We start from the raw sequence: 72,089 nt of genomic DNA on the forward strand, positions 1-72,089 counted from the left end.
GTGGTTGCTATGGTGCCCAGGGTCTTTTACTGTCTGCAGTTCTTATCCTGACTGTGGTGTTCCCAGGCCTTAATCCTAGAATGGAGTTATGCTGTTTAGAGGCCTACTAGCACATTTAGGGCTGCCTCAGTTTACCCTGCAATTTACCAGCACTGAGGCCACGGAGCCTTGCAGGTCCCTTTGGCTCTGGTTAGTCAGTCATAGCAAAAGGAGCTGTGGCTGCTGCTTCCCATGGCTCCCTTTGGCTGCAAACAGCAAATCGGATCCAATGGGAGCCACGAGGCTTTGTGGCTGCGGCACCAGTAAATAAACACACCAGTGTAGCCAGTTAGCAGTTTTCTCAAAGTGGTTTCATGGACCATTTTGAGTGTCACTGCTTTAGACGTCTACTCACAAATTCAAGGAATAACAGGAATAAGCAGTCAGAATTGGGAGTACTAATAGACAAGTCATAACTGAGCTTAAGTGGCATCTCAGATACTTGATGGGATAAATCTCATAACTGCAGTATTGGCATAGAGGGGTACATCTTGTTCAGGAAGAGCATGTAGGAATAAAAGGGAGGTGGTGTTGTATTGTACACTTGTTCTGAGTTCCAGAAAGAGGCACGAGGCAGACCAGCTGAAAGTCTCTGGGTAAAGACGAAGTGGGGAAAACACATCCAAACCAGGAGGAGGAGGGAGATGAGGCATTTCTAGAACAAATAAAACAAATATCCAGACCCTTATAGTAATGAGGGACTTTACCTACCTAGGCATCAGTGGGAAAAGTAATATGATAAAACACAAAATATCCAATAAGTTCTTGGAATGTCATGGGGACAATGCTTTGTTTCAGAAACTGAAGGAAGTAACCCAGGGCATAGGCATTTAAGAATTGATTCTGACCAACAGGGAGGAGATGGTTGTGAACCTGTAGGTAGAGGCCTATTTGGGAGAAAGTGATTATGAATAAGGCTGTGAATCATTCATGGAGGTCACAGAAATCATGAAACAAAAAACAGGACTATGTAGCACTTTAAAGACTAACAAGATGGTTTATTAGGTGATGAGCTTCCGTGGGCCAGACCCACTTCCTCAGATCAAATAGTGGAAGAAAATTGACACAACCATATATACCAAAGGATACCATCAAAAAAATGAACACATATGAAAAGGACAAATCAAATTTCATGTGTTCATTTTTTTGATTGTATCCCTTTGGTATATACAGTTGTGCCAATTTTCTTCCACTATTTGATCTGAGGAAGTGGGTCTGGCCCACGAAAGCTCATCACCTAATAAACCATCTTGTTAGTCTTTAAAGTTCTACATAGTCCTGGTTTTGGTTTCAGCTACACGAGACTAACACGGCTACATTTCTATCACAGAAATCATGGATTCTGTGACTTTCTGGGACCTTTGTGACTTCCACAGTAGTTGGCGTGGTACATCTCAGGGCATCCCTGGGGCCAGATGCTGTGCTGGAGCATTGGTTGGAGAGCAGTCAGGGTACCCTGGGCAGTTCACCCACCTGGAGTGGAAGTAGTAGTGGCACCCTAGCCTGCTCTCAGAGCGGTGGAGTCTGCTGGAGTGCGGCCTTTCCCCAGCACCTAAAATTTATTTAGGGCAATTTTTAGTAAAAGTCATAGACAGGTGACAGGTCATCTTAACCATAGTTCTCTCCAGCAAAGTGACAGAGTCCCTGTGTGCCTACCTGGTCATCAACAGTTTATGGAATTTGCTTTGGTCACAAGGATGTCACAATAGTGCTTGTGTAAGTTTAACTGGAAGTTCTGGTTGACAGACTGAGAGGCCATCTATCTCTCAGTACTGGAGCTAGTTGGAGAAAGGATTGAGAGAAGGTGTTGAGGAAAGACTAAACCATGAATACATTTGTGAGTGAACAGGAGGTAATTGATAGAGGTAAGGGTCACTATTGTATTTTTTATATCCAACCTGTAGCCACACATACACATTCAAGAGCATGGGTGCATAGAAACGTGTAATATTCTCCATTTCTATGACCAGATCATTAGCTGCTGTAAATCCAGTGAGCCTCTACTGACTTCCCTTTTAATTGACTTGAGTTGAAGGACTGGCCTACAGCCTCTGAACCTGGAAACTTTCCTGACAACCTGTGTCACTATTGGATCTTATGGGGAAGGTCTTCTTTCCTTTCTCCAGTTGTTTTATGTTGTTAATATGGGTCCTTATTTTATGACTTCTGCATCCTTGGAGCCAAAATCCAGTGGTGCAAAGCATCAGAGATGGGAGAAATTAGAAGAGAAAACACAGAAGGACTTCTCTTCTAGCTGACTGTGTCTAGACTACAAAGTTCTATCACTTTTCTTTTGAAAGAGGCTTTTCTGACAGTTGGCCCGTCTACACTGGGCCAAATGTCAGAAAAAAAGCCTCTTTCAGAACATCCCTTCTTCCTCGTAGAACGAGGTTTACTGAGATGCTGAAAAAACATGTCTGCTTTTCCAATATTTTTTTGGAAAAGCAGACGCATTCCTTGGACGTGGCAGAGCTTTTCTGGGATATCTCTGGTATCCTGGAAAAACTCTGCAGTCTAGATGTACCTGCTGTCTACTTAAGATATTAAGTGGATAGCTAGCATATTAAATGGAGGATAACAAAGCGTTTCTTAGCAACACTAGTGCTCTTAATCCTTCACCATTACTATTGCAACTGTATGGGCAATGTAAGTTACAGTTCTGATTCCATCTGCATCTGGGTGTTGGAATCGAAGGGTAAGGATGGGTAATCGCCTAATCTTGAGCAATCTTTCATGGGAAGGGTAAATTCTGATCAATTCCTCCTCCATGCCTTGGAATGCTGTTACAATGGAGACAGATAAATATGGCATTTCAGATTTCTTGTTAAATATTAAGTCTCCAGGAGAATTTCTGCTGAGAGACACATGGGAGATAAAATCCTGATTTTATTAATACATCAACTATTTCACAGTTTCATTGAGTTTAAGGCTGGTAGGTCATTAGATCATGTACTTTAATCTTCTGTATGTCACAAAACCATTACGTTTCACCTAGCAACCCTATGCTGAAACCAAAACTTGTCTTGGACTAAAAATTGTCACTCTTGAAGGGTATGTCAACACAGCAGTGTTAATTTGGAATAAGTGATGTTAGGGCTGCCTCAGTTTACCCTACAATTTACCAGCACTGAGGCCACGGAGCCTTGCAGGTCCCTTTGGCTCTGGTTAGCCAGTCATAGCAAAAGGAGCTGTGGCTGCTGCTTCCCATGGCTCCCTTTGGCTGCAAACAGCAAATCGGATCCAATGGGAGCCACGAGGCTTTGTGGCTGCGGCACCAGTAAATAAACACACCAGTGTAGCCAGTTAGCAGTTTTCTCAAAGTGGTTTCATGGACCATTTTCAGTGTCACTGCTTTAGACGTCTACTCACAAATTCAAGGAATAACAGGAATAAGCAGTCAGAATTGGGAGTACTAATAGACAAGTCATAACTGAGCTTAAGTGGCATCTCAGATACTTGATGGGATAAATCTCATAACTGCAGTATTGGCATAGAGGGGTACATCTTGTTCAGGAAGAGCATGTAGGAATAAAAGGGAGGTGGTGTTGTATTGTACACTTGTTCTGAGTTCCAGAAAGAGGCAAGAGGCAGACCAGCTGAAAGTCTCTGGGTAAAGACGAAGTGGGGAAAACACATCCAAACCAGGAGGAGGAGGGGGATGAGGCATTTCTAGAACAAATAAAACAAATATCCAGACCCTTATAGTAATGAGGGACTTTACCTACCTAGACATCAGTGGGAAAAGTAATATGATAAAACACAAAATAGCCAATAAGTTCTTGGAATGTCATGGGGACAATGCTTTGTTTCAGAAACTGAAGGAAGTAACCCAGGGCATAGGCATTTAAGAATTGATTCTGACCAACAGGGAGGAGATGGTTGTGAACCTGTAGGTAGAGGCCTATTTGGGAGAAAGTGATTATGAATAAGGCTGTGAATCATTCATGGAGGTCACAGAAATCATGAAACAAAAAACAGGACTATGTAGCACTTTAAAGACTAACAAGATGGTTTATTAGGTGATGAGCTTCCGTGGGCCAGACCCACTTCCTCAGATCAAATAGTGGAAGAAAATTGACACAACCATATATACCAAAGGATACCATCAAAAAAATGAACACATATGAAAAGGACAAATCAAATTTCATGTGTTCATTTTTTTGATTGTATCCCTTTGGTATATACGGTTGTGCCAATTTTCTTCCACTATTTGATCTGAGGAAGTGGGTCTGGCCCACGAAAGCTCATCACCTAATAAACCATCTTGTTAGTCTTTAAAGTTCTACATAGTCCTGGTTTTGGTTTCAGCTACACGAGACTAACACGGCTACATTTCTATCACAGAAATCATGGATTCTGTGACTTTCTGGGACCTTTGTGACTTCCACAGTAGTTGGCGTGGTACATCTCAGGGCATCCCTGGGGCCAGATGCTGTGCTGGAGCATTGGTTGGAGAGCAGTCAGGGTACCCTGGGCAGTTCACCCACCTGGAGTGGAAGTAGTAGTGGCACCCTAGCCTGCTCTCAGAGCGGTGGAGTCTGCTGGAGTGCGGCCTTTCCCCAGCACCTAAAATTTATTTAGGGCAATTTTTAGTAAAAGTCATAGACAGGTGACAGGTCATCTTAACCATAGTTCTCTCCAGCAAAGTGACAGAGTCCCTGTGTGCCTACCTGGTCATCAACAGTTTATGGAATTTGCTTTGGTCACAAGGATGTCACAATAGTGCTTGTGTAAGTTTAACTGGAAGTTCTGGTTGACAGACTGAGAGGCCATCTATCTCTCAGTACTGGAGCTAGTTGGAGAAAGGATTGAGAGAAGGTGTTGAGGAAAGACTAAACCATGAATACATTTGTGAGTGAACAGGAGGTAATTGATAGAGGTAAGGGTCACTATTGTATTTTTTATATCCAACCTGTAGCCACACATACACATTCAAGAGCATGGGTGCATAGAAACGTGTAATATTCTCCATTTCTATGACCAGATCATTAGCTGCTGTAAATCCAGTGAGCCTCTACTGACTTCCCTTTTAATTGACTTGAGTTGAAGGACTGGCCTACAGCCTCTGAACCTGGAAACTTTCCTGACAACCTGTGTCACTATTGGATCTTATGGGGAAGGTCTTCTTTCCTTTCTCCAGTTGTTTTATGTTGTTAATATGGGTCCTTATTTTATGACTTCTGCATCCTTGGAGCCAAAATCCAGTGGTGCAAAGCATCAGAGATGGGAGAAATTAGAAGAGAAAACACAGAAGGACTTCTCTTCTAGCTGACTGTGTCTAGACTACAAAGTTCTATCACTTTTCTTTTGAAAGAGGCTTTTCTGACAGTTGGCCCGTCTACACTGGGCCAAATGTCAGAAAAAAAAGCCTCTTTCAGAACATCCCTTCTTCCTCGTAGAACGAGGTTTACTGAGATGCTGAAAAAACATGTCTGCTTTTCCAATATTTTTTTGGAAAAGCAGACGCATTCCTTGGACATGGCAGAGCTTTTCTGGGATATCTCTGGTATCCTGGAAAAACTCTGCAGTCTAGATGTACCTGCTGTCTACTTAAGATATTAAGTGGATAGCTAGCATATTAAATGGAGGATAACAAAGCGTTTCTTAGCAACACTAGTGCTCTTAATCCTTCACCATTACTATTGCAACTGTATGGGCAATGTAAGTTACAGTTCTGATTCCATCTGCATCTGGGTGTTGGAATCGAAGGGTAAGGATGGGTAATCGCCTAATCTTGAGCAATCTTTCATGGGAAGGGTAAATTCTGATCAATTCCTCCTCCATGCCTTGGAATGCTGTTACAATGGAGACAGATAAATATGGCATTTCAGATTTCTTGTTAAATATTAAGTCTCCAGGAGAATTTCTGCTGAGAGACACATGGGAGATAAAATCCTGATTTTATTAATACATCAACTATTTCACAGTTTCATTGAGTTTAAGGCTGGTAGGTCATTAGATCATGTACTTTAATCTTCTGTATGTCACAAAACCATTACGTTTCACCTAGCAACCCAATGCTGAAACCAAAACTTGTCTTGGACTAAAAATTGTCACTCTTGAAGGGTATGTCAACACAGCAGTGTTAATTTGGAATAACTGATGTTATTGCAAAATAACATAGTCCGCATCTACACAGCAAGCCATTATTTCAACATAATGTCAAATAATGTCAAGCTGGAGGACTTCTTTCTCCGACTCCTATAACCCGCATTTTATGTGTAGACAGCGCCAAAAGCCGAAATAAACTATTTCAACTTAAGCTGCACAATTGAGAGCTCAAGTTGTGTAGCTTATTTCTGCTTTAGCCCTGCTGTGTAGATGTGCCCAAGGCCTAGGAGACTAAGATGCTGTGTGCTGCAGACAGAGGATAGGAGAAACTGAAATGCTACCAATGCCTGAGGCCTTTGCAATGGTAGAGAAATGATTAGGTCAGAAATGCCCTGATGATCCTGGTGGTTGATCAGTGCCCCATACTCCCGAAGAAGACAAATTCCCAACCTCCCAAACAATAATCCCTGCTAGTCTGACCCAGGGAAGATTCCTCCCCACTCTCAAATCTGGAGATCAATTGCATCCTGACCAATGTTCTCTCCAATTCTACATGTAGAATACATTTTATGTGCATTGAGGCATGTACGGATGTGTACAACCATTAGAAACACATGTCTGCCACCCAAGTGCTCAGTTTACGGGTAACACTGATCCTGACTATGTGAGCAAGACTTACCAAGACTTAATCTCTGAGGCTTCACATAAAGGTATGGGGCAATCACCCTACCCATGGAAAACACCTAGCTAGATAATTTCATGGAGGTTAGGTCCATAAAAGGCTATTAGCCAGGGGATAAAATGGTGTCCTTGGCCTGTGTTTGTCAGAGGCTGGAGAAGGATGGCAGGAGATAAATCGCTTGATAATTGTCTTCTGTCCACCCTCTCTGGGGCACCTGGTGCTGGCCACTGTCGGCAGACAGGATACTGGGCTAGATGGACCTTTGGTCTGACCCAGTACGGCCGTTCTTATGTTCTTATGTTGTGCATTGGGGGAAAATCTTTTAGGGTCTCTAGAGGCAACTGGACAAATACCTATTCCATGTGTCTTCTCTGCAAGTATTTAAATTACCATAAAATAAAACTGAAGCCTTTTTTCAAAACAGAGTGCATAAAGTTTGACTTCTAAATTCATACAGTGGGGTCTTTAAAAAGTGGCTTGATTTTCAAGAGATACTGAACCCCTAGAAGTTCTTTGCACCATCCATAGGTAATTCTGGGTGCTCAGCACTTTTGGAAATGACACCCTGACTAAGCAAAACACTTCAGCATGTGTTTAACTTTAGATTTATTTGTTGGCATTGAGTTAGGCATGTGATTAATTTGTTGAATCAGGATGTAGGCGTGTTAATATGGATTGAGGAGTTTTAGTTTAGGCACCCAGTTTTAAAAATCTTGGCTCTAAATTATTCTGTGTGCTATCAAAATGCCTAAATTAATAGTAAAGGTGGAAAAGATGATTTTATGTGGGGATCTTATTTAAAAGGAGCAGCTTTTCCTTATTATAATCCGTCCCCCCACAATAGCTCTGCAAACAGACATGGTCACCATGAGGGAAGAAAAGGATTTGCATGATTCCCAGGTCCACTTATCACCATGTCTGGTCTCCTACAGAGTCTTTACTAGATAGTGAATTAAAGACACAAGCCCTGAATCCCAACATCAATGATAACCAGCAGAATCCTTTCCTTTAATTTCAGCTGTTTACAGCGAGGTTGTTTTCCTCCTGGACCATATGGACGATCAAGATAAGGCCTCTATTGCCCTTCAGATTGTCAAGATAGCTGAGACCAAACTGGCTGTCGTTGTGACTGTTCTGCTAGAAAAACTTCAGCAGGATGAGGTAGGGCAGTTTCATCAAATCACATCTGTTTTCCATGTTTCCACTCCAAATTCTGTTTGACTTCATGGAAGTAATTCAATACAGAACTTGGCTCAGCCCACCTTCAGTGTAAGCAGTATTTACCCTTCTGTCTTCATGCAAAACTCATCATGCAAAATTCTGTTACAGATCAGGATGATATAATAAAGAGACACTCAGAGGAGCACTGTCCTTTTGTACACACTGGAGTACATGGGCTGTAGATTATAAAAGTGCACTGTAGGGGTATCTATAATCTCTTATAGCAGTATTTTGTCCTCCTTTAGCATCTTCATCCAAAAACCTCAAAGCACTTACCTACTTACGCATGAATTAGGTTTTACAGCACCTTTGGGAGAGTGATAAACATCCCCATTTACTGATGGGCTGTGTCATGGGGAATTAAATAACTTGCTCAACACCACATAGTGAGTTAGTAGAAGAATGGGGAATAAAACCCATGTGAACTGACTCTCTGCTCTAAACCCAAGACAACACTTCTTAATTATAATGACATATGATTGGGATATAGCTCTGAAGGGTTCCTAAATAATCCAAACCCCTTTTTCTTTTATTAATACTCGCATCCAGCAAAGTCCATTTCTCTATTAAGGGTCAACACAGAAGGCATTTTAGTTTCAAGTACCAGGAAGCCAAGACAAGCAGTTCATTTCTGGCTCGCTTGAATAGTGTGGGGCGCTTGTATTCATAAGTTATCAATTATGATTTTCAATTAAAAATCCTCCTTACATTTAAAAATGAATGGAAAGAGGCAGAGCCTCTCCCCACTAGAGCAGTAATAATAGCAGTTTGCAGCAGCATCCTTTAAAAGCACAACCACTGGAATGTGTAGCCAACCATTGGCTTTGAACATTCCAAAGTGCTTTATGACCTTAGCAGGCAGTTCACACCTTCAGCTGCCTGAATTCAGAGTTATAGACTCACAGGAGACAGATGTGAAAGGCTTGTTGGATCATCCAATTTCCCAGCAGTGCCTTTTTCATTTTTTTGGGCCAAACCAATTTTAAAAGCTCCTAGTGACTGGGTTTCCACCACTTTCCAATGAAGACGATGTAATAACCTGATAGATGTCTTATAGCTGGGGCATTTTTCCTGATGTTAAAGTCTAAATTTTAGGTCTCTGATACTGCCCCCTGCTGTGCAATGTACGTGCTGCAGGGTAAGAAACACTGACTCCTAAGCATCCTCACTCCACAGTGCATGCTATGCAGCAAGGAGGTGGTGGCTGGCTGGAGTAGGCAGTCACGGTTGTGCTGACTCTGTGGAGGAGAGCTGACCTGATCTGAGCCCAGGGGAGTCCAGTTGTTTTCCCACTGTGATGTGATACGATTTATTTTAGATCCAAGAGAAACCAGGACACTCCAGGGATACTTAACCACTTTCTTATTTATTGCAAGCTTTAAGCAGTTATGACAGTTGTTTAAGTTTTACAAGCCTTAAAAACAATTACTACACAATTTAAACCTTAAATGCCATACATTCTAAAGCAATAAGATAGTGCAAAGCAATGCAAAAGCAATTAATAAAAGAGCTACTATAATACAATAAGAAAGACTAGTTCACTTACACTTCACCCGTATGCTACCTACAGTAGCAGGCAGGAGGCCAGGGTTCCTTTTCTTCCCATGCATTGGAACACCATGCACTGGATCACCGGTGTGAAGGGCCTATTTACTTCTAGTTACATCGAGCAGTACCTGTGGGTCAATCCTGCTCATTCCCTCCCACTGATTGTTCTTACTAAGCCCATTTTATAGCAAAGCGAGACTTGGTTGTTCTAATAATATTTACCAATTGATTACGTATTGTGTAGGATATGGAACATGCCCAATACCCTATCTGGAGTACATCCTGTCACTCAGGATGTTGCTGCTATGTGCATAGTTGACAGCTGTATGGCTGCATCTGTAATTTGTGGTTATCAGAAACAGAAGTACCTGTACAAGATTGCTTGCCATGTGTTCTTGACATAGTCTCACGTACCATGCTTCATCTGCATTGTTATGCAAAACATTCCTTCCTCTCACAGCTTCTCCCATGACCTTGCCTGCATGCTTATGTGCACCAGACTTGAGACAGGCCTGGGTTTTGCTTGTTAGAGATCCGCACGTGTTAAAGGGAGACGTGGCCATTTATTGTCAAGGCAGGCTCCCCTACACCCACCCAACCTCACCCTGATGCATGAGGTCAGATCCCATAGAGGTTGCAGGTCTCTATTTAAAAGTCAGTTCTGCTGGCCTCCCTGCACTTTTTAAATTTTTCTCCTGAATTACTTCCAAGCTGTTGATCTTTTCTGGGGAATGTGGTGCCAAAAAAGTGAAATAAGCCAGAAGCAGTCACACCTCAGATGAATAATGAGAAACTGTTGTCTTCCTGCTTTATGACAAGATTCCTGTATGTAACAAACCCAACCCAGATGGCTGACTTTTTTTTTCACTGTCACTCCAGGTCACTTGTTGTTTCCCACTTTTCTCCCTCTCATTATGTCAGTTATATTGACCCCCTCTCTAGGTGCGCTAGTTTGCAGTTCTCTGAAATCAGTCTTGTTCTGCTCAGGTTTCTAATTTCTCTGTGCCCCTCTTTATTATTTCTCTGTCACAACTCATACCTTCAACTCCTCCATATTTAGTATCATCTGTGAATTTGAACTTTGATGGACCCCATAAAAGAGACCTTCAAGTGTGCTACTGTCAATGTAGAGGTAACTCCTGAGCTAATTTTCCCTAAAAGCTGCAGAAGATTTACTGCAGGAGTTGGGTATTTTATCATTGTATTTACAAATTCTGTCTGGAGTGGATAAAAAAAGGCATGATGCTAATAATAACAATAACAACAATAACAATAATAATAATAATAATAACAACAATAATAATAATAAACGAAATTAGATAAGGGGGCAGTGCAGGGCCCTTATTCTGATTAAAAAATTTGTAAATTGCTCAGCTTCTTCTGAAATGCTGCTAGCTGGGGTGATTGTGGAGGGCATAGCAAGTTTTATACAAATGAAGACTAGGGGTTACTTGAGTGAGTATGCAGGCTGTGGTATCAGTGTGGTCTAGTGGAGAGGACTCCAGATAGTGAATCAGAAGACCTGAATTATTTTCCTGGCTATTGATCTGCTCTTTTAGCCTGGGCTAGTTGTTTCATGTTTAGATTGTAAACTCTTTTGGGCAGAAGCTTATTAGCGTAAGTGTTACTTTATTGCGTTACTATATTAGCTTATAGCATTACTATATTGTCATCAAGGAAACATTTCCCCCAATTGTTCTTTTATGTTTTGTCCCCAGAAAAACAGAGTAGACATTTACTGTATCCTGGAGAAAGTATTACAGCAGGATGCCCAGGTCCTAAAGAGAAGGCTACTGAGCAAAATAATAACACTTGCCTCAAAGCACATGAGAGAGACTCAGGTAAGTTAGATTAAGGGAAGTGTTGGAACATAAGCTTTTGTTGTCAAAGACCCACTTCGCTGCTTTTGCAGATTCAGACTAACACGGCTACCCCTCTGATACTCAGGTAAGTTAGTTTTCCCTATATGCTAATGACAGGAATGAAAGCTTAAACTAATTAAAACATTTTTTGTAAACTATATACTGAAACTCCAGGATTAATGACTGCTAGGGGCCCACAGATCCCCACACCGTCCTCCAGAAATCCCAGGTCCTATGCAGCATGTGACTAGTTTCATCTTGTTCAAGTTACACGTGTGCTTAAGTGCTTTGTAAGGTCAGGATATTGTGACATATATCAGATGCAGAGAGGCCTACCGTTTCTTAACAAGCAAGTATTTTGTGAAGTCTCCTAGGGATTTCATTATTGATACTGATTTTGTGTGGAAGGTGCTCTGATACTATGGTGTTAAGCAGCAGGATGAAACCTTTAAACAGAATCTGAGCTGTTTCCAAAAGAAGCAGTATTTGGATTTAGGGTATAGTTTATTCAGGAAAATTCTCTGAATATCTTGAAGCTGAGCAGCATTGGCTGGTGTAGTTGGCTTTAATCACTTCAGTCTCTCTCTTTTTGTATTTTTTAAGGAAGCAACAAATGAACTAAAAGTGGCAGCGAGCAACACATTAGTGGCTCTGGCACGCTGCTCTTTCGGTGAGGTGATGTATGAGCTTCAATGTCATCTGAATCCACTGAAGCTGTCTGACGTGTTCACTTTGATTACGCTGGGCAACCTATCATCAGCCTATCGTAGGTCAACTTCCATCTTTTGTTTCAAAGTTATTGTCTTCCATTTAAGGACAGAGGTTCACGCTCTGTACAGCTACACAGAGTGCTATTTGGGGGGCATGAGATGAACTGCTGTGGCTGGTTCCAGTTGCTAGACCATGAGCTATCCACACCAAGGTGCAAGCTCTTATGCCCCATTTGAAGTTCTTAAAGGACAGGATTGAGGAAAATCAGGTCTAGTGGAGCTCTTCTCCATTCCATTTCTCATCCCTCCCCAGTGCTCTCTCTCCTACTCTGGGAGAGGATTGGGCATCTGGCACAGCTGCACATTGGTGGAGAATGCTCCTCCTCAGGGTAAATCCCCCACTGATTTTTTACTTCTGCCTTATCATTTGTGTACGCAGCACAAAATGACCTAGGAGCCCATAGCATCCGACCCAGCGGTGTTTCTAAATGCGATAGTAAGAAGGCAGATAACAGTCAATTGTCTGTCTTCCTTTTCTTCTGGTCCTTCTTTTCAGCACTCAAGTGCATTCCTTTTGTGGGAATGACCCTGTACGGCATGAGCTCCATGCGGATGTTAGACGACGAGAGCAGGCTGATGCAACAATTTTGTGGTGGTAAGTGCCAGCACTTATTGTAGATGTCCAAAATGGATATTTAGGGGCCTTGGTACAGAGTTAAGTGACTGATCGTTTACAAACAGGCTCTGAACTGGATTGTACCAGGGGCTGAGTCCTCATGCTCCTGTGGCACTCAGTGGAGTTGAGAGTACTCCTTACTTTGCTGGAGGTGCTGAGCATTTGTAAGTTCAGGCCCTTTATGACTTGTGGCTATTTTAAAAATAAACAAAAGCTGATGCTGCCCATGTGCCAGGAAACTCCTGGGGGAGAATGTGCAGGCAACAGACTGAATTACATTTAAAAATTTCCCGTTTTCCACCCCTCCACCCATTCCTCCTCTTTAGTTGCTTAATTATCATCTCCTTTCACCCTCTTTCTCTGTCCTCTGGTCTTCTCCACTTCTCTCTTCCTTTGCTTTTTAGTTGATGCTCAAGTAAGGCCACGTCTACACTATGCAGAAGATCAATGCTGCTGCAGTTGATCACCAGGGTCCAAATTAGCAGGTCTAGTGAAGACCCACTAATTCGAACTGAGTGGGTGCTCCCGTTGGCACCGGTAGTCCTGCTTCTCATGAGGAATAACACTCCTGTCAACCTTCCACTGTGTGGACAGTCTGAAAACACGATTTAAGATACATCAACTCCAGCTACATAATTAACATAGCTGGAGTTGCGTACCTTAAGTCAACTTTCCCCTTTAGTGTAGATCAGGCCTAAGGGATTAATCCCACACCTTTGAGATAAATGGGAATTTTGCCATTAGCTTCATAGAACATAGGATTGAGCCTTAATTTTCCTTTCAAGGGCAGCGGGTGCATCTAATTTTAGGGCAAAATGCTGTCAAATCTCAGTATAGCTAATAGGAGTTAGGGGCACTGAACATCTTTCAGACAAACTGTAACCCAACAGGAAATCATACAGTTTTAGGGCTAAATAAGCAATAACTGCAGAGGACATGAATCATTCAGAAAACAGCTGGTCAAAATATTTTGTTTTTGTATTACATTTTTCATATTTTTTTCCAAGTTGATGGAATATTAAACTGAAAAAATGTCAATGACAGTTTTAATCAGGATGTGTTCAGTGTTTTTGTGCAGCTAAAAAGGTGGCTGAAATTTGTTGATTTTTGAAACATGTGAATGATCTTTGTAATTTGAAATTTTGAAAAAAACAAGAGTAAACACTTTTAATTTAATTTCAACTACCTTTACAATCAGCTCTAATTAAGAGGTAACAAGGGAGAAAAAAATATGTTTTCAAATGATGGGAATTAAAAAGAGATGGAGAGAGACAAAAGAGAAGAAAGCCTTTTGAGAAACAAGAAACGGAAAGGAGGGAAGAGAAATCATTCAAAACTGTTATTGGATTTCATCAGCTGTTCCTGAATTGGGCATGGAATTGTAATAAACTACAAGCCTGGGTGTGTCCACTGATAAAACAACGTATCCTTATTACTAGTGCATCCTTTTCATATTGCCTGTCTTTTTTCCTTCCATGCAGTTCTGGAAAAATGGTCAAGGGCAGTAAATGTATATTTTAGTAACTGGGAAAAGTGGCCATTTCCCAAAATGGGTAAATCTCAGTTCTGTGATGAAATTCTTCCCCTCTATCGTCATGTGACAAGCAAATGGACCACATGTGAAGATTTGGAGGTGAGAATTGTAGGCTTTCTAAACCTTTATGAGAAATTGTATTGTTAAATTCTCTGTGTATGGCACTCTTTGTGATGATGGAGTTCAATGGCAGGTTCTTTGGGATAGAACGGAGTATGATGTAAAACATTTAAAAAAGATTATAATGTCACAATCTCATGGAAATTCTGTCTGTACATAGTGTACATAGATTCCAGTTTTGTCACCTGACATGCAGATGAATATAGGAGAATGGGCTAAATTCATTCCTGGCAGATGTCTATTCAGTTCCAGTAGAGTTACAGCAGGAATGAGTTGGTTTAGTGTGCATACTAATCTGGGGAAATATCCCACTTGGGAAAGTTGTGAGGTGCAGTAGAATATAATTCTGAAACCAACACCATAGCTGTGTCTAGACTGGAAAAACTTGCCAGCTGTCTACACTGGCTGCTTGAATTTCCGGAAAAGCACTGACGATCTCATGTAAGATCGTCACTGCTTTTCCGGAAATACTATGCTGCTCCCGTTCAGGCAAAAGTCCTTTTCCGAAAGACTTTTGCGCAAAAGGGCCAGTGTAGACAGCACCGTAGTGTTTTCTGCAAAAAAGCCCCGATCGCGAAAATGGCAATTGGGGCTTTTTTGCGGAAAAGCGTGTCTAGATTGGCCACGGACGCTTTTCCGCAAAAAGTGCTTTTGCGGAAAAGCATCCTGCCAATCTAGACGTGCTTTTCCGAAAATGCTTTTAACGGAAAACTTTTCTGTTAAAAGCATTTTCGGAAAATCATGCCAGTGTAGACGAAGCCATGCATGAGTCTTAACTCTTTACCAGGAAATATTGAGATAGGGCTGTTTCAACAGTGGAAAAGGGAAATTGCACTCGTCAGAAGTAGAAAAGATGGGCCCATTGCATGATATTGAATGAATTTGTAGGAACATAAATTCTGTGTCTCTATGTAGCTCAAGCAGGCCATTATCAAAGCCCTTGGTACTATGATGAGCCTCCTCCTGCATAAAGAAGAGCATCAAGATAAGGTGTTCGAACAGATCCCATGGCTTCTTGAGCAATATAAAGAGGATGTTAATGTTTTTCATGTCACCAAGGTGAGATACTTATTAAAATAACTATCAATGTGTGCGCATAGGTGAACTGCACTAGCTGCTACCAGTGGCGTTTCCTGGTCTACATAGTGACTTGTTAGATAATAGATAAACACACAAGTCTTGATTTTATAGACATGGTGACCCAGGTGACAAGTTTTGTAGGTAAAAGCCTCTCATGAAAAGTATCTTCTGTTTCTGGAGATGATAAGGAGGTAAGAAACAAAACACCTTTTCCCTCCCCCCCCCCCCCCCCCCGCCCCATAAGATACTCCCTCCTTGTGATTTACTGGTACATCCTATCAACTCTGTGTCTCTCTTTTAGATTATAAATAAACTCCTCAGAGCAGGGGCTGCTGTGTGTTGTCTCTGGGCAGTATTAAGTAAACTGCCAGTAGCTGAAAATTAATACTAAGAAGGCCTGAAGTGCATTGCTTTAGATTATATAACTAGATAGATATAAAATCACTGTCTATTTCATCTACTGTTGTGTACAGGGCTGTTGTAGCTGTGTTGGTTCAAGGATATTAGAGAGACAAGGTGGGTGAGATAATATAATTAAAGATATTATTTCACCCACCTTGTCTCTCTTATTTCATCTACCCTCAGTATCACATGACCAAGGTAACTCTTGTCTGCTGATAGTGAGAGGATGGAGTGAGGGCAGTTGGCTTCAGTAGTATGATTGAGCATGCTCAGTCTCTGTGAGCTGGCTCAGTACAAGCCAAGCAGCAAATCCAGGGCCACAACCCTGCTGCCCTTCCCCCCTCCCCACTTCCTCCATGGTTTACTCCCAATCTATGTTGGCTTTCTGGTCCAGAATATGTGGTTGCTTTTGGGATTGGAATGCCCATGACTTTGAGGGAATCAATGTCTCATGGACTTGACTAAAAGTATCAGAGGACTACACAAGAGCCTAAATGTAGTAAAATATGTAGATTTCATCAGAGCTATCCTGGAAGCTTCAAGCAGCAAAGAAGAAAAGTGTGTAGGTACAGGAAGGAGTTAGACTGTCATCTCATTATCAATAGCCTGGAAGAGAACATAAAATCATCATTGATAAAATTGGCAGATGAAATAAACATTGGGGAGTGGTAAATAATGGAAAGGACAACTCACTGATTCAGAGTGATATAGATCATTTGGTAAACTGGGTGCTAACAATAAATGTGCATTTAAATATGGCTGAATGTAAATAGATGCATCTAGGAACAAAACAATGTAGGTGATACATACATGTTGAGGGATGCTTCCTGAGAAACAGTAACTCTGAAAAATATTTTGGGAAACTTGGTGAATACTCAGCTGAACATGAGCTACAAATGCGATGCTGTGGCCAAAAAAGCTGAAGTGATACTGGGATGCATACATGGGGAAATCTCAAGGAGGAATATAGTGGGAAATGCAAAGTTCATTTCCACACTAGAACTGACCAACAGATATTGGTAGATACCCCTGATACCGGCTTCCTGTGAGAAGAGTGCCTTCCACACCCTGCTTGGCTTATAGCAATTCAGCAGGATGCCATTTGGGCTGCACAGAGCCTCAGCCACTTTTCAGCAGCTCACGAACCAAATATTGCAAACATATATGCAATATACAGCCGTGTGCATTAAGAATATTGTCATCCACAGCACCAGCTGGGGGAAACACCTCTGACATCTTAGCAAGGTATTGTAAGCCCCAATAGATGCAGGACTCACTGTGAATCCAGCCAAGTGCCATCTTAGTGAACACAGTAGGAAGGGGAAAACTATAGCTCCTTGATAAATAAGGTCTAAGGCTTGTGTGACTGCCCCACCTCCATGACAAAGAAACAGGTGCCACAATACTTCAGACACAGTGGCTGCTTACTACTCAACTTCATCACACTGGGCACCCTATTATTGGACCTGATGAAGAACACCCAATCACAGAAAGTCCAGTAATCAGAAGACTGTGAGGAAGCCTTCCAGGCCCTGTGAAAACAGCTGAACCAAGAGCTGGTCCTATCCCATCCAACTTCACAAAGCCTTCTATCCTTCAAATGGAGGTCTCGGAGGTAGGACCAGGAGTGGTACTATCTCAAGAAATAGGTGGGAAGGAGCACCAGATCCTTTATCTCAGCTGCAAGCTGTTCTCCTGAGAGACCTGCCGCCCTACTATAGCAAGGGAGGCCCTGGCCATGAAGTGGGTGATCTACACCCTGGGGGTATGTCTACACTACAAAGTTAATTCGAACTAACGGATGTTAGTTCGAATTAACTTTGATAGGCGCTACACTAGCGCTCCGCTAGTTCGAACTTAATTCGAACTAGCGGTGTGCTTAGTTCGAACTAGGTAAACCTCATTGAACGAGGACTAAGCCTAGTTCGAACTTACTAGTTCGAATTAAGGGGTGTGTAGCCCCTTAATTCAAACTAGTGGGAGGCTAGCCCTCCCCAGCTTTCCCTGGTGGCCACTCTGGCCAACACCAGGGAAACTAGTCTGCCCCCCTTCCGGCCCCGGACCTCTTAAAGGGGCACAGGCTGGCCAGCACCCAGCTAGCAGACCCTGCACCTGGCACGGCTCGAGCCAGCCACCCGCTGCCACCCAGCCATCCCCCTCTTCCCGGGACCAGGCTGGCGGCTCTCGGGAGCCTGCCCAGGACCGCACCCGCCTGGTTTAGTGCGGACATCATGGACCTCGTCCACGACCTCCGCACTAGGCACAGGAAAGTGGCCGTCTAGGGCAGGAGAGCTGCCAGCCTGGCCACCTAGGAGCAGGTGTGCATGAAAATGAAGGTGGTCCACTGAGACCCCCAACCCTGAGCCCTGAGCTTACAATGGGCGTATTGGGTCATACCAAAGGTCCATCTAGCCCAGTAGCCTGTCTGCCGACAGTGGCCAACCCTAGAGACCCTGGAGGGGATGGACCGAAGACAGTGATCAAGCCATTTGTCTCGTGCCATCCCTCTCCAGCCTTCCACAAACTTTGGGCAGGGACACCACTCCTACCCCCTGGCTAATAGCACTCCATGGACCCAACCTCCATCACTTTATCTCACTTCTCTTTAAACTCTGTTCTAAGTTCTAGCCGTCACAACCTCCTGCAGCAAGGAGTTCCACAGGTTGAATCTTTGCTTTGTGAAGAGCAACTTTCTGTTAGTAGTTTGAAGCCTGCTACCCATTCTTTTCCTTTGGTGTCCTCTAGTCCTTCTATTATGGGGACTAATGGAGAACTTTTCTTAATGCATCCTCTCCACCCCACTCATGCTTTTATGGACTTCTATCCTATCCCCCCTTAGTGTCCTCTTTTCTAAGCTGAGAAGTCCCAGTCTCTTTAGCCTCTCTTTATATGGGACCTGTTCCAAACATCTGATCATTGTAGTTGCCCTCCCCTCTCCCACCCTCTCTCTTCCCCTCTCCCACCTCCTTTTCCCATTCTCCCCGAGTTTTGTTCAATAAAGAGAGATTCTATTTTTGACCACACGTTTTCTTTATTTTGTACATCAGGAAGGGGGGCTAGGGAAGGGTAAGTGGAAGGAGGTGATGGATTAATAACATGAAGGACACCAGTGCCTGAATCATGAGGTAGTACTTCCCGCTCCAACCCTATGACTTCTGTACGTTACGCTGGGCCAGGGAAGGCTCATGCAAACACAGACTTCTCCCAAGTGGAAGGAGACGATGAAGAGGAAGGTCCACCAATGGACACCCTCTTAAGGGGGAGTGTTTGTGACAGAGGATACCCCCCATGCATGGTTCAGCGGGGGCTAATCATGATCTGTGGGCTATGCCCCTTCATACTTGCTGGGAATGCTCCAACTGGAACCAGGATATAAAAGGGAGCAGCTCAGTTCTGTCTAGGCTGACAGCTGAAGGGAGCAGAGGTGCTTTGCAGGCTTTTGTGGAGGGACTGCCAGTGCCCTAGGATGCAGAAACCAGCCAGCCTGTGGTTCCAGTTGACCCCCCCCCCCCCCACAACCATCCAATGCCACAGATGGAGGAGAGACCACGGAGTTACTGAGATGACCTGCTGCAGAAGAATGGTGGGAAGTAATCTATGTGAACTAAGCATTATTGAGTTGAGGTATTAGTCTTTGACTCTGCATGTTTTGGAAGAAACCCCATTGAGCTGCAAGACAAGGCCCTGGGCTGGGACCCTGTGGAGTAGGTAGAGCCTGGTGGAGAAGGGCTGGCCACTAGGCAACACTGGTTTGCCCCAAAGGGTGGTTGAGCACTAGGTTGCACGGTCGTACCTAGAAGGGCTTGGGTCATTGAGCTGAAGAGCCTCATTAAAGGGCTGCTGCACTGACCCTGACTATTAGGCAATGCTGCTCTAAGAACCAGGCCTGCTATGGTGGTTGGGGAGACTAGGTCACTTGGGCTGCCTTAGTTCTTTAACTCCTCCACAACCTGATACCATCCAAACAGGGTGGACCTACCCTGTGACAGGTGACTTACTTACAGTCTATAATATCTGCATGGGGAAATATATGTAATGACCTAGCAGAGAAAGGCATGACATGATCCAGTGGCTACAAACTGAAACAGGAGACATTCAGATGGGAAATAAGGTCTACCTTTTCAGTGGTGGGATATTAGCCATTCAAACCATTTACCAAGAGTCAAGGGGATCATTTTAAAATCAAGATTGGATTTTTTTCTGAAAGTTCTGCTTTAGGAATTATTTTGGCAATTTCTAAGGCCTGTGTCATACAGAAGGCCTGACTAGTTGATGACAATCATCCCTTTTGGCCTTGGAATCTATGAATTCCATGAACCTGCTTCAATCATTGCATATTGCTCCTTTGTATGCCCACCTTCTAACTTTCACCCTCTGTTGTAGAGTCTGAGGCAGCTCTTGGAAGTCGCTGGTGAATATAAGATCCTTCTACCTGAAGGGAAATTTCAAGCCATCTGCAGTGCTCTGCACGACCGGGTGAGGGGAACTTGTTCTTGTATCACTTGAGCTTAAGCACAGCAGATCTGAAGCATATTAAGAATAAACATCTTTTGAATGCTAGTGAAGAGCCCGGAGACCTTCTCATGCCTTATTGGTTTCTGCTGGCTTAAGAATAAGCAGATAGTGGTCTCATTTTATTAGCTAAAATCCAGCTCAGTTTGTAAAGCAATTTTAGCATAAGCCAGTTATTAGAGGGAGTTAGAGTTAGATAGTAAAAACTGATTCCATCCAAATGGGGAGGACCTATCCTGTGACAGGGTGACTTAATTGCAGTCTATAATATCTATGTGGGGAAACATATGTAATAATCTAGCAGAGAAAGGCATAACGTGAGCCAATAACTAGAAAATGAAGCTGGACAAATTCAGACTGCAAATAAGGCCTACATTTTTATGGTGGAATAATTAACCATTTGAACCAGTTACCAAGGGTCAAGTCTTGATTCAATTAGCTCTGCTGCTAAAAACAGTTTGAAAGCATGAACTTCTGTTATCCAGTGTCTCGGTCATTGTTTCTGATTCTTGTTGTGCAGTCAGTACCATTTCTTTTGGCTTCAGAGCTCTATTTGGAAAGGTAGGAAGTGAGTGCTTAGAAATTAATTGAGCCTCTTCTTTTCAGTTGCTTGTTCTGATTAGTTTTCCTTTGATCACTTCTCTTCTTCCCACAGATCTGTTCTCCAACTCAGCAGCTCATCATGGAAAATCAAATGGAGCTGTGCTATTGTATCCTACTGCTAGGTAGGGGAAGAGACTCCAAATTACACAGTAGTTTCCTTGTAACTTCCTTCTTTTGTAGGTGTGGTAAGAATGAGCTTTCAGTTGTTAGTGAGGATGTGATTTCTTCCTTTGCAGCCCGTTCTTCTCCTGATGACCTCATAGCATTTCTGCACTCGCAGCTGAAGATTGAGAATGAGACTGTTCGTGTGGCAACCCTGAATCTGCTCACAGCTATTATTGGTGCTGACTGTAAGTAACACAGGAGTAACTGTGACTGCTGCGATCATCGCCATCGTGCTGGGGGTTGAGTTGGGGACATCCAGAGCTAAAAGCATGAGCTGCTATAGGTTGATCTAAAGAACCAAGGCTTTGCAGGCATGGTAGGGCTATAACATACTCATCATCTCTGCAAATGGGGCACAGAGGATCTGTAACACAGGGGCGGATATAGGGCAGGGCGAGCGGGGTGGCCGCCCCGGGTCCCGCGCTTCAAAAAGCCCCGCGCACGCACCGTGGTGCCACCGCGCATGAGCATGGCATCACTGTGCATGCGCCGTGGCAAAGGGGGGGCCCCGCGGAATTATGCTGCCCGGGGCCCCGCAAAACGGTCATCTGCCCCTGCTGCAACACATCGAGTCATATAGTCATAGATTATTAGAACTGGAAGGGACCTTGAGAGGTCATCAAGTCCAGTCCCCTGCCCTCATGGCAGGACCAAGCACTGTCTAGATCACCCCTGATAGGTGTCTATCCAATCTGCTCTTAAATATCTCCAGTGGTGGAGATTCCACAACTTCCCTGGGCAATTTTTCACAGTGTTTAACCAACCTAACAGTTGGGACGTTTTTCCTAATGTCCAACCTAAACCTCCCTTGCTGCAATTTAAGCCCATTGTTTCTTGTCCTATCATCAGAGGCCAAAGAGAACAATTTTTCTCCCTTCTCCTTGCGACACCCTTTTAGATGCATGCTCACCAGAGGGTTGGAAATTCACTAAAGGGACCCAGTGCTGCTCTAAGTTACTCCCATGTGGTCACACAGAAATCAACAGGGTTAATTAAGTGCTGAATGTAGCCTAAAATATTTTCAAGGTACAAATACAAATGTAATCTTGTGGCGGATGCATGTTAATAATAATGAGATAAAAACAAAATAGTACTCCTGACTGAATAAGTATTAGACACTCTAGAATAGATTCCGAATTCTGCTATACTGGTGGTAAACACAGACTAACTTCACTGACCTCCATTTGTCTAACTCTCTTACAATATTTCCATCAGGATAGTATGATGGTGCTATTTACAGAAGTGGAAATACTTCAGACTTAGACTGGTATAACTGAGATCAGAGTCTGGTCCTATATTTTCCCCGCTGATTCTGTATATGAGTGAAGCTTGGTAGTACTCTTAAATAGGGCACAGGACACATTCTAATGTGGAGCATGAGTGTTTGGAACAAAGATATACTATATTGCACACTTCTCCTTATCTTTCAGTGCCTGAGACAAGAGTTAGAAAGTTTCTGATTGTGAAGGCAGTGAAATCTGCTCTCAGTGATCAGAGTGCTAAGGTAAGATTGTGTGTGGAATAGTGGTATTGCTGTTAATATCTGGGAAGTATTTCACTCAGTGGAGAGTCTGGCAACGAGACACATTTTTAGGCTGAGATTATTAATAGGGTTTCAATTAATCACAGTTAACTAAAAATTAATGCGATTAAAAATTGAAATTTATTAAATATTTTTGTGGTTTTTTACATTTTCAAATATATTGATTTCAATTACAACACAATGACAAGTGTGTACTATGCACTTTATATTATTTTTATAACAAACATTTGCATTGTAAAAATGACAAAAGAAATAATATTTTTCAATTCAGCTCATAGAAGTGATGTAGAGCAATCTCTTTAGCGTGAAAATGCAACTTACAAATGTAGATATTTTTTGTTAACTGTAACGAAACAATGTAAAACTTTAGAGTCTACAAGTCCATTCAGACCTACTTCTTGTTCAGCCAGACACTAAGACAAACAAGTTTGTTTCCATTTATAGGAGAAAATGCTGCCTTTTTCCTAATTACAGTGTCACCTGAAAGTGAAAACTGGCATTTGCATGGTACTTCTGTAGCCAGTGTTGCAAGGAATTTACATAACAGATGTGTTAATCATTTGTACTTCAGCCACTATTCCAAAGAGATAAAAGAAAAAGCAAAAGGACTCTCATATCCTGTCTCATATTGCATGCAGAAGAGATAATAATAACTCGTGCATAATCTCTACCCTTGCAGGTGAGGATGGCAGCTCTCCATTTTGTCCTGAAGCTGCTCAGTTCAGGAAGTGTGGAGAATTGTGCAGCAGGGGATATGGTCGCCTATGTATTCGGAGAGTTCGATGTGTCCACCAGAAATCTGGTAAGGAGAGTTCTTAACACTTAGGACTCAGTTCTGCCATTCTGGCATGCTGATTGTTCCCCTTGACTTCAGTGGGAGCTTTGGATGCTCAAGGATGCAGCTGGACTGAAGGATTAGAGCTAGAATCTGATCAGTGATATTCGTGTAAAACCAGGGTAATGCCCCTGACTTCAGTGGCATTATTTTGGATTTACACAAGTGTAACAGAGACCAGAATCTGATTCTGGATATTTATATCTGACAGTGCGACCTACATTACTTAGACCTCGGGCAAGTCAGTGAAAATTCTGACAACACAATCTTTCAGTGAAATGCTCTTGTATAAGGAAGCACATCTTTTTTATAAATAGACTCTCCAAAGAACACAATGGTGCCCAATCCTGTGGCTGCTGAAGCATACATAAACTATTAGCAAAACACTGAAGTTATGCAGCCTACATCAAGATGTCTAGAACCTGGAAAAGTTTGCTGCACACGTCATTCTCTGTTCTATGTGTACTAGTTCAAAATCTTTTCAATGGGTATTTCCAGCTATGGGCAGAGTCATGGACTCCAGACACAGAGTTCCATGATGGGATCCATGATATACATTAACTTTACAGTAAGTTGTTGAGGATCTTAGCTCTGCCTGGCCCTTTAGCTACCAAGTGGGAGCTTATGGCAGTACTCACCAACTGCCTCTTTTTCATCCTACCCATCTTAAAGAAAGTAGGAGGCAACTCTTTCTCATCAGGCCACATTTGCTCTTATTTAAACTGAAATCAGTAGAGCTGATCAATATTTAGTTTGGTGTAAGGAAGAACAGAATTTAGCCTATAGATAGACTCACATTCACTATGCACAGAATGATCAAGCTGCTTGGGGCATCAGAACAAACAGAATGGCTCCCTCTAGGTTCTGCATATTTATTTCCACTGGGCAGAGTCTGAGTGGCTCTCCTCAGAGATAAAAAGAAGAAATGTTCTTTTTTGAAAATTTTTTTGAAAAGAGTTCAGGGAACTCTTTTATAGAATCATAGAACGATAGGGCTTGAAGAGAATTCAGGAAGTCATCGAGTCCAACCCCCTGCTAAAAGCAGAACCAATTCCAACTAAATCATCTCAGCCAGGGCTTTGTCAAGCTGGGACTGAAAAACCTCTAGGGATGGAGATCTCACCACCTCCCTCAGTAACCCATTCCAGTGCTTCACCACCCTCCTCGTGAAATCGTTTTTCCTAAGATCCACCCCCCCCACACACACAACTTGAGACCACTGCTTCTTGTTCTGTCATCTGTCACTACTGAGAACAGCCTCTCTCCATCTTCTTTGTGTCCCCTTGTGCTGGGGTTTTCCTAAGCCTGGGTTCTGACCCACCAGTTAGGTGTTTCTGTTATTCTCTTCCCTTAAGAATCTCCATCATTCGAGGTTTTTAATGCCAGGCTTGGCAAAGCCATGGCTGGAATAATTTAGTTGGGGCTGGCCCTGCTTTGAGCAGGGGGTTGGACTATATGACCTCCTGAGGTCCCTTCCATCCTTAATCCATGATTTTATGATTTGTGCACTCCTAATGCAATGGAAAAGCTCTCCTAGGTCAATATTCAGAAAGGCTTTGTAAGAAATAGACACCGATTCTACAGCCAGTGTTTTCCCACTAGCTAGTAAATTCTATGTATCTATCTCATAGCAGGGGACATTTTATGCCAGTGGTGGACTGAGATCTAGTTTTTCCAGTATAGTTAACACTACATGGACAGGAAAGAAAATCATCAGCGCAGTAACCAAATTCAAGAGGACCAGTGAGAACTGATCACCTCTCGTAAAAGGAATGAATTAGTATTGAGTTAAGCTCTGTGTATGGAAACTCATTCACCAAAGACTTCCTGCTCTTCAGACATAAACAGAATAGTTTGAAGAGCTGAGGGGAGGGGAGTTAGGTGCAACGTTGGTATGAAAATAAAGTTATAAAAGGAGCTGGGCTGGGGAGACTTCTCTGCTCTAAATAAAAAGAAATGCTCCTCTCTGTCATTTGCCACTCAGCATGGGAGAAGCTGTCCAGGAAAGAGAACACAGCACCGGACCCCAAACTGCATGCAATGTGCTAGACAGCTGCCATCAGACAGTCTACAGAAGCCCTCACATACACAGAGCCAGACTCATCTCTCATGTAACTCCTTTGGCTTTGATGGAGTTACGTACACCAGAGGTGAATCTGGTCCCTGGGACTTGTATAGACAAGGGTCTCTTTTTGGAGACATATAAATCTTTTGCTATATGGAAGTTAAATGCTTTGGAGAGGGATGTTAGTGACAATCAAACCTATTTAAAAGAAACGTTTGGGAGGGATTTTCTGGTACTAACTTTGTCCATTCTCCTGCTTTGCCAACAGCTACTAGAGACCTGGCTCAGTTCAGGGCAGGAGTGGGAGAGAGAAAGGGCCTTGCAGGCCAGTGTCTGGCTGCTAACTGCCTATCAGGAGATAGTTAATAGCACAGTGAGTATAGTTCTACTCTTCCTTGAGCTGACTTCCCAACTTCTATCAAATCTGACATTCAACGTGAATGCATGAGAAATTCTACTAGGCCTGCAGCTGGGGCCTCAAAGTGAGTAAGATCCCTCTGCTTCCATAAGAGAAAGGTTTCCATAATAGTGCTGTGACAGCACTCAGGCCAGACTGTAAGAAACAGGGCAGGCAGTTCCCCAGACTAGTGATTTTATAATTAGATTCACCAAACCAGTAAGAAAAGAGCTTCTACTCTGGTTAACAAAATACCAAACAATAGTACCCTTTAGGCATTCCAGACCTTGGTTCCCATCTAGACAACTAAGTCTAATATAATCACCAATCACAAAGGACTAGACACTTATCCTTAGGTTAATATGAATCACAGGTCTTCCCTAAATATCAGCCAATCCTTAATAACGGAATATCAGATTTGTTGTTAAAAGGAAAAAGAAGAGAGTTACAAATGGTTAAGTGATAGATATTTGTTAAAATGACTTTCACTTTTCATAGTTCAGGATCACAACCATGGTGGAATAAACGGCTGGCTTGTAAAAGTCTCTCTGGAATCATGCTAACCGGTCAACATCCAAAGCCAGTTTAGATGCAAAGGCTGTTAGTTTTTCCATGCATTTCCCAGACTATTCCAAATAATTATTTGGAAGATCTATGTCCTATGGCTTACACGTCCCCTGTTCAAAGTTTAAGCAGACTGGAGAGAGAAGATCAGTCCCATAACTTGTCTTTTATAGCTATTCTAGCCGGTTGGCAAGCCTCCTCACAGAAATTGTCAAAGCAGGATCTCTCCCTGAGAAAGAATAGGTCATGCAGATCTCCTGTCGTACTTTGTTTTGAAGTTAATTTTCTATTTCCTACGCATACACTGGTAAATGGGTGATAGTCATTCACATAAAGTAATTAGCCGATCGTAGTCTTCCATTACAACACAGATAGTTAAGCTGAAGGCAATGTACAAACTATTTTCTTGTACTATCTTATATCTTTGATCTTAAGGTTAACTGAAGACAGTTGCATATAATTAAGGCAATTAAGACATGAAAAGGAATTGGAATCTACAAGCTAATTTGGTTATGTTAAACTTCTAGCAAGATATAAATACAGACAATAATACATAACATCTACCTTTCATATCTATTACCAAAATGCATAATGTTGGTGATCGCTAGTCTAGGACTTTTCTTTGGGTACGTCTAGACTACAGGGTTTTGTCGACAGAAGTTTTGTCGACAGTATCTGTCGACAAAACTTCTGTCGACAAAGAGCGTCTAGACACATTCAGTTCTGTCGACTAAACAAGCTGCTTTGTCGACAAAACCCTGTAGTCTAGACACAACCCTACATGCAATAACACCTTCTGTCGACAGAACTCTGTCGACAGAAGGTGTTATGCCTCGTAAAATGAGGTTTACCAGCATCGACAAAACTGCTGAGTTCTGTCGACGTTATGTCGACAGAACTCAGCGGTAGTGTAGACGCAGGTATAGTTTTGTTGACAAAAGTCCACTTTTGTCGACAAAACTCAGTAGTCTAGACACACCCTTTGAAATAACATAGAAGTGACTTGTCTTGATACAATTGCAGTGCCGCTTGTTAAGTTATTGTGGTCACACATAGGTTGGCTGTGTCAGTGTCATAGATGCATTCCTATACTCTCAGGCTGTTAAAGTTGAAGCAAAATGCAGGACAATGTAGCACTTTAAAGACTAACAAGATGGTTTATTAGATGATGAGCTTTCGTGGGCCAGACCCACTTCCTGATCTGAGGACGTGGGTCTGGCCCACGAAAGCTCATCATCTACTAAACCATCTTAAAAAATAAATAAATAAATAAATAAATCTTGTTAGTCTTTAAAGTGCTACATTGTCCTGCATTTGCTTCAGCTACTCCAGACTAACACAGCTACATTTCTATCGCTGTTAAAGTTGAATTTCTATTTCTATTTAATCGGATAAGAACATAAAACATGAATGGCCATTCTGGATCCCCCAGACAAATGGTTCATGTAGCCTGTCTTCTGACAGTGGTGGGTGTTATATGCATCAGAGGGAACAAACAGAACAAGGCAATTGTTGAGTGATCTCTCCCCTGTTGTCCAGTCCCAGCCCCAGGCAGTCAGAGATATAGGGACACCCATATCATGCATCTCTGATCATCTTATATGGCTCTATCAAACCCCCCTGTAAGCATCTCTTTTCTAAGATGAATGGTCCCAGTCCTTTTAACTTCTCCTTGTATGACTTGTCCCATATCCCATATCAATTTTGTTGCTTTTCTCTGAACTTTTTCCAATTATAACCTAACTTTATTTAAGTTGGAGGACTACAATTGCTTGCAATATTCAAGGTGTGGGTGTACCATGGATTTGAAACAGTGGCATGATGATATTTATCATATTATTATTCATCCCTTTTCCTAGTGGTTCCTAACATACCATTAGCATTTTTAACTGCAGCTGCATGTTGAACAGATGTTTTTAGAGGACTATCCACAATGACTCTGAGATTTTTCTTGAGTGCTACAGCTAATTTAGACCCCATCAATTTGCATGTACAACAAGGATTATGTTTTCCAATGTGCCGTACCCAGGTACAGTAATGGAGTTCACAATAAGGAAGGCAAATAATGTCCAGTATAGCCGGAGAACTTTCATTCTTCATTCTTTTAAAATTAGCCTCAGGAAACTTTTGATCAGTTTGGATCGCTGATTGGGCTGTTAGCACCATATACCTGTGCTTCACTTACGACATCGCGTCAGTGGGTGGTTGACTGTATCAACTGTCTTCTCAATATACAAGGTGAGGAGACCATGAGCAGGTGTAAGTAACTCTTCACTTTCTTTCATTGTTGTAATGACCATTTTTTCCATCTGTAATTCTTTCTGTCTTGTTAGCGACACTTATATAACAGAACGATTGGGGCCTTGTAAGTACATTGCTGGAAGAGAACTGCACAAATAATAAATAATCTGCAAATATTAGAGGGTGGACAAAATATAGCACACAGGCCAGATCTGCCCTTCTCCCCAGAATTTCTGTCTGGAGCGCTCAGCTGATTAGCAAGCATGCCAGCAGCATGTGTTCAGCTGCCCCTCTCCGACCTTGCTCCATCCTATCTGCTGCTAGTGGTGTGTGGAGGGGAGGTGAGCAGGGAGACATGCAGAAATCAGGGTGACCCTTTTGCCCCTGTCATCATCTCTGCAGAGCAGAGTTTGGGGAGAGGGACACATACAATAGTGCTGCTCCAGTCTGAAGTATGGTGAGTAACGGAGTGCCTATCTAAAGAGGCACTGTTTCTAAGATTTCTCTGGCAGCCAGCATGTCCCTCTCTCTCTCTCTCTCTCTCTCTCTCTCTCTCTCACACACACACACACACACACACACACATTGTCTCACACACACTCTCTCCCCCGCCATATGCCCATATGCCCCCGCTCTGCAGAGTGGGGTGGGGAGAGGGAGATGACAGAGCAGGACAGCTTTCCCTTAAAGAGACAGTTCATGATTTAGAAGTGAGCGAAGAGCCTGGGTTTCCTACCTAAGCTTTTGGTCAGCCCCATCTCTTTTACAATGAGAGTTCAGCGGAGGGATTCTCCTCCAAATCAGAACCTCAGATCAATCTACATGAGTTGTGCTTGACTATGAGATTAGATTTAAATACTGAGAGCAGAGTGGCTACTGAAACCAGATATACAGAGAAAGATGCTCCACACAGAATACAGTGCCTGTTTAATCCTGTATGAATCACAATGAATCACATGCCATTACCGTTAACTTTCAGACATAGGGGCTACGTCTAGACTACATCCCTTTTTCGGAGGGATAAGGGATCTTTCGGAAAAGGCTTAATTTTCCGCAAGATCAGCATCTAGACTGGCGCTTTTCTCCGGCAAAGCTCCGTGCCGAAAAAAGCTGCAGCCATTTTTATGCTAATGAAGCAGGGGAGATTTAAATCCCCGCTTCATTAGCAATTGCGATACGTCTAATTTACATCCCTTTTCCGAAAAAGGGATGTAGTCTAGACATAGCCTGACGGTAAAATTCTGACTCCGTTAAAGTCAACAAGAATTTCGTCATTGGCTTTAGTGGGGCCAAAATTTCACACACAGCTGGTAATAACATACCCCATAGATCCTCCTGTATGATTATCTATGGATCAGAGGTTCAGTTTTATTAAATGTTGCCATACTTTTTCTCCTTTTCTCTATCCTAGGTCAGTGCACTAACCTGGGGTCAGCAGAGGAGGAGCTGAGTTGTCTCCGTGAGGCACTAACAACTCCAGACCCTGAGGCTCTGTTTCAAGCATCTTCCAAAATGGCTAAGGTAACAAACACTAGGTGACTGTCCTAGTGGCTGTGCACCATTCATTTTCCCTTGTCCAGAGGACTGGAAAAGGGCAAATCTAGTGCCCATCTATAAAAAGGGAAATAAGAACAACCCAGGAAACTACAGACCAGTTAGTTTAACTTCTGTGCCTGGGAAGATAATGGAGCAAGTAATTAAGGAAATCGTCTGTAAACACTTGGAAAGTGGCAAGGTGATAGGGAACAGCCAGCCTGGATTTGTAAAGAACAAATCATGTCAAACCAATCTGATAGTTTTCTTTGATAGGCTAACGAGTCTTGTGGATAAGGGAGAAGGGGTGGATGTGGTATACCTAGACTTTAGTAAGGCATTTGATACAGTCTCGCATGATATTCTTATCAATAAACCAGGTAAATACAACTTAGATGGGGCTACTATAAGGTGGGTGCATAACTGGCTGGATAACCATACTCAGAGAGTAGTTATTAATGGTTCACAATCCTGCTGGAAAGGCATAACAAGTGGGGTTCCACAGGGGTCTGTTTTGGAACCGGCTTTGTTCAATATCTTCATCAACGATTTAGATATTGATATAGAAAGTACGCTTATTAAGTTTGCAGATGATACCAAGCTGGGAGGGGTTGCGACTAATCTGCAGGATAGGGTCACTAATTCAAAATGACTTGGACAAATTGGAGAAATGGTCTGAGGTAAATAGGATGAAGTTTAAGACAAATGCCAAGTTCTCCACTTAGGAAGGAACAATCAGTTTCATACATACAGAATGGGAAGCGACTGTCTGGGAAGGAGTACGGCAGAAAGAGATTTAGGGGTTATAGTGGACCACAAGTTGAATATGAGTCAGCAGTGTGATGCCGTTGCAAAGAAAGCAAACATAATTCTGAGATGCATTAACGGGTGTTGTGAGCAAGACACGAGAAGTCATTCTTCCGCTCTACTCTGCGCTGGTTAGGCCTCAATTGGAGTATTGTGTTCAGTTCTGAGCACCGCATTTCAAGAAAGATGTGGAGAAATTGGAGAGGGTCCAGAGAAGAGCAACGAGAATGATGAAAGGTCTAGAGAACATGACCTATGAGGGAAGGCTGAAGGAATTGGGTTTGTTTAGTTTAGAAAAGAGAAGATCGAGGGGGAACATGATAGCAGTTTTCAGATATCTAAAAGGGTGCCATAAGGAGGAGGGAGAAAACTTGTTCATCTTGGCCTCTGGGGATAGAACAAGAAGCAATGGGCTTAAACTGCAGCAAGGGAGATTTAGGTTGGACATTAGGAAAAAGTTCCTAATTGTCAGGGTAGTCAAACACTGGAATAAATTGCCCAGGGAGGTTGTGGAATCTCCATTTCTGGAGATATTTAAGAGTAGGTTAGATAAATGTCTATCAGGGATGGTCTAGACAGTATTTGATCCTGCCATGAGGGCAGGGGATTGGACTCGATGAACTCTCAAGGTCCCTTCCAGTCCTAGTATTCTATGATTCTATGATTGTTTTATGCTTTTGTGATGTCTTTCCACACTTGGAGCGAGCTATGGGAGTGAGGCATTCATGGGTAATCAGTAACATGATTTTCAAAGGTATATGCTATGAATGCCATGTAAAAAACAAACAGATTCCAGACAGTTGCATGAACATGCCCATGCATGTGCGCGCGCACATCCATCCATCCATCCATCCATCCATCCAGGGGGAAAATATGTGAGCGGGACATCAAGCTGAGAAACCAGTCTTGGCACCTTGTGTGTTTACCTGAACCTATATTTGTGTGCATGCATCTCTTTGCATATTTTTATATTTTGTGAAAAGATGTCATGTACATAATAGAATATAAACTGGAAATTTACATCCTGTTTGTCCCATACAATGTTGTGCTAACTGTACAACCTAAGATCTAACCTGATATTATTAGTGTAGAATAGAGATGTGGTAGCTAGAAAGATTACAGAGAAAATTTTAATTGCAACTGCCTTGCCAGATATGAGCCCAATTAGCAATTTGCTGATGAATACATTATTTTCCAATACAGCTCTTAGGCCTCCTTTCTTAAAAGTACTGGAGCCGACTATCATTGCAATCTTTCCTGTTTTTGATCTGTCCACAGGTGGTTAGTAAGTACTTTCCCTCTGAACAAGCCACAGATTTTATTGAGGCCATACTGGATGGTATGCGGTCTGCTAGCCCCTCCTGTGCCACAGCAGCCGGTCTGTGGATGAAGATCATCCTGAAGGAGTGTGGAGGTGCCATGCTGGATGAGGTAAAATAGAAGCTGGAGAGGTTTTTCTGGCTAACCTGCAGGCTTTCAGGTCTTTGCCATCATTTGCAGTGAACACAAGTCTTGCTGTTTCTCCCCCTGGGATTGGAAGTTAATTCCATCTGTGTTCCTATCCTGAGTCAGGCAATGGAGGAATCAACAGCAGAAGACAGAGATAATCTAACGGTACATCTGCACTAGCTCGTTAGTTCGAGCTCGGTAGGGTAATGAGGGCAAGCGGAGTTGCAAATGAAGCCCGAGATTTAAATATCCCGGGCTTCATTTGCATGTTCCCTGGCGCCACCATTTTTAAATCCCCCTTACTCCAAACTCCGTGCCCGCGGCTACATGCGGCATGGACTAGGTAGTTCAAATTAAAGATCCTAATTCGAACTACCGTTACTCCTCATGGAATTAGGATCTTTAATTAGAACTACCTACTCGGTGCCGCGTGTAGCCGCGGGCACGGAGTTCAGATTAAGGAGGATTTTAAAATGGCAGCACCCGGGAACATGCAAATGAAGCCTGGGATATTTAAATCCTGGGCTTCATTTGCAACTCTGCTTGCCCTCATTACCCTACCTAGCTCGAACTAACGAGCTAGTGTAGCCGTACCCCAAGGGAAAAGGAAGATGCTTGATTAGTTGTCTATCTTGTTGTCACAGTTTCCAGCCATGAAAGGCTTGGAAAAATTAGACTCCGAGTAAAATGCAAAAAGAGAATATCCGGCCCCAAGAGACAAGCTAAGTGAACTACATCTTCGGGCCTCAGATAATGAGGGGTCTCTAAAAATACCCCCAAATTACTAGTTTTTACTTGCCTCTTTGCCTATGTATAGATAGATAGATAGATAGATAGATAGATAGATAGATAGATAGATAACTTTATTATTTCTCTTTTCATTGTCCTTTCTGTTAGAATAATACATGTTTTTTTGGAAATGCAATGAGGCCTCTTTAACTTGACATAGCTTAGGGCCTCAGCATGTCTTAACCCGGTGTTGCAGCCAGGTATGGGCAGAGATATGCATAATTTTTGTGGATTAAATCTATGCAGCCATGTCTAAATACTTGTTTTTTGAAGGGAGGAATTTCTACAAGAACAGCAAATTGCTAAACGACTAAATAAAGGTTTTGGCTCTGCAGAATGAATGCAGAGAATGGAAAAGGGACATTTTTTCTGGTTTTATTCTGTCCAGGTGCCAGCTATCCTGAGGAGAATATACATTCATATGCCTACCATCAAGCAGGGTAGCTTGAGGCAGTTCCTGGTGGAGGCAGTGTCCATTCTAGCCCACCATCACCTAGAGGCAGTGATCTTCAGCCTCCTCACCAAACGTCTGCCGATGGACAGGTATATAGTGCTCCTTACAGTGTTCATTTTGGTAACCATGGATCCCACAGCTTCACTGGAAGATGTAAGGCTTCATTTAAGCCACAGACAGGTTGAGATAATTCTTAAAGGTTAATAGCTTGGGTCTTTCTGCAGAAAGGTCCAAGACCATGTCAAGGTGGGTGCAGGGAGAAATTAAGTTTCATTCTGTTTCCATTAATTAATAGTTGCTTTGGCATCCTAAAGACTTCCCTTTACTGGCATCACTGGAGTGGACTTTTGCCTCTCCAGACCCCTGAACTAACATCACCCTGGAAATTGCCAGTGACTGTTCGTTTTCTGGTAGCATGAAAGCTTCAAATCCAAATTCCTGGCTGATTAGCAAGGATAGGGCACCAGGCTTTTGGTATCAGGAAGGGTATGGCTGCTGGAATGGAGTTGTCATTCTTGGTACTTAAAGACAGGGCGGTAAGCATATCTATCATTTCATTCAAACATCCCTAGCTGAATTATCAGTCATCTGTGCTGGAATCTAAGAACATAAGAACGGCTGTAGTGGGTCAGACCAAATGTCCATCTAGCCCAGGATCCTGTCTTCAGACAGTGGCCAATGCCAGGTGCCCCATAGGGAGTGAACAGAACATGCCCATTCTGGCAAATAGAGGCCAGGGAATGCCATTTGTGAAGAGGTCATGGGCTAGCCACAAATATTTGTTCTCATAGTTGTACATCCAGTTAGTAGGAAGATCATTTTTCTTTCTTCAACTTGTCTCCCAGGCCCTAGATCTTTGGGCATCATATGCTCATGATTCCATATCTACTGAGAAGTAGGAAAACAGGAACTGTGATTAGAGCTCTGTGTCCTTTCCTTCTGAAGTCTAGCATTAATGGTTATGGTGCAGTAAGGCTAGGGTTGTGTCTATACAGCACCCTAAACTTGAAATAAGATGCACAATTTGCACTCCGCAAATTGCCTATCATATTTTGCATAGCCTATTTTGAAATGTGGCGCTTCTACACAGCACCAAATGTCGAAATAATGTGCTATTTCAAGCCATCCCTTATCCCTCATGCAACAAAGTTTATTGGGATGGCAAAATAGTGTGCCCATTATTTTGAAAAATATTTCAAAATAACGGGCTGCTTCTGTAAATGTGGGGTAGGTATTTCGGGATACCTCCAGGATCCCAAAATAGTCATGCACTGTAGAAATGTAACCTGAAATGTAACTTAACTTAGTTCTGTAACTAGAAACTCAATATGTAAAACATGAGGACCATATAAGGAGGACAGCACTCTGAACTTGCTCATCATAGGCAGGGCTTGACAAATAATACAATCTACTCATCCATGGCGTGTAGATTGTAACCTGGAAGAGCCGGGTTCGGGCGATCTGTGCATGCGCAGATCGCCGGACAGCGCGGCTGGTGAGCCCTGATCATAGTCAAGGAGAAAATGTGTTCTTTACTTGAATATGATGCATATAGTCAGAGCCACAAAAGTCTCCAGGGGTCACATATAACCTATGTTAAATTGCAGTAACACCACTGAGCTGTGGAGATCTCTGGGGACAGATCCCTTGCTCGCCCCTCAAGTCCTGAAGGTCCTAATAGAAAGAATAAAGACTCCAACAAGCCAAGAAGGAAGCATGACCTCAGAGACAGAAACTGACCTGCATTTAGCAGCTGCTGCACCTCTCACAGTAAGTTAGACGACAGACATGTATTTCTCTGCTTTGTGACAAACATGCTGATGGAAAGCTAGATGAGTGGTATAATATTGTCATCTGGGCACTTCTTTTCTGAAGTACTGTTTCCTGGATTCCAGCTGTGCTTTCTGTGGCAGATTTAGAGTATGTGGCTGATTCACTTAATAATATCTGGCAATTAGAAAGTCTTTGAATCAGATTTCTTACAGTGCTTTGCAAATGTTTTGTGCAACTCATAACATGCCTTGATAGGTCCTACACATTTTTACAGCTATGGGACGCTAAGGCACACATGGAGTGAATTGCTCTCGGTCATTCATCAAGTTAGTGACAGGAGTGAGAATTTAGTCCAGCAGGTATCAGAAGGGGAGAGCGTGTGATAGTGTTAGGAAGAGACCTCTTCTTTTACCATGCTCTCCTTTCAGGCAACATGTGCCATCTTTGAAGTGGTGTCAGCATTGCAGTTGAGCAAAACTGTGCAGGAGCTGTTCCCGGAGTTGTTCACTGTTCTTCTGCAGCAGATCAGCCAAACCCTAGGACAAAAGATGCCTTTGCCCAGGATGAGACGCCGAAGGAGGTTATTTAGAAAAGGACAACAACTATGTGAGGGCAACCCTTGCAGGTAATTAGAAGAAAGGGAGCAAAACAAAGAGAATCCCAGTCCATTTGTGTGACACTCCCCAGGAGTTCTCAGGGTTATGAGGCACCTTACCATCACCTGCTTTTAATATGAGAAAGTCTTGTTTGTGCTTGCTATAGGTCAGTTCCCTGAAACCACCAAGCTCTGGCAACACAAACACTACTATCTAGGCCTCCTCAGGCCTCAGTCTCTTTGTCCTCTCTTTCTGACTACAGCTTAGAGAATCTCTATCAACAGATTCTCCTCTAAGAGAAGTCTCCCTGCGATTTACGTGCATCTCCCCACCAATCGGCTTTCCCCCATCTCTTAGTTTAAAAACTGCTCTACAGCCTTTTAAATGTTTAGTGCCAGTAGTCTGGTTCCACCCTGGTTTAGGTGGAGCCCATCCTTCCTGTATAGGCTCCCCCTCTCCCAAAAGTGTCCCCAGTTCTTGATAAATCCAAACCCCTCTTCCCTACACCATCGTCTCATCCACGCATTGAGACTCTGAAGCTTTGCCTGCCTACCTGGTCCTGCGCATGGAACTGGAAGCATTTCCAAGAATGCCACCATAGAGGTCCTGGATTTCAGTCTCTTTCCTAGCAACCTAAATTTGGCCTCCAGGACATCTCTCCTACCCTTCCCTATGTCATTGAGACCTACATGTACCACGACCACCGGCTCCTCCCCAGCACTACACATAAGTCTATCTAGATGCCTCTAGCATTTTGTCTCTTTTGCTCTCTGTTTCCCTCAAACACTGCTGTGGATGTCCCTTTAGGCAGATTCCTTATTCATGGGAGAATAGGTTTGTTGATTCTATAGCCCCACTCTAGCCAGGCAATCAGGTACATTTCTATCCAATTAGGCTTTCTCTGGGGAAGCTAATTAGTACTAGTAGTTACCAGAGTGCTGACCCCAAGTACAAGCTCTCAGCACCCTGTCACATCTCGCTGGACATAGGGCCCCAAAATATCCATTAGTGATCACTAATCTCTCTGTGTCCCAGCTTTTGGGGTCTGATTGTGAATTTTTTCCATATTACTGTACTGTGCTAGTGCCCATACACCTTGCAGATAGGAGAAAGTGACTGCAAAATGTTGTCCATAGCAACACTAGTAATATGAGATGTATGAGACTGAAATACCTCCTGGGAATTAAGTCCTTCCAAAAACAGTGGTCCCCAGGATACTGTCAATGGATGAACTGTCAATGAACAACAGACCTGACAAGTAACTGGGGTTTCCTGACTGCTTAGGCTGTGCCTTTCTATTGGTTACTACAGTTCTGTGCCTCTTTTCCCCCAGGCTTTCTATTGAAGCATTAGAGGCTGTGCTTCTCAAGGCTATGAATGAGAAGCTGATACGAACTCTCTGGAAGCAGAAAACTTGGATGCTTCTTGAAAATCCGCAGACTCACCACGAGGGGGTGTGTTTGCTGGTGAGGTAAGAGATCTAGGAGACAGCACTTCATCCTCAGGGATCGGCAACAAATAGAGTGACTGACAGGGAACTTTCAGGTATAGCTTTGTGCGGGGTGCCCTGGGTGAGAAACACAGAGCTTCCATGCGTAGGTTTTAGAGTTGTATGGTCATAGCAGCTAAGCTTTTGAAGTGCACAGTCTGCCCCATAAGTGGTTCCTTTTGTCTTCCAGGGTTCTGCAAAGATCTGGACTAATAACAGTGGAGATCATACAGAGCCTCCTTCCCTGGGTAAATTCCCCATCAGAAAAGCAGCGAGTCACCAGCACAGCTTTCTTTGCTCAGGTATGAGCAGTTCCACCATTAGGCTGTTATCTGTTGTTTACCTTTCTCTGAGGAATTGTACAGTTCAGTTCATAGGAATTCATTTTAGATAGTAGAATGTGTCCTTTATAAGGAAATCTCATAAGGAACTTCATGACACCTTTCTTAATCATTTTCTCTTTGTTATTTTTGGGGCCTATACTAGCCTAGCCTAGCTGCCTATTCTAGTTGCTGGTTAAGAGAGAGTGAGCAAGATATAGATAGGCTACGTCTACATTGGCAAGATTTTGCGCAAATAGGGTATGTCTACACTACAGCACTAATTCGAATTAACTTAATTCAAATTAGTTAATTTGAAATAAGCTAATTCGAATGAGTGCATTTAGACCTAAAAACTAATTCGAATGAGCATTTTGCTAATTCGAAATAGCATGTCCACATTGAGTGGACCCTGAACCGAAGTTAAGGCTGGCCAGAACCAGTGCCGTCAGGGCATCAGGTTAGGACTTAAGGTGTGGAGCTGCTTCCTCAGGCTAGCCGAGGGCTGTGCTTAAAAAGACCTGACCCCCACCCCGGACAGACAGTTCTCAGGATTCCCCGCTTGCATGTCTAACTCGATGGGGACATCAAAGCAGTCCTGTCTTGGAGTGCCCTGAATGCCCACACTCAGCACATTTCAGCACTCGACCATCAGCCCGGCTGCACTTGCCGCAGGCTGCCATCTGGGGGAGGTCAATCAGGGGGCTATCAGGATCCAGGAGGCCCTACAGGAAAGCTTCCACCCCGAGGAGCCCGCAGAGCCACCCCAGTCCTCCCCATCGGGGGCTCGTGCCCCATTCCTCCCTCACCTCCTTCCACTTACCCTTCCCGAGCCCCCTCTTCCTGATGTAAAAAATAAAGGACATGTGTTCAAAAATAGAAACTCTCTTTATTTAACAAAACTGGGGGCGGAGGGGATTAACCTCTGGGGGACTGGGAAAAGGAGGTGGGAGAGGGGAAGAAAGAGGGTGGGAGAGGGGAGGTGGAAACCTGGGAGGAGGGAGCTGGAAGGGGGAAGCCAGGGGAAGAAGGAGGAGGGGAAGTATCAAACTATGGTACGCCATATCTTCAGAACTGTGTACAGATGTGGTCTTCTCACCTCAAAAACGATATGGCCTTGGAAAGGGTTCAGAAAAGGGCAAGTACAATGATTAGGGGTTTGGAACAGGTCCCATATGAAGAGAGGCTAAAGAGATTGCGACTTTTCAGCTTAGAAAAGAGGAGACTGAGGGGGGATATGATAGAGGTCTATAAAATCATGAGTGGTGTGGAGAGGGTGCATAAAGAAAAGTTCTTCATTAGTTCCCATAATAGAAGGACTAGAGGACACCAAATGAAATGAATGGACATCAGGTTTAAAACTAATAAAAGAAAGTTCTTCTTCACACAAAGTTCTTCTTATAGTCAACCTGTGGAACTCCTTGCCACAGGAGGCTTTGAAGCCTAGTACTATAACAGAGTTTAAAGAGAAGTTAGATAAATTCATGGAGGTTGGGTCCGTGGAGTGCTATTAGCCAGGGGGTAGGAATGGTGTCCCTGGCCTCTGTTTGTGGAAGGCTGAAGATGGATGGCACGAGACAAATGGCTTGGTCATTGTCTTCGGTCCATCCCCTCTGGGGTACCTGGTGTTGGCCGCTGTCGGCACACAGGCTACTGGACTAGATGGACCTTTGGTCTGACCCAGTACGGCCATTCTTATGTTCTTATGTACTAAGTGCAGGGCTCAGGGTCGGGGGTCTCACTGGAACAACTTGATTTTCATGCAAATCTGCTCCTGGGTTTGGATGTGGCCTTTGGTGGCCAGGCTGGCAGCTATCCTGCCCTAGACGGCTGCATTCCTGTGCCTAGTGTGGAGGTCGTGGACGCTGGAGGCCTCCCCCCAAACCTCGATAATGTCCACGATCTCTGCACTAGACCAGGCAGGCGCCTGCCTCTTGTGGCCCTGGGCAGGCTCCTAGGAGCCGCCAGCCTGGTCCTGGGAAGAGGCGGAGGGCTGGGTGGCAGCAGGTGGCTGGCTCATGCCATGCCAGGTGCAGGGTCTGCTGGCTGGGTCCTGGCAGGCTTGCCGCTGGCACAGGCACTGTAGCCAGACCATGCCCCTTTAAGGGCTCTGGGGCTGGGAGAGGGGCAGAAAAGTTTCCCTGGTTTGGCCCAGAGTGGCCATCAGGGCAACCTGATTAGGGTTAGCCTCCAACTAGTTCGAATTAAGTGGCTACACAGCCCTTAATTTGAACTACACTATTCGAACGAGGCGTTACTCCTCGTAGAATGAGGTTTACCTAGTTCGAATTAAGCGCTCCGCTAGTTCGATTTAAATTCGAACTAGCAGTTTGTATGTATAGCCGCTATTAAAGTTCATTCGAACTAACGGCTGTTAGTTTGAATCAACTTTGTACTGTAGACATACCCATACTTTTAACGCAAGAGTTTTTGCGTTAGAATATTTGCGCAAGAGAGCGTCTACACTGGCATGTGCTGTTGCGCTAAGAGGCGCTTTTCTGCAAACTCATCCGTGCCAGAATAGACGCTCTCTTGCGAAAGAAAGCTCCGATGGCCATTTTAGCCATTGGGCTTTCTTGCACAAGAAATTAATGTGGCCTGTCTACACTGGCCTCTTGCGCAAGAACAGTTGCACAGGAGGGCTTTTTCCTGAGCGGGAGCATCATAGGTTTTGCGCAAGAAGCACTGATTTTAGACAATAGAATGTCAGTGTTCTTGTGCAAGAACTCCCCACCAGTGTAGACAGGCAGCTGCTTTTGCGCAAAATCATGCCAATGTAGATGTAGCCATAGAATTTGAATTACTAGACCTTTTCTGACAATTCCTAGGGCTAATACTGACCAACAGCTCCTGATTTTGGTCTAGCTCAGCAAATCTTCTAAATGAATCTAGTGTCCTAATACTATAAAATAAGCAACATACAAATACATTAACATCTATCTTAGATTCTCATCAATGTAGAATAATAGATTCATAGATCATTAGAACTGGAAGGGATCTTGAGAGGTCTTCGAGTCCAATCCCCAGCCATCACGGCAGGACCAAGCACAGTCTAGATCATCCCTGACAGGTGTTTGTCTAACCTGCTCTTAAATATTTCTAGTGATGCAAATTCCACAACCTCCTGGGGCAATTTATTGCAGGGTTTAACCACCCTGACAGGCAGGACGTTTTTCCTGCTGTCCAACCTAAACTTCCCCTGATGTAATTTAAGCTCATGGCTTCTTATCCTATCCTTAGAGGCCAAGGAGAACAATTTTTCTCCATCTTCCTTAAAACATCCTTTTAGAAACTTGTATTATCTGAGTACTTCAAAATGAGAATGTAGTATCTGAGTGCCTCAAAACTCTTTAAAAGTATGTATCCCTACAACACCCCTGTGAGGCAGGGAAACACTATTAGTCCCATTTTGCAAACAGGAAACTGATGCACAGAAGGCCTAAGTGACTTGCCCAACATCATCTAGGAAGTCTTTGAGGGTGCAGGAAATTGAACTGGAACCTCCTAAGTCCTAGGCTGCTGACCACTGGAGCATCCTCCCTCTCCACAGCCTTGCTATAACGTCTGTGTCATATTTCACATTTACGCTAAGTCGCTATTTTAGAGGCTCATCTGGTGGTTCTAGGAATCTGTTTGTGCCCCCAAATCTTTCTACACCCCACCTAGGAAAGGAGTCACAAACGTGGGTTTTCAAGGTCTGCCTAGAGAGGCCTCATGAAAGCTGCCAATCAGAGCCCAGCTGGCTCAGATCTATGGAGCTACAGGGCTTTATTAGGTCAGTTCCTTTCAGGAAGTGGAGGGCCAAGAAAGGATGCTATTCTCTGGCCAAACCAATTCACAGGGGTTTATTTCAGGCAGCATTTTCTGAAGCTGAATTTGCAGAGAGAGAGTCCTTACGAGCCTTCAACATATAATTAGAGGGAGAAACTGAAAGTGGCCCCATAGGAAGAACCCAAGGAAAAAGTAGCAATAAACTGAAATGAAGCAATGACTCGCTGCTATTTCTAGGTTGGAACCAAGAGTAGTGGGCAGGCCCAGGTTCCCCAGTGGCATAAACCCGATGAAGGGGACAAGGCTTATGGAGAGGTTGAACAAAGAACAGAATATAAAGGGTCCAGAGTTGGGGCTGAAGACCCTAGTGAGGGCAACAGGACCTAAAAGGCATTTGTTTGGACTTTGGGACTTGGCCAGAGGGCTGAGCCATGGAAGACTCACTAAGATCGACTGGCAGGATGCACCTGGGCGAGAAAAGGACTGTGGTATCAAATGCAGTCACTGAGAGGCTTTCAAGGGATGAGCAATCCCCCATTATAGTGCCTAAAAGGAAAAAATCCATGTTTTTAACACAGTACTCATTCATATAGAATAATAAATTACAGTGTATTACGTGTCTCCTCAAATTATATTCGCTATCTTAATGAACATATTAGAGCTAATGGACATGTTGATTTTATTTCAGCTAATGACTGATCCCATACTCAGGGAGAAGAAGATCCTTAAGTCTGTGTTACATATATTAGAAGAAAGGTCACAGGACAATAACAGCATTGTCCGTCAAATGGCTGTAAGAGGCCTAGGCAATTTAGTCTATGGGGCACCTGAGAAGGTAAGATAGAATACTGAATACAATGCAGCATAACTAGAGAAACTAAAGGAAACAATTGCTCAGGATTTACAGAGGCCATGCACAATGCACTAGGCCAACTTCTGCTCTCTCATACCCCTGTAACCTCTTTGCAGTCAATACACAGCAGGTTTGTTCCCTTGGTAAGCTGGGCATAAGGAAACAATATGGACTTAATATGATCATATGTAAATGTATACTCCCAGGAATGAAGAGTGTAGGCTTTATTTCCAAGATGAGAGATTCTATTCCAGGAAACAGAGACACTAAAAAACTCAAATCATGATAGATAATCAGCTGAACGTAAGCGCCCAGTACAAAGCTGTGACCAAAAGAGCTGAGGTGATCCTCAGAGGCATAGACAGAGGGATTCTGAATAAGAATAAAGAAGTTATTTTACCTCTGCTTATGGCACTGGTGTGAGAACTGCTAGAATACTATGTCAGGATCATGCCTGCAATTCAAGAAGGATGCTGATAAATTGGAGAAGAGTCACAAGAATTTTCAAAGGGCTAGAAAATGTGCCTTTAGATTCAATGGGGGGGGGGGGGGGCGGGGAATGAAGCTAAACTAATTCAGACTGCTAGTAAGGCATACATTTTAATGGTAATTTTAATCATTGGAACCATTTACCAAGGGTTGTGGTGGGGTCTCTATCAGTAGCAACTTTAAAAACAAGATGGGCTGTTTTTCTAAAAGAGGTGCTCTAGTCAAACAGACATTATTTTGGGGAGGTTCTGTGTTGTGAAGGAGGTCAGACTGAATGATCACAATGGTCCCTTTTGGCCTTCAAATCTAAGTAATTAGAAATCTAATAGGATTACATAGGCGTAATATGGCACAGAGTTTGGCTTATTGTAGCTAGTACCTGATGTAAAATATAGCTATAGGTCACTAGGGGGGCAGATGAAATTCCCACTGCTTCATAATTGCTAAAAAAAACATATTAGAAATGTGGTTAGTGGAAAGTGTTTTTTAATGTCATACGTCTGAACAGGTGAAAAAGTACAAGAAGTTTCTTCTGGAGGCACTGATCAGGACTTTAGAAGACACTTTCAGTTCTGAAGTCGTCGAAAGCATGAAGGCACTGGCCAAAGTCCTTAAGGAGCTGAAAGGGAAGGACATAGGTTCTTCCTTCAGAGACCTCACCACACAGATCCGGAAGTACTTCGATAATGTACGTGAACAGAAGCCTTCAACCCCAGTTCAGCTGACATTGATGAGGCTCCATTTACAATGCATGATGTGTCCTCACTGGGCATTGTTCATGTCAGAATGAAGTGATTTTAGGCCTTAGGGAAGAGATGTGTTTTATGGAGGAGCAGAGAATTAAGAAAATGAGGATGCCATCCCTGCTCCTTCAGTCTCACCCTTCTGTTCATCTTTATTTCCAATGAGAATGGCAAAGGAAGTATGAATACTAGATTAGGTAGCTGCATAACAAGGAAAATGGGCATACAGGGTGTAATAGACTGTTTTGGGCCTGCTCCATACGATTTTTATGTCAGATGGTTGAAATTATTCCATTTTGCAGAGAAGTTTGAGATTTCAAATTTTGGTTTTGTTCCTATTTGGGGGACACACCCCCCAGCCCAAATTTCAAAACTCTTTGTGAAACAGTAATACTATTCTCAACCCAGCTCTACTGGGAGCCTTGCCTGAGGGCAGTCTACTGGCAGACTATGCTGGAGACAGGGAACCTGGAAACACTGGGAATTAGAGGTGCCAGGGTGCACATTTCCTGGCTCCTTGTCAGCCTGCCAGACAGGCTGTTCTGAAGGTGAGGGCCAGGAAGCCCAAGATCCCAGTCAGCCTGCTAGATGGGTCACCAAGAAGCTGACCAAGTACCCCTACTTGGCTTCTGGAAGAATTTTGTCAAAATTGAACTGTCTTCAAAGTATTTTGATGAATCAACACATTTGGCCCAAACTTGATTAATTCCAGTTCTTTTAAACTTCTGTCGTTGGAATCACTCTACCCTAATGTAGAAGAGACAGCTGTGCTAGATACATGATGTGGTTATTTCTTCGTTACCAACCTGTGTGGCTTTCTTGGCTATAGGAGGACAACACTCTTCGTGCATTGGCCTTTGTCCTGTTTGGTATCCTGGCCGGCTCTGCAAAGAGAAAATGGAAGGACTATTTTGCCAAGCAGGTTAGACAGAGCTGGGTCACGCTTCTTATGCACCTGCAAGATCCAAGCCCTGAGGTTTCAATGGTAAGAATGACAGTGACTTAATTACTAAGCAAAAAGAATCTTCCTCCTGATGCCAGGGGAGCTCTGCTATTCCTTCCCGCAGTGGAGACCTAAATTCTTCCCTCAGTTCATTGCCCTCCTTTTGAGTTAATCCCAGACAGGCTGGTCCTTAGCAGCCAGGGTTGTCTCACTGGAGTTCAGGATAGGTCATGGGTCTGATCCCAAGAGTTCATTCCTGCCTATCTCTGCACCCCACGTTCCTGCCTCCCCACAACAGAGGAAAGACCACAGCTATGCCTAGTGAAGCAGCTTTCATAGCTACATCCGTTCTGAAAAAACATTGCTGCTATCTCCAGTTTTCAGTATTATAAAATCATAGAACCATAGGTTTGGAGGAGACCTCAGGAGGTCACTGAGTCCAACCTCCTGCCCAAAACAGGACCAGCCTCAACTAAACAATCCCAGCCAGGGCTTTGTCAAGCTAGGACTTGAAAACTCTAGATTTAGAGGTTCCGTTGCCTCCCTAGGTAACCCATTCCAGTGCTTCACCACCTTCCTAGTAAAATAGTTTTTCCGACTATCCAACCTAGACCTCCCCCACTGTAACTTGAGACCATTGCTCCTCATTCAGTCATCTAGTACCACTGAGAACAGCCTCTCTCCATCCTCTTTGAAATCCCCCTTCAGGTAGTTAAAGCCTTCTATCAAAGCTCCCCTCACTCTTCTCTTCTGAAGACTAAATAATCCCAAATCCCTCAGCCTCTCCTTGTAAATCATGTGTTCCAGCCTCCTAATCATTTTTGTTGCCCTCCGTTGGACTTTCTCCAATGTATCAACATTTTTTAAGTAATGGGGTGCCCAGAATTGGATGCAATACTCCAGAAGTAGAATCCCTTTCCCCCTATTAAAGTCATGCTGGCATATTTTCTGTCTATTACTTCAGGGGAATCCCTTTTATTCTTGGGGTAGATGAGCAGTCAAGGACATGAGTTCCATTTGAATGAGCACAATACATGTTATGGAACAATTCAATGGTGCAACCCTCTTTTTCAGGAGTGCAGAGCTACATTTCATCTCTGTGCCCCATTTTTGGGACTGAAGAGGCTCCAAACTATACTTAATGAGCATCTTAGTTGGAGAACCGAGCTGAACCCTGAGGAGCTCCAGATGGATATCTGCAGACACCTTGTGAGTGACCTATAGAATTATATGAGATTATTGACAGCATAGGCTTGTGGTGTAGAAGCAGGGGGAATGTGTGATGGGCAATGGAAGTATCTATGGGTATGTCTACGCTACAAAGTTAGTTTGAACTAACGGACGTTAGTTCGAACTAACTTTCATAGGCGCTACACTAGCGCTCCGTTAGTTTGAATTTAATTCGAACTAACGGAGCGCTTACTTCGAACTAGGTAATCCTCATTCCACGAGGATTAAGCCTAGTTCAAACTTACTAGTTCGAATTAAGGGCTGTGTAGCCCCTTAATGCAAACTAGTGGGAGGCTAGCCCCCCCCAGGTTTCCCTGGTGGCCACTCCGGCCAACACCAGGGAAACTCGTATGCCCCCCTCCCGGCCCCGGACCCCTTAAAGGGGCACGGGATGGCTACGGTGCCCATGCCAGGTGCAAGCCTGCCAGCACCCAGCAGGCAGACCCTGCACCTGGTGCGGATCGAGCCACCCACCCGATGCCCCCCAGTCCTCCCCCTCTTCCCGGGACCAGGCTGGCGGGTCCTGGGAGCTTGCCCGGGACCGCAAAAGGCGGGCTCCCTCCTGGGCTAGTGCGGACATCGTGGACCTCGTCCACGATCTCCGCACTAGGCACAGGAAGGTCGCCGGCTAGGGCAGGAGAGCTGCCAGCCTGGCCACCCAGGAGCAGGAGTGCATGAAAATCAAGGTGGTCCACTGAGACCCCCGACCCTGAGCCCTGAGCTTACAATGGCCATCCTGGGTCAAAACAAAGGTTCATCTATCCCAGTAGCCTGTCTGCCGACAGCGGCCAACCCTAGGGACCCTGGAGGGGATGGACCGAAGCCAGTGACCAAGCCATTTGTCTCGTGCCATCCCTCTCCAGCCTTCCACAAACTTTGGGCAGGGACACCACTCCTACCCCCTGGCTAATACCACTCCATGGACCCAACCTCCATGGCTTGATCTCACTTCCCTTTAAACTCTGTTCTAGTTGTAGCCTTCACAGCCTCCTGCAGCAAGGAGTTCCACAGGTTGACTCTGTGCTTTGTGAAGAACAACTTTCTGTTACTAGTTTGAAGCCTGTTACCCATTCCTTTCCTTTGGTGTCCTCTAGTCCTTCTTTATGGGAACTAATGAAGAACTTTTCTGTATGCACCCTCTCCACCCAACTCCTGGTTTTAGAGACCTCTATCCTGTCCCCCCCTCCGTCTCCTCTTTTCTAAGCTGAAAAGTCCCAGTCTCTTTAGCCTCTCTTCATATGAGACCTGTTCCCAACCCCTGATCATTTTAGTTGCCCTCCCCTCTGCCACCCTCTCTCTTCCCCTCTCCCACCCCCTTTTCCCAGTCTCCCCCAGTTTTGTTCAATAAAGACAGATTCCATTTTTGAACACAATTGTCCTTTATTTTGTACATCAAGAAGAGGGGCTAGGGAAGGGTAAGTGGAAGGAGTTGAGGGCGGAATGGGGTACGCGCCCCCGATGGGGAGGACTGGGCTGGCTCTGCGGGCTTTTGTGGTGGAAGCTCTCCTGCAGCCCCCCAATTGCCCCATCTCCCCAGATGGCAGGCTGCGGCAAGTGCAGCCGGTCTGATGGCCAAGTGCTGTGATGTGCCCAGTGTGGGCACTCCGGGCACTCCAAGCCAAGACTGCTTTGCAAGCGGGGCACCCCTGAGAACTGTCTGTCCGGCGTGGGGGTTGGGACCCTTTAAGCACAGCCCTCGGCTAGCCTGAGACAGCATCTCCACGCTCTTAGTCCTCCTCTGATGTCCTGCCGGCACTGCTTCCGGCCATCCTTAAGCCCGGTTCAGGGTCCACTTAATGTGGACATGCTAGTTCGAATTAGTAAAACGCTAATTCGAGCTAGTTTTTTAGTCTAGATCCGTTAGTTTTAATTAGCTTAGTTCGAATTAAGTAATTCGAACTAAGTTAGTTCGAATTAACGTTGTAGTGTAGACGTACCCTATTAGAGTGGGATACAGGACTGAGGGTGAGAGGAATGTAAATCTGCCATAGATTCCCACTTTCCCCACTTCTACACAGCCTCCTGTCCTTTCTTTTATTTACTTGTTTAAATTAAAAAAAAAGTCTGAGTGAGTCCAATAACTGACAGCAGTGGCAAGAGGAACACAGACTGTTTACTTGTGGTTTGTAAAGGCATGTGTTGGCAGTCAAAGGGCATTTCTAGCCAGAGAGAGCTCATGTGTCCCTGATTTTCTCTAGGCCAAAGAGAAGGCTGAGCTACTGGAGAACTTTTACAAAAGCACCATCACATACTTCTGCAGCAGCTGGGAAGAGATCCGGGCAGTTGCAGCCAAGTTAGCTGGTGAGAGAAAGTGTGCCGTGTCCCTTTTGGTATTCCCTTTGAGGTAGACAGAAAAAGTCCCTGTGTGCAGCACTGAGCTACTATTAATCTCTCCGTGCTGTGACTTCTCATGCATAAATGGAGATGTTAATGTTCTCCTACTTCTCCAGTGTGGTGTTAGGAGGAATTTGTAATTTGCAATAGAATGCTTTGAGATGGCGCAGTCATTTAGTAGCAGAGGCTGGCACACTGTCACGTAGGGTATGTTTATTCTCCGATCAAACTAGTGTGCTAAAAATAGAGTAGCTGTGGCAGGAGTAGCAGGAGGGGTTAACTATTCCAAGGATGATCCCATCCAAACCCAAAAGTCTGTTCTCAAGGTGGCTAGCTCCTCCGACTGCTTCTGTCATCTGACCTGCACTCTATTTTTAGTAGTCAGAGTTAGTGTGGACTCAAACTATAGACCTAAGCTCAGTGTTGTTCACTGTTCCTTACTGGTGCTTCATCACTGGGAGGTAGGCAGGCCACCGCCACACAGTGCCTGCTGTTGCAGGTTCCTGATTGCCTTGCCCAGGAAGCACTAGATTCCTCCCCTTTGGCCCTGTGCCATCCTTTCCTTAGCACACCCATGCAAGCCAGGCAAGCATTGTGGCCTAATTAATTTATCCATGTGAGATCCTTGCTTAGTACGCACTTATTCCTGGCCCCAGCCCTTTGTTCACACCACTAGATTAATACACTATCCTAGTATATCTCCACTAACTGACAGCAGTGGCAAGAGGAACATAGATTGTTTAAAGCAAATGAGGTTTTATGTAAACATTCTTAATTTTTTTCTCTTCAGTGTGGACGCTAAACTTTTCTAGTATTTTCTTGCCTACAGCTCACCTTAGACCCACAATAGAAGCCAAAGGGCCAATGTTATCACCTTGCACTTAACAAGAGAAGGTTTTTTTATTGATGTTTATTTTACACTGCTTATTTAGGCATCATCCTGGAACATACGGACACCAAGAATATGAAATGGCTGGACATGGAACATCTGTTGACCTGTAAGTAACAAATACAGGTGAAATCCTATTCATTAGTGAGTTATAAAGAAATTTAGCTGACAAGCAAGCAGTAACTGATACCACAGGTGTGAAGTGCATCAGCCACACATCAAAGGACAGATTCAGCTTTAGTCTGCTCTGAAAGAGGTACGTCTACACTATAGCGTTAATTCAAGTTAACTTAATTCGAAATAGTTAATTTGAATTAAGCTAATTCGAATTATGCATCTATACACAAAACCTATTTCAAAATAGCATTTTGTTCTTTTGAAATAGCGCGTCCACACTGAGTGGACCCTGAACCGAAGTTCAGGCTGGCCGGAACCAGAGCTGGCAGGGCATCAGGTTAGGACATAGTGTGTGGGGCTGCTGCCTCAGGCTAACTGAGCTCCGTGCTTCACGGGACCCTACCCCCACCCCGAACAGACAGTTCTCAGGGTTCCCCGCTCGCTTGTCTACCCCGATGAGGGAGAGCAAAGCAGTCCTGTCTTGGAGTGCCCTGAGTGCCTGCACTCGGGACACCACAGCACTCGGCCACATGGAGCCAGAGCTGCCCCTGGGCACACCGGTGCGTCTCGTAGGGTTGTTGCCATCAGCCCAGCTGCACTTGCTGCAGGCTACCGTCCGGGGAGTCCATCGGGGGGCTGTCAGGATCCAGGAGGCCCTGCAGGAGAGTGTCCACCCCGAGGAGCCCTCAGAGCCACCCCGGTCCTCCCCACCGGGGGCTCGTGCCCCATTCCTCCCTCACGTCCATCTACTTACTCCTCCCTAGCCTCCCTTCCTGATGTCAAATAAAAGACATGTATGTTCAAAAATAGAAACTGGGTTTATTGAACAACAGGGTGAACCTCTGGGGAGACTGGGGAAAGGAGGTGGGAGAGAGGAATAGAGTGGGTGGGAGAGGGGAGGGTGAAACCTGGGAGGAGGAAGTTGGAAGGGAGAAGCAAAGGGAAGAAGGGGGAAGGGAAGATCAGGGCCCAAGGTTGGGGGTCTCACCGCACCAACTTGATTGTCATGCAAACCTGCTCCTGGGTTCGCATGTGGCCTTTGGTGGCCAGGCTGGCAGCTATCCTGCCATTGACGGCCGTGTTCCTCTGTCTAGTGCGGAGATCATGGATGCTGGGGCATCCCTCCCAAACCTGAATAAGGTCCATGATCTCCACCCTGGACCAGGAAGGCACCCGCCTTCTCCAGCCCCTGTCAGGCTCCTGGGTGCTGGCAGACTGCTCCTGAGGAGCAGTGGAGGGTTGGCTGCCAGTGCCTTGCTGGCTCACGTTTTGTGGCTACTGGCTCAGGGGCCCCGGTGGCCACTGCTGGCTCTTGGCTGGTAGGCTTGGATCTGGCACGGGCCAGGGTCTATCCCTTTAATGGCTCTGGGGCCAGGGGGAGAGGAGAGGAAGTTTTCCTGGTTGTGCCCAGAGTGGCCACCAGGGCTCCCTGGGAAGGGCTGGAGGCCCCCTATTTTGAATTAATTGTCTACACAGCACTTAATTTGAAATAGCTATTTCAAATTTGGTGTTACTCCTCGTAGAATGAGGTTTACCAAATTTGAATTAAGCGCTCTGCTATTTCGAATTAATTTCGAAATAGCGGTTTGCATGTATAGATGCTATTAAAGTGAATTCAAAATAACAGCTGTTATTTTGAATTAACTTTGCGGTGTAGACGTACCTGGAGGAAACTGCAGCCAGTGTGATATAAGTCAGTGCATCTCCTGGCTACCCTGGCAATGCCTCTTCCCAACCTGTGTGATCCACTCTTTGGGCTCCATCGGCTCCCTGGGAGCCACTTTTTGCTACCCCAAACTCCACACCATCAGATTTATTTCTGTCAGGAGATGTAAAATAACTTAAAAGCAGAAGCTATTGAGTCAATGGAGCACCTTCCAATTGGATGAGTTTGTGGTAGGGTCAGGGTCTCCCCTCTCCCCCCTCCTCCATCTCAGTTTGGAGCTTGGAAGGATCCCAATGGAGGAACCTAAAGCTTTGTTTGTACAGAGAGCTTCTGTAGCTTGGTACTCACTGGTACTAAATCTCCAGCTACTGCAGGCATAGGTGACTATATGAAAAGTGAGTCATATTCTCTGTAATTCCAGCTCTCCAGGTCCTACAGAATGACCCAAGTCCCATTGTCCAGCTGGTGGCAACTCAGGTCCTAAGAGACATCTGACCTGGATGAGTGCTGGGGGAATGAAGCACAGACAAATAGAAGAAAGAGCTCCTGCTTCTGTTTCCAGCTTGCACATCATATACTTGGGTGGGAAGCTAGACTGAACGCTATATCTGCTAGCTGTCTATGGGGTAGGGGAGTAGTATAAGGGCCCTACCATCAATCAAACATTAGCCCCGCCCCCTGACCCTGGAAGTCCCCCCCCCCGACTCCCCGGAAGTCCCTTCTCCCTTGTCACTGGCAGTCCCGCCCCTGGAGGGTAGTACATCCGGGTCGAGAGGGACAGGTGACCGGAAGTAAAAAAGGATGTCATGTGACCCCGGTTAGGCCCGTCCCCTGTCACCGGAAGTCCCGCCCTTGGGGGTAATACATCCGGGGTAAAGAGGGGCAGGTGACCGGAAGTAAGGGGTGTCATGTGACCCCTCTAAGGACTTGCCCCTCCTCCCTCTACCAATCAGGAAGGGCTTTCCCCGTAGGAACGCCCCGCGAACCGCTTTGACCAATCGGGGGGCAGTTCCGGGAACGGATGACCCGCCCAGAAGTGGGTCGTGTGACCCCTCTAAGAACTCAACCCGCCTCCCTCCACCAATCAGGAGGAGTTTTTTCCCTGTAGGACCGCCTCGTGAACTGCTTTGACCAATCGGGGGGCAGTTCCGGGAACGGATGACCCGCCCAGAAGTGGGTCGTGTGACCCCTCTAAGAACTCACCCTGCCTCCCTCTACCAATCAGGAGGGTTTTTTTCCCTGTAGGACCGCCCCACAAATCGCTTTGACCATTCGGGGGGTGCAGTTCTGGGACCCGTTGACCAGACCGGAAGCTGGTCGTGTGACCCCTCTAAGAGCTTCCCGTGACACCCTCTGTCAATCAGAGTATAGCACTTCCCCATAAGTTCTAGCGCCACACAAAAGAGGCCATCTTGTTCCAAGATACAGCTAGGACACCGCAGCGGCACGCCCACGCTGTCTGAGCACGTTCCGCTCAAGCAGAGGCGGCAACAATACCTGCAAGAGTGGTCATGACTGTATACTGTGTGGCAAAACTCACAATAATTTTTCGCTCCGAACAACTTTTTCACATCCAGAACCCCATAGTAATGCTCATCTCCGCCAAGCGCCGCGCGCCCGGGGCCGGCGCTCCCCCCGCAAGCGCCACGCGCCCGGGGCCGGGGCCGGCGCTCCCCCCGCCAAGCGCCGCGCGCCTGAGGCCGGCACTCCCCCGCCAAGCGCCGCGCGCCCGGGGCTGGCGCGCCCCCCCGTGCAAGCGCCACGCGCTATGTGCCCAGGGCCAGGTCAGCCCCGAGCACCTGGCGGGTGCATGCAAATGCCCCTGCGGGCGCCATAGCGCCCGTGGGCACCGTGTTGGGGACCACGGACCTACGGCAATAACAGTATTTAATAAGATTTCCAAACACAGTTCAGCACATAGGCCCTGGAGCTTGCAGTTTATACCCTCTGGAGTCCAAGTCAAACAGTCATGGTACCGCTGGGCTGGCGCATTTATGACACAACCCTCACAGTCCTCAAAAAGCTTTTCCCTAAGACAGTGACTAAGGACGGTATAAACACTAATGCGTACAATAGAGCGCATAACTTTTTTACGCTTATGATGTGGCACTGGCTCAACTAGGTCAATGCACAGCCACCTCCTGAATTCTTCATGGCCGTCATCCTAGGCGTTCTCTTCAATGCTTTGTATCGGTGTTGAGCAAAAACAAGGTGGGCCCGGTTCGTCTTCCTCGTCCGATGCAATGCTGTCCTGGGTCTGACGGTCAGCTAGAAAGGCATCGTCAAGCTGTCAAAAGATTGCCAGAAAGAAATAATGTAAGACGCTCTGGTCATTTTTTTTTTAAAGTTTACAAAATCCCGGATTCCTAACCCCATGATGCCCCAACTTCGATCTTTCATTTACCTATTTGGCATCTTTTCCATGCGTCTTGTCCGACTCCTGGGAGCCATGGGCACCTTCTTCCTCCAGGCTATCTAGCTTGTCTGGCTGCATCGTGAGTGGTTGGGTTTCGGTGTCAGATATTGGTGTATCCATCAGCGGGTGGGTCAAAGGGCTCCCTTCAACTTCTCCTTCCTCCTCGGAACTGTCGCTGATGTAGCGCTTTCTTCTCGGCACCAAAACAAAGTTGGTGAAAGAAGCCATGTTTCCGCTCAGCGTTTGCACGCTCTCTGAAACACGCGCTCTTGGAACAAGATGGCCTCTTTTGTGTGGCGCTAGAACTTACGGGGAAGTGCTATGCTCTGATTGGCAAAGGGTGTCACGGGAAGCTCTTAGAGGGGTCACACGACCCGTCTCCGGTCTGGTCAACGGGTCCCGGAACTGCACTCCCCGGATTGGTCAAAGCGATTTGTGGGGCGGTCCTACAGGGAAAAAACCCCTCCTGATTGGTAGAGGGAGGCAGGGCGAGTTCTTAGAGGGGTCACACAACCCACTGCTGGGTGGGTCATCCGGTCCCAAAACTACCCCCCGATTGGTCAAAGGGGTTCGCGGGGCGGTCCTACAGGGAAAAACCCCCTCCTGATTGGTGGAGGGAGGCGGGGCAAGTTCTTAGAGGGGTCACACAACCCACTGCGGGGCGGGTCATCCGGTCCCAGAACTGCCCCCCCGCTTGGTTAAAGCGGTTCGCGGGGCGGTCCTACAGGGGAAAAACCCTTCCTGATTGGTTGAGGGAGGCGGGGCGAGTCCTTAGAGGGGTCACATGACACTCCTTACTTCCGGTCACCTGCCCCTCTTGACCCCGGATGTATTACCCCCAAAGGCAGGACTTCCGGTGACAGGGGACGGGCCTAACGGGGGTCACATGACACCCGGTCAGCTGTCCCTCTTGACCCGGATGTACTACCATCCAGTGGCCGGACTTCTGGTGACAGGGGAGAAGGGAATTCTGGCGGTCAGGGGGCGGGACTTCCGGGATCAGGGGGCAGGGCTAACGTTTGATTGATGGTAGGGCCCTTATACTACTTAGGGGATTACACATGCCGGGGGAATTCACTAAGGGTGGCTTTAATTGGCATTTAAGCATCTAACTGTGGATTTTGGTGATTTCCTTTAGATATCCAGGGCCTTTAACTGTGCTTGTATTGTCCAGTCTCATAAGTTGCTGAGTGTCCTCAAACTCCCTCTGATGATATTGGGAGTTCAGAACACTCTGCCCTTCAAAGAAGGTACTCAGCAGATATCATTCATCCTCCAAATTTAGAGGCTATGATCCTCCACCTCATAGAAAAAGTTTCCTGAATAGTTAGGTTTCTAGTCTCTCTCAGCACTTTACTCTTGCCCTCCTGGGTTCTGGGCCTATGAGGAGTCACCAGACAACAGTTAGCAAAGGAGGGTAAAAGGCTGAGGGGGTCTGGGATATCATTGTCTGTGGTTCTCAATGGGGAGAGAATCTTCCTGTGATGGCTGAATATGGGAAGGGGATCAGTGTTTTCCCCTGTTGAATTGACACTTTCTGATAATTCACTATATTAGGTAATAGGAGTTCCCCTAATCTTGTGGTGTTTCCTTTTTTGGAGATTGTTTTCCATTCCATATCCAGCAGCTTAATCCCAACCCATGTTATTATATTTATTAAGGGGCATTGTACAAATGCTGATGACTCTTTAAGTTTATTTCTCAGGTGCTGGCCATGCTGTGTCTCACAAACAGTCACCTGTAAATAACCCTCCCCTGTAAATAATATAGTGTTTGTATTTACTGTGCACATGTTTCCAATTAAACTCTTTGAAGTATCTGTTTCAATTACTCAGGGGCCTGATTTCTTCTTTCAGAGTATGTCTACACTACAGCATTATTTCAAAATATCTTATTTCGAAATAGCGCGTCTACACACAAAATGCATTTTGAAATAGCGTTTTGCTATTTCGAAATAGCCTGTCCACACTGAGTGGACGGTGAATCGCATTTAAGGCCGGACATAACCAGGTCCGGCAGGGCATCAGGTCAGGAGTTACTTTGTGTGGCTGCTGCCTGAGGCTGTCTGAGGCCTGTGCTTAAAGGCACCCCCCTGGACAGCCAGTTCTCAGGTTTCCCTGCTTGCTTGCCTACCTCCATGAGGGACAGGAAACCATTTTGTCTCTGTGTGCTCTGGTTGCCTTCACTCGGGACATCACAGCACTCTGCAACGTGAAGCCAGAGCTGCCCCTGGGCACTCTGGTGCTTTTCGTGGACGCGTTGCTGCGGACCTGTCTGAACTTTCTGCAGGCTGCCATCTGAGAGGTCCATCAGGGGGCTGTCAGTATCCAGGAGGCCCTGCGGGAGAGCTTCCATCCTGAGGAGCCCTCAGAGCCTCTCTGGTCTGCCCCACTGGGGGCTTGTGCCTCATTCCTCCCTCACGTCCTTCCACTTACCTCTCCCTAAGCCCCCTTCCTGATGTCAAATAAAATACACGTATTTTCATGAACACAAACTATCTTTATTTAACAAAACCCCGGGGAAGAGGGGGGAGAATGAAACTCTGGTGAGACTGGGGAAAGGAGGCGGGAGAGAGGAGAAGAGAGGCGGGGAGAGGAGAGGGGGAAAACTTGGGGGGAGGAAGCAAGGGGAAGAAAGGGGAGGGGAAGGTCAAGGCTCAGGGTTGGGGGGCTCTCCAGACCAACTTGATTTTCATGCAAACTTGCTCCTGGGTTCACATGTGGCCTTTAGTGCCAGGCTGGCAGCTATCCTGCCATTGACGGCCGCATTCCTCTCTCTAGTGCAGAGATCATGGACATTGGGGGCAATCCCCCCAAACCTGAATAAGGTCCATGATCTCCACCCTGGACCAGGAAGGCGCCCGCCTTCTCCAGCCCCTGTCAGGCTCCTGGGAGCTGGCAGACTGCTCCTGGCGAGTGGTGGAGGGCTGGCTGCCAGTCTTTGCTGGCTCATGTTTGGGGGCCACTGGGTCAGGGGTAGTAACTGCTGGCTCTGGCCTGGCAGGCTTGGAACTGGCGCAGACACTGTGGCCAGAGTCAACCCCCAAAGGCTCCGGGGAGGGAGGAAGGAGAGGAGTGATCTTGGTTGAGGCTGGAGTGGCCACCAGGGCACCCTGGGAAGTGTCAAAGTCAGACAGGACTCACAGATTTGGCAGACTGCTCTGTTTATTTCAGCAAAGCTTTGCTAAAATGCATTCAGAAAATGTGAGTACCATACAAGGTTCAAACCCCTTGATTTTATACAGTCAAAAGGCCAAGTTAACAAGATCAAAGGGTGTGGCAAAACTTCACATTATTAGTGTGGTTAAGTATCTTCATTTCAATATCAAGCACACAGCAATCTCCTGGCTATATCTCCCTGATTATCTAGAATTGCTTTCTGTCTAACACCTAATGTTTCTCTTCCTGTTAAACTCAGGCCCAAATTGGTTAGCACCTTGATCTGCATACCTACAATCAACATTAACATACTTTTCTTCTTCCTCTTAAAAGACAAACAGAATTCCTTCAACTTATTCAATTATTACAGTACAATTCATCTTTCTCCTACAGTATAATTCTTTCTACTTTCACAATCCCTCCTTTTGGTCAAGCCTCGCCTATGACCAACAATTACTGGGTTCCTTGCATTAACCGTTCTTTGTCTTTTTGTTCATTAGTGATATTTAAAAGCATCAGATTAGCACTCTGGTGAGGGGACATGTCTGTGACATGTCTTGCACAGTTTTGGATACAACAGGAGATTAACTGAAAACATACAAAAATTATTAAGATTCCAAATAGGATAGTCAGGGCTTCCTGAAACAACCAGTTTCCTATGCCAGAGAAATTGGACAAGTTACTTAGCCATTTTCACAGGGAACTTGGCTCTTCGTTGGAAAGGTATGCAATCTTTTTTAAGTAGCTAGCGCGATCTATTCTATCATTGGTGTTGTCTGGTATATATACACAACATTCTTTGCCAATGAGAGCACAGGTCCCTCCTTTTGCTGCCAGCACTATATCCAATGCCTGACGGTTTTGGAGGACCACTTGTCTGATCGCTCCTGTTTCTTTGGCCAGGGCCCTTAAACTTTTTCCAGTTTCATTTTCCATGATTTTAACTACTGTTTGTAACCTCAGAAGCCTTTTTGCATGATGTATTACTCCCCCAAGTGGGTCAAAGGAACCACCAATAGCCTCTTCCCAAGTTAAAGGGCTTATGTGATTCACATACCATTGGGCATCCGACAAGTCCCTTCTTTTTCGCCTAAAATTACGGAGGCGTTCTCATGGGAAGGACTCTAACACTCGGAATTGTGGGAAGAGTTGGGCGGGATAACAGATACCTGACCAGTTAACTGGTAATGTGGTATAGGCCTTTGTTCCACAGACCCAATGATGCCCTATCAAAGCCGGGAAGGGTCGGTTGCACCCCTTTGCCATATAGGTGTCTACAAAGGAGGAGTAATATCCCCCGAAGGGCACACGGTGATTCTCCTTACGGGGAGTGGTGTTATTTGCATGGCATTAAAGATTGTACTGATGTTACAATATGCTGGAGACAACTGCTCCTCCCCAGATTCAGCCCCGTCCCATTACACACCAAACACCAGTGACCTTTTTTCTCCTCCACACTTATCCGTTTAGATACATTTATTCCCACAATTATTCCCACTGCTTCCCAAGTGTCATTACTGTTCCATGTCTTGTTAAACGGGTGAGGCCTGGGGAATTAAGTGGGATTGCCAAGACAGGAACCAGCTTGTGAGTGGGATGGAATGTGGCTGCAGACCCAGCAATTAGAGATATTAAGGGTCTGAGCGATCCATACTTGCTGGTGGATAAAAGAATTGTCATTGTCATTGTGGATTCCCCAGATCTTAAGACACCAGTGGCCGAGGAACAGGCCCCACCAGTGGCACATGTTGGAGGCAAGACCCTTTTGGTTCTGACAACCTCCACTGAGGGAACCGCAGTTACAGTTTTATGTCCACCAGGCAGCAGGCGCTAGGCTCACTACTGCTTCTTCTTGGGCCTTGCTTTTGGTCCTCATCTGCTTCAGGCAATCCTTACGCGAACGTAGGTTGTAAGGTATTGCAGGCTGTTCCTCTACGTCTTCTTCTGGAGTCAAAATTGACTCTGCATGGTCCTGAGGTGATGATTGGTCCGCTGGGGATGGTGCCTTCTTACACTGCGAAGCCTGTATCCATGCTGCGATGCCGGATAACTTAACAGCCGTCTGGGCAGTGAGCAGCACCTGATGCAGGCCCTTCCACCGGGGTTCCATGGCGTGTTTTCGTTGGTGGTGTCGTACGTAGACCCAATCACCTGTCTCGAGAGTGTGGCAGGCATCCGAGGTGGGTTCCGTCGGCCAGGCGGCTCGAACCTGTGAATGGAAGTGACTTACAGCTTGCATTAGTCCCTTGCAGTACTGAAGGAGTGTACTGTGAGTCAAGTTCAAGTCTGAGACTGGAGTAATGGTAGCCATTGTTCACATAAACAATTTCAAAAGGACTTAGTTTATGTCTTTGGGATGGTAGGGACAGTGCAGCAGGTGTGTGACATGTAACACACGATCCAGGTGCTGAACAAGTTGTTCAGTAAAACGTGTACCCCGGTCACTGGACAGAGTGGCAGGAGTTTCTTTGGCAGGCATAATATGATTTAACAAACATTTGGCAACAGACAGCGAATCAGCTTTGCAACAAGGAAAGACTTCAATCCAACCCGAAAATAAGCATACCATAACCCAAATAAATTCATATAGTTGACACACAGGCATTTGTACAAAATCAAGCTGCCAATGCAAGAACAGTGCTTGGGGCAGGCCCCAGAACCCTTGAGCTACCTTTACAGGTTTGCCAACATTGTAGCTTTGGCAAGTGGTACAGGCGGCACAGTGGTGAGCTGCAAAAGAGCTGAAATGGGGGGCCCACCATTCTGCCTTAGTTACAGCAGAGATCATACCCTCCTTTCCGACATGCGAAACGCCGTGTAGCAGGGCGGCCAGAGCTGGGTAGAGCGAAAAGGGGGCCACAAAGGCACCAATAAGGGGGCGCCAAAGGGAATCAGGGTGTAGAGAGCAACCCTGGGCGACCCAGGAGTCTTTTTCTGTTTCTGAGGCAGAGTCTTGGAGCAGGTGAAGCAAAATGCAGGACAATGTAGCACTTTAAAGACTAACAAGATGGTTTATTAGATGATGAGCTTTCGTGGGCCAGACCCACTTCCTCAGATCAAAAACCAGGAGCAGGGTGACTTTAGAAAGGGACTGCGGTGGTACAGAAACAGAAAGGGAACCGAGAAACGCACCTGGGGAAGGTTCTATGGCAGCATTACCCTTAGCAACATCAGTATCTGCTGTGGAGTGACCAGGGCACTTAACAATAGCTAATGCAGATGGGAGTGCATACAGGAGAGCAGCAATGTAGGGGCCATTCTTGATAGGGGTACCAGCAGAGGTAAGGAAACCCCGAGCTTGCCAGAGGGTGCCAAAGTCATGTACAACCCCAAAAGCATATCGAGAATCAGTATAAATGGTGGCGGAGCGTCCCTCAGCCAGAAAGCAAGCGCGGGTTAGGGCAACTAGTTCAGCGACTTGTGCTGAGGTCACAGAAGGTAAAGGCGCAGCTTCTAGGGTTTCAGAGAGTGATACCACAGCGTATCCTGCGAGGAGACGACCTTGGCTATCTCTAAAGCAGGAACCGTCAGTGAATAACACAAGGTCGGAGTTAGAGAGAGGGACATCAGAAAGGTCGGGGCATGAGACGGTGACAGCAGAGACACTTGCAAGGCAGTCGTGGGGTTCACCGTCATTAGCCAGAGGAAGGAGAGTGGCAGGGTTCAACTGAGAACAGCACTTTATGGTGATATGCGAAGCCGAAAGCAGTAAAAGTGAGGCGGGCGGAGGAAAGGTGAGCTGTATTACATTGCAGCAGGAGAGTATCTATAGAGTGAGGGACCATGAGAGAAACAGGAGAGCGGAGGACAAGGGACTCAGACATTTCAATTAGGCGTGCCGCGGCAGCCACAGCACGCAGACAGGGGGGTAGACCTTGGGCAACAGGATCCAAGGTGGCAGAGAAATAAGCTACTGGACGATTTTTGCCACCATGCTCCTGAGTAAGAACCCCAAGTGCACAACCAGATTGCTCGTGACAGAAAAGGGTAAAGGCTTACAGTAGTCAGGTAACCCTAAGGTGGCTGGGGGGGCAGTGAGAAGCACTAAAGAGTCAGTTTCTGAGGCAGATAATGAAGGGGAACAGAGGAGTAGATCATTTACACATTGGACCAATGTGGACCCAGAGGGGAAGACCAGGTCAACAAGGTCTTTGGCTAATGCTTGGGAAAAGTAAGACGGGCTTTCTGTGTACCCCTTGGGAAGCATACTGCTGCTCCTTGTAAGAAAAGGCAAAAAGATACTGGGACTTAGGGTGAACCGGGACAGAAAAGAAAGCAGAACACAGATCAACATCAGTAAAATGAGTTGCATCTGGCAGGATAGAAGCCAGATTAGTTGCTGGGTTAGGGATTACAGGAAAGGTGGGTACAACAATGCAGTTAATAGCTTGAAGATCCTGAACAAACCGCCATGATTTACCATCAGCTTTTCGAACTGGGAGGAGGATAGGGGTGTTACAGGGGCTGGAACAGGGGACAATAATGCCTTGTTCCCACAGGGTGGATATGACCGGAGCTGAAACCTTTAAATCCCAAAAACCCGGTGCCACGACCCCTTCTCTGACCTTATCCCCATTCTTGGTACCCTCCCCATTCCCAGTACTGTCTGCCCTGCCCTGAATAATGCTGTATTTGCAGAGCTATCAACTTTTGTGAGGACTGCTTCTCTTTCTTTTTAGAGTGCAGTGGCAATGCTCTGCCACTGCTTGCAATTTGTCCATGGTCTTGGCCTCCCATCCAACACTTATTTGCTTTAACATACTGCTAATAGCAGATAAGAGGCTATTAACAAACGCATGCGCCAGGGCGCCCTGTCCATTTTTACCTGGTTGCTGTATCCCAAAAAACCCAAAAAAACCCAACCAACCAAACAAAAAAACCATCAGTCAGTCTGTGTGATAGTTGCCCGGGTTTTTTTCTTTGTTGCTGTTTACGGGGTTATAAGTAGTTTACACAGTTGCAGGAGGTCTGCTTCAGAGGGTTCATAGGCATTGCACACTAGCAAAATTCCTCTGCAAATTTGGTAGGGTTTTCCTGGGGCTTTGGAAAACCTTTTAAAATCGAGTGGAGCTCCGTGTGGGTCCAGGGTTTATAGCTTCAAGTGGGACCGGTCTGAGTCTTCTTGGAGGACGGGGTAAAGGGAAGCGCTCGGTCTGGTGGTGGGAGAGGAGGTTTCCAATAAAGCTTTTTCTTATAATTAGAATTTTTAAGGGAGGCGAGCTTCGATTCAGTTCATTTAAGATTTGCCTCGTCCCACCACTGCATGAAGCTATCTACCTCTCCTCTAGCCAATTTAGTTTTGGGAAGGCCAAGTTTGTCTTTTAAGACGTCCACTTGGTCTTTGTTCCAAGATCCTAACAGTGGCCACTGAGTTTTGGGATCCCCCCAGAGTTAATCTAGATCATTTTTCCAGAAATTTACAGGAGTCCGGACCCTTTCTAAAATATATAAACTGAGCCAGGGTCCCTTTAGGGAACTGCCCTGCTTAGATGTCTAGTTACCCATACAGGAGGACTTCATACACCAATCACACAAGGAGGAAATTCGGGTTCGTCAGAGCGGTGCCCAGTGCAACACACAAAAGAAGCCCACAGGCTACTGCCTCAATCGCCCTTGCGTTCACTCCAAGGATTTTATCCAAGGTGCGGTGCGGCTGCGATTGTGCAGATACCAGTCACACAGACTGCGGGGACAGGAGCCCCTTGGTCGGCCAGTCCCTGGACAGGGATGGCTCCCAGACTCACTCACACCACAGGGAAGACGGATAGACACAGAGACAAGACAGTCCTCAGTCCGGACAAAATAATTACCTGACCAGAGTCCTGATGTTAGATCCCGGGATCCCTACCAGAACAGAGCAGGAACCAACAGGTTCGATGGCGTAGACTTCACTGTGGTTGTGCACCTTTCCGTTCTGGCAGAGGACCGCTCGGGCCAAATGCCCAGGTGCCAGCTACCACGGTCATCCTGCAAAACAGTCAAGGATCACACAGCCTCAGCGAAGACGGTTGCCATCTCGGTAGAACCTCCAAATTGTCAAAGTCAGACAGGACTCACAGATTTGGCAGACTGCTCTGTTTATTTCAGCAAAGCTTTGCTAAAATGCATTCAGAAAATGTGAGTACCATACAAGGTTCAAACCCCTTGATTTTATACAGTCAAAAGGCCAAGTTAACAAGATCAAAGGGTGTGGCAAAACTTCACATTATTAGTGTGGTTAAGTATCTTCTTTTCAATATCAAGCACACAGCAATCTCCTGGCTATATCTCCCTGATTATCTAGAATTGTTTCCTGTCTAACACCTAATGTTTCTCTTCCTGTTAAACTCAGGCCCAAATTGGCTGGCACCTTGATCTGCATACCTACAATCAACATTAACATACTTTTTTTCTTCCTCTTAAAAGACAAACAGAATTCATTTAACTTATTCAATTATTACAGTACAATTCATCTTTCTCTTACAGTATAATTCTTTCTACTTTCACAGGGGGTTCAACAAAAAATGGGTAAAATGGTGAAATATTTTTGAAATCTAATATCACTAGATAAAAATAACTTTTCATCTAAAACATGGGGGGAAATGACCAAAATTAACATTTCCAGCAACCATTTTCATATTGATCAGTCATTTATATATCGATTGCTTTTTAAAAAGTTGTAGCAGCATCATTTTGACCAGCTCTGGCATTAACACAAGTTCCCTGGCATTTCAAGCAGAGTTCATATTAATATATTCAGTCTCTTTCCTCAGATTCCACAACCATTGGATTTGACAGGGCCAGCACTCAGGTAAGTGAAAGCGTGAAAGTTATTAATTTATTGACATTACCATAGTGCCAGGATGAAAGAAACTGAACTGTGCAGTTAAGCCAGCATTTTGTAGCTACCAGATTTACCAGAAAATGTGAAACCTGTCCTTCTTATTGCTGTTTCCACTATCTTCAAGAACTATGATTTACAGAAGTGACTGAGCAAGTTAGTAATAATTCTCCTACCTCTCAAAGATGTTTTTAAAATCTCAGTCTCAATTTTAATAACTAATTTCCTCCCAGAGATACTACTTTCTCATTTGTTGTTACTGCCGCTCTGCCATATCTATTGGTCAAACTGGTCAGTCTCTATGACAAAGAATAAATGAACACAAATCAAACATCAGAAATGGTAACACATATAAACCTATAGGGAAACTTTTTAACCTGCTTGGGTGCTCATTCTTGGATGTAAAAGTAATCATTCTTCTACAAAGGAATTTCACCAGCCAATTACAGAGAGAGTGTGCGGAACTGATCTTCATTTGTAAACTTGACACTGTTTCCCTGGGTTTGACATTGACATTAACTGGATGTGGCATTATAAAGCCAGTCTCCACTGCCTTTAACACTGCATTTTTACATCAAAAGCTAAGTATATGACACTTCCAGCCCATTTGTTTAGCCTCGTTAGCACTGGTCCTACAATTGACAGGTACCTTTCTTTCCTTTCTTTTTCTGTTATCATTTCTGGGTTTTTGTTATTCCTTTACAGTTCATCTGATGAAGTGGGTTTTGCCCACGAAAGTTCATGCTATTATGTATATATTTTTGTTAGTCTCTAAGGTGCCTCAGGACTACTTGTTGTTTTACAAGTTCTTTAGTGACTCAGCCATTTTGATTAAACATTAATTTTGTCCCTCTTGTTTATAAATTGCCTCGGCGGGTTGTGGAATCTCCATCACTGGACATGTTTATGAGCAGGCTAGACAGACACCTGTCAGGGATGATCTAGACAGTCCTTGGTCCTGCCGTGAGGGCAAGGGACTTGACCTGATGATCTCTTGACGTGCTAGTGTTCTATGATTCTATTATTCTATTTATTAAAGGATCTATTGCATTTTCCTCCCAATAAACTTATAAAAGCTCTTATTTCCCCTAACTTCTTTGCCTGTATCACCCACACCTGGTCATTACTGCCCTCTGTCTCCCTCTAGAGGTCATTAGACCACCTGTGATGATGCTCAGGTTACTCAAAGTTCTAAGGCATCTCGTTAATGCCTGCTATTACCATGAGGAATCTTCTCTCTGCCTGCTAGGGGTCAGCTGGCTGATCCTATCAGCCACAGGCAACTCATGTGGGCTCCAGTGTTTCTCAGAGAGGCAAGTGCCAGGCAAACTCCAACCCTGAGTACTCTGAGTGGGGCCCCTGTGACATTCAGCATCTTAACCACTTACAGAATTACCAGATCCCAAAGGCCCAGTACCCAGCAGCTTATAGTTACACCTGAGAACACAGCTCAGCATTGTACACAGCACTTAGTTCACGGGAAAAGCACCTGTGAGCTTATTTAACAAAGGAGAGAGATTCAATGGCAGCCGACAGAAATGCTGGAAAAAAGGGTTACATGTCCATCAAAACCAGCCAAAGTCCTTCTCACTGCATTTTAACCAAGACAGAAACTACACCGACTGGCACTTTGTCCCCTTCCCCTGGTAAAGGAACTCAGAGCATCTTTCTGCATTCCTAGATATCTCAGTCGAGTACTTCATTCTTCACCTGTAAAGCAGCCACCCCACCCCTGCTTTTAACATCATTCTCATAATTCTCCCCCTGCCTTCTCTCCATTCACAGGTGACTCACTATGCGAATAGAGTACTACTGTAAGACACAGGATGGTCAGCAAGGGAAATAAGCATCTCCCACCTCCTTGCCTTGAGCTACAAGGTCTAAAGAACACAACTACCAATAGACACATACCTCCTTCCGTATTCTCTGCACATACATTTAGAGAAGATTATGAGGACCGGTGTGACACACACTTTCATGTGACACTGTTTGGTGAACTAGAAGGTAAACACCAGTCCCATGGGACCCCCGTAACTTTTATACCCCCGTGCCCTCTGCAGATGGCTGCAAGAGCCCGTGGGTTACACCACCCATCCTGGTTAATAAATCTACTTTCCACTAGCTGAGGCTACACAAACTCCCAGTTTTAGATCCAGAAGTTCTATAGACATTCCCAACTGCAGGCAATTTCCTGAGGGATTGCACCCACGTTTTAGCCTTTGCCCATATATCTCTTCTGCAGCCTTCACAGACTCATTTACACACTAACGTATGTGCCCTTTTTCCACAGGGCTCACAGCCCAGCGGAGACACGGTGGTGACCTGCACAACAGTAGGTCCTTGCACAGACCAGACAGCAGGTCTTTCGCCAGCTGGGGAAACAGATGACTTGCATCCTTATGGCACTGGTGAGCACACCTGGCAAGTACGAACCCCTTTGAGGAGGGACCTAGGTCACACAGCTTAGGTTGGAGTTAAAGCTTCCCCAAAGTGCAGAGGCATTTGCATTTGACATTCTGGTTTGGTCTCATCCTAGACATGCTGTTTTAATCTATGTAGGTTCTTATCCCACCCAGCCCATGACAGTAACCGTGCAACTTCCAATAGCGCATTAAGCAAGACGACTAATGTCTGTCCCATGGGGTTCATTCTCCCGTCTGGCTGGGGAAATGGATTTTCTGTCCCCTAAAACATTCAGAGCTTATCCAAGAACTTCACCCAGAAATCAGGACACGCGACCTACAATTTTGAATATTTTCCATGAGACAAAATGAAGAATGTGGGGGCTGAAATGAAAACTTTAATTTTGATTAAACTAGGGGGCTCTGCTCCCTGCTCGCTACGCTCACCAAGCTCCATCACTGTGGGTAGGCAGCCCCAGCTCTCCCGCTGGGCCACTGGAGGGTTGGGTCGAGGCTGGCCTGGCTCTTTTCCTCCATCCACCAGGGTGTTGGGCTGGGCCAAGGCTGCCTGGCTCTCTCCCTTTGCCTGCGAGGGATGAGGGTGTATGACTTCCAGCCCACCCCACGTGATGCGGGAGGAAATGTGGCTCTGCCCCTCCTTCCCCCGGGAGGGTGCACAGGTCCCAGGCCCCTCCCTTGTGAAGGGGGAGGGCATGTGGGTCCTGGCCCACCCCCGCAAGGGGAAGGCCTCTGGTTCCCTTCTGGGAGGATACATGGCTCCTGGAGGCTCCAGGAATGGGGAGGGGAAAGGTTACATGGCTCCAGCCCTCCAGAGCACTAGGGAGGGCAGGAGGAGGTAGGGCAGCTGAGGGCAGAGGAGGGGCTGTGGGATACAGTGTCATCACATCACTCTGTCATCCCATAGAAAACTTATTTATATAGAGAGAGAGAGATTAAACTGTTTCCTTTTGATTTAGACCTTTTTCGAGGGGGGGGGGGAGCATTTTAATATAAAAGAAAGGACCTTTCCAAACAAAACTGTATTTGGAACTGAAAAAAAATGAAAACTTTTCTTTCCCAAAATGTTGAAATAGAATTTTTCCCGCGTTTTCTCATATTTTTTTTTAATTTTTAAACAAAACTTCATCAAAATTAAGAAACGTGGAGTTAATCAGGAATACTGTTCTGGAAGGACTCCCCATGTGAAGAAGCTGTAAGAGGAGAAGCTGGTCAAATGTTTTTGCAATAATACACATACTGAGAATAGAACCATTCCCATTGTAATGTGTTTTATTCACATAAATATTCTCAATGCATTCAGTAGGGCTGCTTGTGAGAGCATGATCAGAATACCACCTGCAACCAGGTAGATGTAGAGATGAGTGAGGAAGTGATTTCTGGATTCAGTGGCCAAATCAAAAAATCTGGGGAAAAATATGAGTTTAGCTCATGACCAAAACGGATTTTGTTGTTTTTTCTTGTGAAATATTTGGGTTGAATACATAGCTCATGTATTTGTGACTTCACGCATGAATGTCAGTTCAAATGAAAAGGCCAACATGAAATATTTTGATACTTCCCTCAAAAGAATCTGTGGGATGTATTTTGAAATATATGTAGGCACTTCCATTCAGGTTATCTCTGGTTCTAACATGTGATCTAGTCTGATGTTCTGCATGGCACAGGCCAGAGAACTGCCACAGAATAATTCCTACAACAGTGCTTAAAAAAACATTCAGTCTTGGCCTACCCCTCTGATGTTGCCATGACTATGAAATGAGGTAGGGTTTTTGTTAACAACCCTATATTCCCTCTGGATTTCAGGTAGTTCTCTTGAGTTGCTGTGAATGTTAATTTCTATGATGTTTCTCTCTCACACCTTTTTCAGATTTTGGCCTCTAACATGGATTCTCTGAGAACACTAGCCCAGGGCTCCACTGTTGCAAACTCTTTGGATTTGTTTTCCTTTTTGTGTATCTGATTTTTTTTTCTTTTGGGAACATATTCCAGCCCTGAGTGACAGATCTGCTTCAGAAGAGTAAGCAATCTTTTCCCAAGCCTCCACTAACACAGATCATTCAACCACTAGCTATGCCTTTTTTGGAGCAAATGGTACATGAAGAACACAGATTTCAAGTAGATCAGAATTTCCATCTTTCCTGTTTAACATTCTATCAAACTGTTAATGTAGTGGGGGCTGGACTGGGCTATAATCCTGGCTATGCCATCTGATGGCATAATTGAGTCATAGCCACACTCTGAGAGTCAGTTTTCCCAACTGTAGAGAATAACAGTGATCTCCTTTCTAAAGCATTTGTGTAACCACCACAGGCAGACCAGAACCTGGGACCTCTGGGTTTAATGTAGGCGCCTTTACAGCTTGGCTACATCTACATTGGCAAGATTTTGCTCAAATACTTTTAACACAAGAGTTTTTGCGCTAAAGTATTTGTGCAAGAGAGTGTCTACACTGCCATGTGCTTTTGCACAAGAGATGTGCTTTTTCGCAAGAGCATCCATGCCATTGTAGATGTTCTCTTGAGCAAGAAAGCTCTGATGGCCATTTTAGCCTTTGGGCTTTCTTGCGCAAGAAATTCATGTTGCCTGTTTCCACTGGCCTCTTGCGCAAGAACAGTTGTGCAAAAGGGCTTATTCCTGAGCGGGAGCATCATAGTTCTTGCGCAAGAAGCCCCGATTTCTCACATTAGAACGTCAGTGTTCTTGCGCAAGAACTCCCTGGCAGTGTAGACAGGCAGCATGTTTTTGCGCAATGCCAATGTAGACACAGCCCTTGAGCTCAGCGTGTGAAAGTACACAGCGTGGGAAGGCAGACAGCCTGTGAAAGTACACAGCGTGGGAAGGCAGACAGCCTGTGAAAGCACACAGCGTGGGAAGGCAGACATTTCATCTCTTCCCCCAGTACACAGTAGCTTGCCAGCCTGCACTTTCATTTCCCTTTGTGTCTATTGCAGAGTGGATGATTTGGCCACTTGACTCCTCTGAAGGAGGGGCTATCCTCAGGCCAATACCCGCGTGAGGCACCACGTTGCAAGCTGCCACGTGCTGTTTGATGCTGCAGAAATGTCTCCACGAGTTGCAATGCAGCCATTTTGACTGTTCTTTTGCCCTTTGCACAATCATAGCCAGGGCCCGTTCATGGATGAGGCAGTTCTGCTGCGTAGGGTGCATGTGAACCACCCCAAATGGTCACGAGAGACGAGGGTAGTAAAAAGCTCATTTAATGTATAACCCATTTCAAGGGGTTCTTTGGATTAGGGATGTGAAAGGTTAACCAGTTAACCAGTAAGCAACCAGTTAACCAGGGGCCATGGGCAGGGGAGCTACTGCAGTCCCATGGGACCTGCCACAGACAGGGGCTTCTCCAGCCATCTCCTGCCATAGACAGGGGCTTCTCCTGCCACAGACAGGGGCTTCTCCAGCCATCCAGCTTCTCCAGCCCCACAGAGGGACCCAACCCAGAGAACTCCACAACGGTGTCGCCTGGAGAAGGTGAGTGGGAGAAATGGAGCAATTCATCTCCTGGGGAACAGAGCTCCCCGCTCAGACGCCCTTGGGGCCATTCGGGTGTTTGGAGGGGGACGGTCCCTGCACAGCGGGAGATGGACAGACCCTGGGGACACCCAACTGTGGGGCAGTGGGGATGGGGGCACTGGGCGCGCAGGGCAGGGATTGGAGCACGTCTGGGGAGGGACAGACAGACTCAGACCTTGTCTGCATGAGACCTAGGCCCCAAATGCCCAACCCCCCGGGGAGCTCAGAAGCAGTCGGGGCTGTGGGAATTAGCGCCCGGATGGGACATGGCCCGTGGGGCAGCCAAGCTCCCCTGAGCTCTGTGGGGCAGGGGGCTCCTCCCCTGCAGAAGGGACACCGCGCCCATTCCAACCCCTCAGGGACTCCAGGGGTGAGTGGCCCCTGACTGGGGCAGGGACCGTCTCTGTGTCTGGTGTCCGTACAGCACCGAGCACGCAGGGCAGCTGGCCCAGGACAGGGCTCCTGGTGATTAGCACGAGTCATTAGGGATTGTGGTTTCCATGGAGCCAGGCAGGGGCCGTATCTCGCTGAGGGTCTCACTGGGACCCATCCTGCGATCCCAGGGACACTGATCCAGCCCCAGTCCCTGTGTCCCATCCTCACTCCAGGGAATTGGCTCAGCCCATGGTGTATAGACACCCTGTATAACTAGCCACAGATTCCGGCTTTCTCACACCCTCCCTGCCCCTGAGTGTCTTTGTTCCACAGATGCCCTCGTGGGCCAAGGGAAACTGCAAGATGTCTTTGTAAGTGCCCCCCAAAACTCCCCAGCTCTGTGCCTTGCCTCACCCCACACCAATGCACCATGCACCCCCTCACTGCATATGAATCCCCCCTGCTGTCTGGGATCAGGACTGTCTGGTGTGTGGCTGTGTGTGTTTGTGTGCTGGTTTTGACACATACACATAGTGACTCTCTTCCCTCCCTACCCCAGGAGCCCAACCCCAGCGCTGAGGGACTCACCTATGCCGAACTGGACCCCCCAGCGCTGCAGACTAAGCGGGGGGCCCTGTCCCCAAACCCATCCTGTATGCCGCAGTCAGCACCTGTCCTCTGCCCCCATAGAGGAAGTCACTAGATTAATGGGACAGGGAGGATGGTCCCCAGAGAGTGATGCAGTGACACCCCCCAGAGAACAGGCTCAGCTTATGGTCTCTCCTGAATCCCTTCTCCCGCCCGCATCTGGTACTGCCCCACCCAGTCACATGCCTCACCCTCAGTCCCATGGGTACATGTGCTGGTCTCAGATTCCCTCCCCTCTCCCTGTGGGCACACACCCTGGTCTCAGACCCACCCCCATGGGCCCACCCCGTGGTCTCAGACCCACCCCAATGGGCCCACACCCTGGTCTCAGATCCGCCCCCATTGAAACATGCCCTGGTCTCAGATCCCCCCTGTCCACTCCTGTCTGTCTGCAATACTCACTGAGGAAGGCGATGGTGAGAGCAGATGCCATAATGGGCCAGTGAGGGGCACCAGCCACACCCTTTTTCCCAGCTCCACCCAGCCTCAAATAAGGAGATCCACTGCATCCACCACCCCTTGTTTCTCATCTGCAGGCAAAATCTCATGTGGTCACAGTTACCAGAGGTCTCTGCAAAACCGAGGAAACCCTGGAATCATCAGCCTAGCCAAATGTCCAGCAGCGCCAGCTTGTCCATGTCTCTGTGGGGAGGGAGGGAGGGAGATCGTCTTCTTTGGGGAGGGTACACTAGGCTGGGAGCCGGGTTGTCGTAATCAGGAGTGCTGACCAGTGTCTGCTGACTAAGGGGTTAACCCTGTAGCTAGCCAAGTATCAGGTGGTAAGTCAATAACAATGCAGGTAGAAAATTCAAACTGAAAAACAGGGGTTTTCTCTCTCTCTTCTGTGTTGTCTCTTCTCTCTCTCTTCTGTAGTATCTTCCAAGACTGAGGGAAATGGGAGAATGGGAAGCGACTGTCAAGGAAGGAGTACGGCAGAAAGGGATCTAGGGGTTATAGTGGACCACAAGCTGAATATGAGTCAGCAGCGTGATGCTGTTGCAAAGAAAGCAAACATGATTCTGAGATGCATTAACAGGTGTGTTGTGAGCAAGACATGACAAATCATTCTTCTGTTCTACTCTGCGCTGGTTAGGCCTCAGTTGGAGTATTGTGTCCTGTTCTGGGCACCGCATTTCAAGAAAGATGTGAAGAAATTGGAGAGGGTCCAGAGAAGAGCAACAAGACTCATTCAAGGTCTAGAGAACAGGACCTATGAAGGAAGGCTGAAAGAATTGGGTTTGTTTAGTTTAGAAAAGAGAAGATTGAGAGGAGACATGATAGTCGTTTTCAGGTATCTAAAAGTGTGTCATAAGGGGGAGGGAGAAAACTTGTTCATCTTGGCCTCTGGGGATAGTACAAGAAGCAATGGGCTTAAACTGCAGCAAGGGAGGTTTAGGTTGGACATTAGGAAAAAGTTCCTAACTGTCAGGGTTGTCAAACACTGGAATAAATTGCCCAGGGAGGTTGTGCAATCCCCATCTCTGGAGATATTTAAGAGTAGGTTAGATAAATGTCTATCAGGGATGGTCTAGACAGTATTTGGTCCTGCCAAGGGGGCAGGGGACAGGACTCGATGACCTCTCGGGGTCCCTTCCAGTCCTAGTATTCTATGATTCTATGATT

This window comes from Pelodiscus sinensis, chromosome 18 (assembly GCF_052426305.1).
Source record: "Pelodiscus sinensis isolate ZL-2025 chromosome 18, ASM5242630v1, whole genome shotgun sequence".
NCBI classification, from domain to species: Eukaryota; Metazoa; Chordata; order Testudines; family Trionychidae; genus Pelodiscus; species Pelodiscus sinensis.